This window comes from Sander vitreus, chromosome 1 (assembly GCF_031162955.1).
Source record: "Sander vitreus isolate 19-12246 chromosome 1, sanVit1, whole genome shotgun sequence".
In the NCBI taxonomy this organism is placed as follows: Eukaryota; Metazoa; Chordata; class Actinopteri; order Perciformes; family Percidae; genus Sander; species Sander vitreus.
Genome location: NC_135855.1, coordinates 24,830,055 through 24,891,002, shown reverse-complemented (window position 1 = coordinate 24,891,002; position 60,948 = coordinate 24,830,055). Strand labels below are relative to the sequence as shown.

General features: G+C 40.1%; 2 protein-coding genes across 2 annotated transcripts; both read left to right on the top strand.

The window, feature by feature from the left end:
* The first annotated feature begins 887 nt into the window (after window positions 1-887).
* LOC144517691 (fibulin-7-like) lies at window positions 888-8,461 on the top strand. Its single transcript, XM_078249821.1, has 8 exons — window positions 888-1,056; window positions 3,195-3,354; window positions 3,649-3,819; window positions 4,428-4,553; window positions 5,926-6,111; window positions 6,202-6,339; window positions 7,081-7,216; window positions 7,409-8,461. The coding sequence occupies exons 1-8, from the start codon at window positions 994-996 to the stop codon at window positions 7,770-7,772; spliced, it is 1,344 nt and encodes a 447-aa protein (XP_078105947.1). The 5' UTR covers window positions 888-993; the 3' UTR covers window positions 7,773-8,461.
* Window positions 8,462-15,209: 6,748 nt separating this feature from the next.
* On the top strand, window positions 15,210-29,925 carry kif7 (kinesin family member 7). Its single transcript, XM_078249810.1, has 20 exons — window positions 15,210-15,295; window positions 17,593-17,985; window positions 18,171-18,368; window positions 18,507-18,906; window positions 19,012-19,359; window positions 20,292-20,484; window positions 20,602-20,754; window positions 21,623-21,781; window positions 22,123-22,250; window positions 22,375-22,493; window positions 23,216-23,371; window positions 23,455-23,660; window positions 23,771-23,968; window positions 24,495-24,620; window positions 25,643-25,819; window positions 25,902-26,117; window positions 26,409-26,615; window positions 27,261-27,459; window positions 28,059-28,220; window positions 29,177-29,925. The coding sequence occupies exons 2-20, from the start codon at window positions 17,655-17,657 to the stop codon at window positions 29,569-29,571; spliced, it is 4,071 nt and encodes a 1,356-aa protein (XP_078105936.1). The 5' UTR covers window positions 15,210-15,295; window positions 17,593-17,654; the 3' UTR covers window positions 29,572-29,925.
* Window positions 29,926-60,948: the final 31,023 nt, after the last annotated feature.

The following is a 60,948-nucleotide window of genomic DNA, read 5'->3' as shown; positions in this document are numbered from 1 at the left end:
GTGCTGAGTGTCAAAAAGCAAATGAGAGCTGTGTGTAAATGTTTTAATATGGTTTGAAAAAATAAACAAATGCTTTATTTTTCAGCTGTAACTCCCCATTGTACCATCGGCCTTCAGTAATAATATATTCTGCAGAGGGAAACTAAATATTTACTACCTGTCATCTTCATTAATGTTTTTATATTTCCTGACTCCACTGTCATAGCTATATCGCCACCCAGAGCCCGTTGTCATGATATACAGCCATTAGGTCAAGTATGGCCCTTTGTCTGATTTTGTTCAGTTTAAATAATATACACTACAGGAATACATGTATGAATATATTCCTGTAGAGGGCACAGCTTCTCTGTAGCGTCTCTCCATCACTGGGATTGACCATAGTGTCCATCACAGGTCACAAATGCAGCATTCTGGTTTCAAGTTCTGGTTTCATATTGTCAAATCAGTAAGATTATGTATAGTTATAAATAAATAAAAAGTTTAGAATATATATATTTTAACCTTTTTCTACAATATACGTATGTAGTTTTCATTTAACATTACTGATAATATTCTCTCGGTTTAATCTAAAAATATTGCTGTAAACAAGCCTTTAACAATATCAGATAAGATTAAAAAAAAAAAAAAATAGTGATAGCAGGTTATGATCCTCATGACTATCATCTCACGCATGATCCAGAACATCTTTACCAGTAGAGCTCAGTTTTCTTCCACTTCTGTATAAACAAGATATAAACTAAGCTGCTTTGACTGGAGAGGAAGTGCACACCAAGTTAAGTAAAGGGATAATAATGTGGTCACATTTTTCTTAAAGTCTCTTTTCCCTGATTGGCTCCTGAAGAGTAAACCCAACATTCCTCAACGGTTCTCTAGAGCAGCTTTTCCACTGTGGTCATTCTCTCACCTGGAGTCCATGCACGCACTCAAAGTTCACACTGCCTGCGACTTCTAACACATTTGAGGACTGCGCTTCGGATTGGGATCAGTGGAAACATGATTGCTGCGATTGTCATCACCTTGTTGTGTTTCTGCTCGCTCCATCCTACTTTTGGACAGGTGAGTGAATTCAATGTCACAGGCTAATGCAGTTGGGTGTTTTTAGAGTATATGACATCATTTCAATTAAGTTGAAAGGCTTAACACATGCTCACAAAGACACTATTTAATTGAGTAATTGATTACAACATGCCTCTTAAAAACTTAATCATGCATGGCTTAAAAGGCAAAAACTGCACACAAAAATCTGAGTAACCTTTATCATAACAGCTCCTACTGTGAATGCCCTTGCTTGGCATAACATAGAAGGTTTTTGACAGAGCAAACCTTGAGTCACCTTTACTTTGCATGCAAGCTTCAGAAACAAGACCCCAGAGGCTCCAGTGAATGAACAGTATATATATATATATATATATATATATATATATATATATATATATATATATATATATATATATATATATATATATATATATATACATACTGTGCTTCAATGCAATCCTGCTAAATGTTTCCAAAAAGCTGCATCTGTCTGTGAATGACTCTCTTTAGGCCTTTGCTCACTGTGCATGTGTGTTACTGAAACATGGCCAGCATATTTTATTGTGTTTCTAATATAAGGAAGAATGAGAGTGGGATGATTTAGGTGTGTATGTATGTGTGAGGGCAAGTTTAAAGTTGCATTTCAGTGTCTCAAAGTTGTAACTCTAGTTAGATTTAATAGTACAGTACTGACATGTTGAGCTCCAGTACTGCATGCCTCCTCTTAACATGAAGCCATGTGAAATGTTGTTAAGCACAGGCAGAAAGAGGCCTTTGACAACTGCACTATAAACACCAGCCACCCCCACCGGCTGACTGAAGCCTCTCCAAACCCCAGTTCTGTCCAAATCAGAAAGGTGTTTTCAACAAATATTGACTCTTCTTACATAACCCTGGCTGGACGAAACACTAATTGGTTGTCTGAAAACATGCATGAGAGGACAGGGCAGAAGGCGTAGAATGACGCTGTTGAAGAGGACATGGCTGGAAAACAAGTCTGTGCCACTCCCTCGCCCCTGCAGCCAATAGAAAGGGAGGTTGTAGCACAGGTAATGTTTCTGCTGAGGGCGTTAATACCCTGTACTGACCCCGACCCCTAAATCTAGCACATCATAAAAAGCGAGTTAGCTGTTGCTGATTTCATCCCCTCTTCTAAAATGACTATAACTTTCTGTAATCCACACGGGGTCACACCTAAACATCACAAGAATATTAAACCTTCAGAGGGTGTTCCTGTGTTTATGACTGAATTATAGTATCTAGCTTTGAGAGGAGGAGGTTGCTGCTTGCAAATACTTAGAGTGGCCAAACATACTCTGATCCTTCTGCATTTACTCGTTCATATACAGTAACAGCCCAGCCTCTGTACTGCACAGGTCTTCATGGGCCTACTCTTTCAGCAGGCTTTCATTTGTTTACATATAGTGGAGCAGACTTTGTTTTTCAAGTTTTGATTAGAGCCTTGATTTGATTTCATATTGTACTTTTAATAATCATAGACAGCACTGTGCAAAGAAAGACAGAAAGAAAGAGCAACACAATTGAACGTGATGAAATGGAGAATTGGTAGTGACTACAGAAAGCTTTTTGTAGGTTACTAAATATTTTGGCTCAGACACTACCAAAAATATCTTTAGATCTTTTGGTTGTAAAACAAAAAAATCATCAACCAAACATAATTGTGAGTCTTGTGAATGAATGAAAAGTTAGTTCTCTGGCTAATACATCAATGACATCACTGGCTTGTGGTCCTGCGGTCTCTTTTTTATGTCGACAAATATTTATTTTTAACTTACCTGAGCCAGAGGAGTAGCTTTTCACGACTCATTAATTCATAAATTCAGCAAAACAGCATTCCCTTTTAAGAAAACTCATGAGAAGTTTAGAAGAAATAGTGTTTCTGCAGCTTTGAAGATCCAAATAGTAACACTATGTATAGTACAGTGCAATACATTCATAAATGCTGTACAAAAACAAAAATCATTAACTTCTCATATCAACATCATTGAATTAAGTGTTTACAATGATGTGGATTGTAAAAAAAAAAAAGAATGGCACGCATAGATTGATCTTGTTAGTGAATTACAACTTTGAAGAAGTTGTGAAATATTCATCAACACTTCATGACATTAGTCATCCCCTCTGTTTTATTCCAGGACTGCCCTAGTAGACAGGAAATACAGGGCTCTCTAAAGCAAGTCCAGAAGCTTCTCTCAGCCCATGAAGCCTCTTACTTGCAGAGTCTTCGCAACCTAAAGAAGAAAATAAACCTGTTGCAGAGCAGCACGGGGAAGCAGACCACCAGAGCAATCAACAGTAAGCAAAACCCTCAGAAAGACTGATTCATTCAAATGTCAGATGTTTGCATATCTATTTGTTTCGTAATATTATGATATTGTGAAGTAGGGGCAGCTTATAAGCTGTATGCTTCCGCCTGCTCCTTCTCGAACTTATCCTGTATTATTTTTTTTGGTCTTTGGTAAATTCTGATTGTTTGTGTTTTAATTTTGTGGTTTAATTTGTTTCGTTTTCTTTTGCAACTTTGTTGATTGTTCGAGATAAATAATAAATCAAATATCTGCCATTCTGCTTTTTTTCAATCACATTGAGGTACCTGCCCAAAACTGGACGCGCCTATCAATGGGAGGAAACTCGGCAAGTCACACGGCGTGGGCCATGAGGTTCACGTTCTGTGTGACCCTGGTTATGAGCTTGTTGGATCAGAGAGCAGGGTTTGTCAAGAGAGCCTGACCTGGAGCGGCCAGCAGCCCACTTGCCGAGGTGAGAGTCCAGGGCTGATCTTCTGCTACCTGGCCCTCTGTGATGGTCACTTTCTCCTCTGGCTCCTCCTCATTCCTCTTCCCATCAGTGTCTTTCCTCTTCTTTGCCCTGACCATCACTCATCCTGTTATCTAACCCACTGATCACTTTTACAACCCTGTCATCGTCCTTTTGTAACCTTCCCCTCTCCTGCTCTCTATTGCCTTTCCTCTTTTTGTGCATTATGCATTTTCTTCTATGTAGAGATACATTTCTCATGTGACTCATGATCATATTTCCTCTTTATGTACTGTGGTTAGTTGTCGAGAGAGCTTGTTGAATGGCGTGACATGCGATATTCCAATCTGTATGTCCTCTGACAGCTCGCTGACTTTAAGATAACAGCTCAAAGGCTGTTTGATCAAGACAGGGTTTGCCCTACACTAACCTTAACTCATCTGCTCCATTTCTTTCTCATTCACTCTTTAGCATGCATATGCAATGATGTCACATTCTCTTATCTTCAAACATCAAAGATATTCGGTTGCATATGTTCTTGTATCTCTAGGAGGTTCAAGTGTAGCAATGGAGTCGCTTTGTATAACCTTCCTTTCTTTCTTTTCCCCCAGACATCAATGAGTGTGCATCCTCTCCGTGCCAGAATGGTGGGACATGTGTGGATGAAGTGAACCACTTCTCTTGTGTCTGTGCCAAAGGCTGGGCTGGAGCTACCTGCCAGAGCCCCATGCCAACATGTAGGTAAAATCGGACCACACACACATGTTAAAGTTGTAGTGCATTTAACACTTGAGGTTTGGGTCTTGGGTTGCACCAAATGTTTGGATACCTTAATATTTGGAGATACATACAACAAATAAATATTCCACACTTTACTGCAGGGCATATTTCTTATAGGCTAGTATCCAAATCCTCCCAGTCTGCTGCTAAAGGAGATTATATTGGCCAGGAGTTTGGCTTGTCAATACAAGCCAGTGCTACATACCACAAAGTGGGTTTTATTAAATTCCAGCTTGTTTTGTTTTTCACTATTTAATTGATATTTCCATGCTAACATATAGTTTGGTTTCTGTAGGTCTGCTGGTCATTAGACAATGGCCCACTCTGTGGGCTCTAATTATCCTAGCTACAATTCATCATGTCACAATCATGGCTAGACTCATTCACTCACTCACTCACTCACTCACTCATTCACTCACTCACTCACTCACTCACTCACTCACTCACTCACTCACTCACTCACTCACTCACTCACTCACTCACTCACTCACTCACTTACTCACTCACTCACTCACTCACTCACTCAGGAGTTTTGCACCCATGGACGCATGGTGACAAATCCTGTCAGACGTAGTGACTATATACCAACTATGCAGGCGACTATGATACAGGATTTCTGAGGCCGATATCAATAATTGAGAGTTTTAAAATTATGATCTGATTATCTGACATATATGATTATGTTTTTTTTGTTTGCATAAACACAATATATTTAAACATTTTGCTGGAATGACTCCTTAGATTACACAAAGGCAACTGGACTTGGTAGACATTCTTGAAGATGTTTCGCCTCTCATCCAAAAGGCTTCTTCAGGGACTCCTTAAATAAGTTTTTTAATGAATTTAGACAGATATGAATATGAATATGTACAGAGCAGGACATTGTACTGTTGAAAAATAAACTTGTCAGTGCTTTCTCGTAGACAAACTATAATGTCGACACGGCTTATATTACTGCAGATTTTTTATTGGCCTAGTTCTAACAGAGACAAACTGTCTTTATTAAAATAACATGACATCACGTTATCTGTGTAAATAGGTTAAGGCTGAGTGATGCCAACATTTTCACATGGTGATTTTGACTTGCAGACAAATTCCAGTATAATTGTCCCAAACCCTGAAAAAAGATTTAAAAACAGCAGTCCAACTGAATTACAAGCTAGGGTTGTTTTCATGAAATAATGTTGAATTTGCACAATAAGATTATCTGCACATTGGATTAAAGCGCACAATACTTAATTGGACTGAAAAAAAGGCAACTTTGAAATATCTAATTACAGCAGGGAATGAACACACATACTTTTCCTCTTTCCTGTCTTCCTCATTCAGTCTTTGTCACCATGACAAACACCTCTGCCGCCACCTCCCCAGCCACCGCTGCTGCTGCTACCTTGCCAGCTGCCACCACTGGGCCCTTTGTCCGTCCATCACGTTGCACTATCGTGCAGGGGACCACCCACTGCACCTGTGAGCCAGGATACACCATCTCTGGCAGGGACAGCAACACCTGCACTGGTACGACTAATACCTGCCCTGTGACTAAATCTAATACATATTTAGTTTTCCATGTGGGATGTCAACTGCATGTGCGTTGTTCACTTCTAGATATAGATGAATGTGAGCTGTTCCATAATGGCCAGGCTGGGAGACTGTGTTTACATACTTGTGTTAACACTCCTGGAGGCTACCGCTGTTCCTGTCCCGTTGGATACAATGTGACCCGTGATGGACGCAGCTGTAAAGGTGCATTTTTCTTTTACTGTGTTTTGTTTCACTTTTTATTTTCTTAATTTCAAAAATATGCACTCAACATTACATAAAGTATTCCACAACATGTTGTTTCACAAATTTCTGTAATACCAAATGTTGCTGATAAAGCTAAAAGCTAAAAAAAACAACTATAATCACCTCTGGTCTGGTGTCCTATTTTTATATATAACATTGCTATATATGTGTTGCTTAGACTACATGTAATACGAAGCCTAATATGTTAAAGCTGTAGTGCGTAGTTTCTGCCCCCATGAGGAATTCTAAGTAATGACAACAACACTGTCGGCGCGTCCACATGATACAAGCCTTCTGTGATCGCGCCCCCACCCCTCCTCTACCAGTTGCTAGTAGCCAAGGAGGAGTTGACTTGAGTTTCTGCGCGGGAAAGTCACCGGATGCCACCATCTTCTGAACATAGCGATACTGAGAAATACAGAGAGAGTTGTGTGGAGCTTATTAGCTTTGTAGCAACTCATTTGGCAATGGCTTGAATGTAACAGACATTCATTAATACCAAAAGTTACGCACTCAAGCTTTAAGTACCAAAACCACCAACATCAAATTATTATTAATTACTGTGTACAGCAAGTTTCATGAAGAATCACTAAAAAAATTAAAGATCAAATACTAATTACTATACTTATTCATACAATGATATCCCAGCTAACTTTTTTGTTTGAATAAATGTCTTACTGTGTGGATGTTTTCTCACAGATATTGATGAGTGTGCCACCAGACAGAACAACTGCACAAAGGACCAGATGTGCATTAATACGTATGGCGGTTTCCAGTGTATCCGCGTGGACTGTCCCAAAATCCCTAATGCAACATATGTCAAGACGTCGCCTATGTAAGCATTAAATAATTTTTTTTGCATTCCAAATTCACCCCCCATTTTAATAAGTGGGATTTTTTCATTTGAGATGTACAGTTACAAGTAGATATGGGGATGATGTCTTAGACCAAATAAAAACGTTGACAGTATGACTACTTTGATTCCATAGAAAACCAACTCTCACTCTTGGATGAACTCTTTTTCCAGGCGTTGTGAACGTAACCCCTGTCCTGTGGACAACAAGGCATGTTCTCAGACCCCAAATTCCTTCTCCTACCATTACCTGGCTGCAGTGTCCAACCTTTCAGCTCCTCGCGTCATGTTCAGGGTCTCAGCATTACGTCCAATGGGTGACACGCTTCGCTTCTCCCTGCTGGGGGGAAGGCAAGCTCGGCGCCACTTCACAGTCCAGCGTTCAGACCGTGTGACAGGTCAGCTGATGCTGGCGAGCCCCGTGCAGGGCCCTGCCACGCTGGAGGCAGAAGTGGAGATGAGCGAGCTGGAGAGACGAGTCCAGCTGGGGAGGTACATTACCAAAGTCACCATGTTTGTTTCCCAGTATGAGTTCTAGAAAGAGAGGGATGAAAGAGGAAACACACATAGAGCACAAAGGCCAAAGAAAAGGGTTGTTTAGGATTTAGCTAAGAACTCTATATTTGGTCATGAATGTGTGATAATCTGATGTATTGTGGTGACCATCTGTGCTAAAGAAGTTGCTGCAGACAGGTCTTAAAACTGTAGTAAAGTCATCATGAACCAGCACATGAACTCTCACGGATGGTTAATACCTGTCTTGCACTGCTGCGTGCAATAAATGTTTTAGAATATGGGTTCTACAGGGGCATTGGTGATAAGCTACAGAAATGCAAATTCAGGAATGTATCTTTGGATTCATTATATAAGAACAAGAGTTTTGTATTGATGAACTGAAACATATTTATTGCACAAAAATGAGATATGAAAGGTGAATGACATGATGTAGCAAACAGTAAAACAGTCCACCCTGAAAGAAAGTGCTATTTTTGTAAATGACCGTCCTGCTATGTTGACATTATATGTTATGTATACTGGAAATGTAATCATGACTTGTGAAGATTTTGTAATTCTCTTTACTATCATGTTTTATTTATATTCTGGTTTCAGTAAAACTATTATACAATCATTAAAACACCATATAAAGCCTAAAAGTTTTTTTTTATTTTCAAAAGCAAATGTTACCTTCTGCAATGTGCTGTAGGAGCAGTCTTATATTTTTATATATGTATGTGTATATATATATATATATATATGTATATATATATATATATATATATATATATATATATATATATATAAATATGTAAACACACATGTAGTGATATATGTGGGCAGTGGTTGTTTAGGAAACACTTCAGTTCTTGCAGTACAGAGCAGTGCTGTTCAGCAGACAGACTGCCAAAGACAGGCTGCTCAAAGAGCCACTGTGTACAGTGCATGAATAACTTTAACTTTTAAATTTGCTACAAGTACACACAGAAAAATGCACATGCACCCTGCAAGTAATGTTTGTGTGATCATTTTCCCTTCATGAGGAGGTGTATATTTGGAAAAACTGTGGCATTTTATGATGTGTGATGAAATGTGTCACCTCTGTGCTGCCCCAACCATCTATCTACTTCTTGGCGTTACACGCCACACAAAAGTGCATCTGTATGATAGTGTGGCAAAGTGTAGGTTCACTGGAGACAATCAGCATGTCTTTAGGTGCAGAGAGGGCTCCATACTGTGGCAAAGACTCACCGCTGAGGGGGCTGGGGAGCTTTAGCCACTGGATCCTAAAACCATATTGCACGCTGAGTGAACAAAAAAGATGCTTGGAGATAGGGAGGCAGACAGAGAGTGATGGCTGAATAGAAGATGATTCACTCCAGCCAGCCAGTTACTGGTGGAGGGGTGCAGGCTGAATTAAAAACTGCTGTCTTTATTACCACAGCAAGATAGACCTCACTGTTCTTCACTCTGTTGCTGCCTCTTGTGTCTTAATGGGAAAATAAGTAGAGGGAGAGGGGAATTGCGAGGCAGTGCTTAACCCTTGTGTTGTCTTCCCGTCGATCATGAACTTGTTGTCCTTCTGTCAAAGTTGAATTTTTGGTGCTCTTTCTGACGTTTATGGCGCTTTTTTCAATGCTTTAGACGCTGTTTTTAAACGTTTTTGTCACTTATTTCAATGCTTTATACCTAATCTTATAGTTTAAAAAAAAGCAGAAATTATGTGTTATTTTGACTAATAGTTAAGATCAGAGGATGGGTTCAATACAACGTACATCCATGCATCCATGTTATTTTTTAGGCAATTTGATGAAACCCTGATATAAAAAACTTTGAAAACGGGTCAAATTCAACTCGAGGACAACACAAGGGCTAATTCTGTCCCTCAGGGATCTAAAAAAGGTGATGATTCAGTATTTGAAGTTTAACTAGACTTCTTTTCCACTCCTGTCCCCCCATAAAACCCAAATAAAACCCGTCTCTACTCATCTACAGCTTATACGTTCTGTGTTTTTTACTCTGCATTGCTTGTGTGAGGTCCAGCCTGTTGCACAACAGCCACTTACACACATATATACAAACAAGGCTCTGAGAAAGTCTTCCTATGAGAGCACCTGGTCGGAAATCTGGTGTTTTGTCTGCACTGTTTCAGTTTTCACCCCTCACTGTCCTCTCTTTTCCTCCCCACCTCTACCTTATCATATTACATCCACCTTCTCCCTTTCTCTACAGCTCTCTCCAATGTGTTGAGTAACACCGTAAAGATAAAACAAATCCCTCCTAATGAGTGCTGGCAGTGTGTACGGGGACTGAAATCAATATCCTGATCTCAGTCTGGTTGTGAGGTACACTCATAAGAAACCAGCCCACTCTCTTTGACAGCAGGCTGGGTTATCACTGGTACTTACTTTTGAAAGGGAATACCTCGGTCTCCTCTGAAGTTTGATGGAACAAAGGAGAGTGTGACTGGGTCTGCTGAGGCTCCAGAGAGTGCAGACAGGACTCCACAGTCAGTTTGGCTCCGGTCCATTTAACGTGGGCATGCAGGTGAGGGAAAGAAGAAAGGAGAGGGAATAACAGGCATGCCAGTAGTGCTGCCACAGTTGCTGTGGTCAAGGAAGCTACAGTTCGGTGCAGTACCAAGCAGACAGGATATGAGGGTGTAGGGTACCTCATTTTCAAATCCAATCAGAAACCTGATCCGCTCTTGCACCATTAAAACACTGATGTTTACTTGTATTCTCTGTAACCCCTCTCTCTTTCCGTGCATACTTAATTACTGTCCAGTCAAATACCAATAAGTATATTTATTGTTGTGTTTAAATCTGAAAGTCATTGCAAAAGAAAAACCTGTTCCTGTGCATTTTCAAATCATGGTGTTACACTGCCCCCTGCTGCTCCCAGAGGAGATGTGCCGCAAGCTCAAAATGCTGCCTCTACTTTAAGCTGATTTGTTGGTTTTATCAACCATAAACTGCCTAGAGCTGTCCAACCGGACGAGCGCATCCTGGTTCCCGACTCTGGTTCAGCTGCTGGCGGGCCCTACCTGGCAACTACGTGGCGCGAGGACGCTCTGTCACAGCTGAACGGTGCGATATTTCATCCCCCGGTCATGGCTGCTGAGCGGAAACGCTTGCAGAGACTAGGCTTGCCCCCTGCCGTGGTGCTCACTATCCAGAACGCAAGAGCTCCCTCTACTACAGCGTGTTACGCAGGGCGTTGGTCTGCTTTCCAGCGCTGGCGCACGGAGAAGAGTGCGGACCCCATATCGTGTCCCCTGCCTCTCGTGTTGACTTATCTCCAAACATTGGTGGATAATGATTTGGTTCCGTCTAGTCAAAGCCTACGCAGCAGCCATCTTGTCCTGCCACGAAGGCTATGGAGAGAGGACGGTTTTTGCGCACCCCCTGGTGAAGCGCTTTCTGAAGGGGGTCAGATGACAGAAACCCGCCGTGCGCTCTCTCACACCCCAATGGGATTCGGTCGAGAGTGTTTTCCCTCGAAGGGTTTTTCCCCCCGCCTCATAACAACGATGCAGAGGAAGCTTTTCACCGTTTGTGTCCGGTGTGTGCGCTATCACACTACGTTTTACGCACGGCGGACATAAGGCAGACACAGCAGCTGTTTGTACATTATAGGGAACACTCCCGAGGAGCGGCCCTTTCAAAATCACCCAGGGCATCCGAGCACACTCTACGAGGGCATTATCGGCGTCCGCTGCCTTATTCAGAGGAATGACAGTAGCCGACATCTGCGCAGCGGCCTCCTGGGCATCCCCATGCCCATTCATCCGTTTCTATCTGCGTGATATGTCTGAGCCCTCCATGACCCACTCGGTCCTATCCACACTCAACGAAGAATGAGTCCTCTTGCACTGGGTGCTGGGAGGAGAGCGGGTGTCACATATATATGTATATTGTCACTCATGATACGTTTTTCTCACTGATCATGCACGCCTACAATCAGCGCACACAGAGGAGCTGCCTCCAGCCCCTCCCTCCCCTCATGAAGTTGCGTGCAACATTGCATCAACATTGCACTCACACTCAGAGACAGAGAGGCTATCGTTACGTTAGTAGTAGCATGCTGCTGCTGGTCTTGCCGTGGGATTAACTGTACTAATAAAACCGTTGAAACAACGCAGCCACGCTGCTGTGAAAGGTCCCCGAACGTCATTTATCAGAGCAGTTAGGCCAAGTCATTACCATGGCAGGCTCTCTTATCAGAATAACGTTTTATCTGATACAAATCTCCTGTCAGTGCATTAGAGAAAAAAGTTAGTCTATGTTCTGCTCGTGGGCTCTGTGTCGCAGGTGACATTGACTACATCAGCTTCGCCCTAACCCAATAGCGTAGCTTTAGAGGGCGAAGCCTATACGAAATAGAACGATAGTTACGTATTGTAACTCCAGATTCTATGAGTATAGGCGCAGCCCTCTAAGATTTGGGCCACCTGCTCCTGTAACATCAGCTGAAGAAAAAGCTGATGTTGGGAGATGAACAACAGGTCCTGCTGTTTACAGTTTCTGCGGACGTAGTTGAAAGCCCGTGCTGGACGCAAGGGCAGGAAAGAAATCTTCATGACTGCGCATGCGCGAAGGGATAAACCCAATAGCGTAGCCTTAGAGGGCTGCGCCTATACTCATAGAATCTGGAGTTACAATACGTAACTATCGTTTGTGTTCATGAAGGATCACATCACAGCCCCAATACAATCACTTACTGTATCACGTGAGAGGAAGGTGCATCGATTTAGTCTGACTGAACATGGCACTGATAATGAAATGAAGTCACACTACAAGTTCAATTACATACCCAATGGCTGAACCCTGCTGGGACTTCCATTAAAGGGATATTTCACCGTTGGAAAGATGAATATATCTTTAAATTGGGTCACTTATGTAGTAGAAATGTGAAAAAAAATTAGAAATTGGTGGCTTCTAGGCCGAGATAAGCCAGAAAATGTGTTTTTTGCTCATGTGGATGAAAGACACCAAATCCCAGAATGCACTTGTTTCGCTGCTTTAGCGTCTACTCCCAAGCCACGCCTACCGTTACAGACAGACAGTGAGACAGTCAACTCAACTTTAGTGTGTTTTATTGTCATTTCAACCATATACACGAAACAACGTTTCACCGTGGCTCAATTGGTTACACAATTAAAATATATGAAAACGACATACGAAATAGGCTACATTTAGTGCATACACATGATATGCTCCTTAAAGTTCAGCTAACACATAGCTAGCTACTAGCATTAGTGCTTGGTGGGCTGTATCACAAAGTATACAAATTTGCGTGTAATGTAGAATGGTCGGCATTTAACAGTCACAAACTTCACCAGCAGTTAGCAGTTAGTTGGATACAAGCACCCCCATTTCTGCACCAGGCAGTCTGTGTTAACACAGCTCACCTCCACTAGCTAGTCTTACCCGGCGACAGAGCAGCCTGCCTGGTAGCTAGCTGGATAGTCCGATACAGCAATTGTTTCCACAACAACAAAAACACAGCAGTCTCTGAACTCGCGTTGGGAGTTTTGTTGAAGTTGGATGTAGTCCAGTTTGTTGTCTAATGAGCGGACACTTGCAAGCAGGATTGATGGAACAGGTGGCCGGCTAGCGTTAGTTTTCCACCGGCACACTCGTTCAACGTTCCCCGCTGATGATGTCCCTTTATCGGGCAGAGGCTTCGAACAACACCGCTGGTCTCCATAGCAGGCGGGCGAAGCTGCATCGAGTATTTGGTCTGTAATAAAGTTTCCAGCATATTCTCCGATCTGTACCAATGTATCCCGGTGGTACACGTGTGCGGTAGTTTGAATGCACATAATTGTTGTTCTAAAATTTCCTTCGGGATGAATAAATCTGTTTCTGCTGAGAAGCTAAGCGATGATTCAAGATGGCTGACACTTGTTTTTACCTCGGCAATCTCCGGAAAAAGCCGAGGTCCAACCCCCTATGGGCTATGCGGAAGTACTGGCTGTAGTCCTTTGCCTCTGGAAAAATGTATACCGATGACGTAAAATGACAATTTTTGCGTCATCGGTTTCTACAAACCGGGTTTCTACTGATACAAAGCTTAATGCTAAATTGGTGAAGCATCCCTTTAACAGTAGTGTATGTGGTCAGAGGCCTGGCTTTAATTTCTACCCTTCCAGCATCATGGTGCACACAGTATGTCACTCAATCACAGATCAAGTTTGAGCACTACATGTCTTTGTGTTTGAACCTGCCTACCCACAGGACAAAGGTTAGGTGATGATTGGATATGAAGTGTGATGACAGAGAACATTGATTGGCAAGGACACCTAACTTTCACACAGCAGCAGTCAAGCCGACACCCATTAATATAGGTTATTATTTTATTTTTAGATATGTGGAGTGTTATATCATAAGTGCACAAAGGTAATGTGACTGAAAGTGCCAGGGTTACAGCATTTAGGGCTCTAGGCTTGTGACGTCAAGATGCTGTCGGGCCCCTTGTCACTGAGCTGCTCTATAAAGGACACAACACCAGACCGCTCAGCTTGTAGTGGACTGACTGACAGATAGCTGACTACATGAAGGAACAGCACAGGCAGGTGAGATTAAATGATTTTCAGAAATCCATACGGATGCACAGACACTGAAGACTGGTAGGTGAACTATTATGTATTAGAGGTGAGTGCGTGTGAATGTGTGAGTGTGTGTGTGTGTGTGTGTGTGTGTGTAAAACGCTCACTGACAAAGAACAGGAAAGAGCTCACAAGCAAATCATAATGTTCATAAATATTTTGCTAACAATCTTTCCTTTTTTCTCCCTTTTTCAAAGGATGAAATTGTGTTTTTTAAACAGAACTAATGTCAGCAGTAAATTTTGAATGCTTTGGAAGGCTAGTGATTTTGTTGTGTATAGTCCTCAGACAACAACTCACAGTCTTCCTTAATATTCAAAATGTAGGCTACTACTCAGTGAAGATCACATTGGACTCTTTGTGTGGATGCTTACATGTACACAAGGGACTGCGATTTGAAAACATTTGTATTTGTTTAATTCCAGTTACTGTACTAACCACGCACATGTAGATTTGATATATTTATCTGCCTGCCACAGACTAATTGTGTAATTGTCAGAACTGTTTTTGTGCCTGAGTAGTTGAATATGAAGAGTGAGGATGAGAGTGGATGCTGTCGTACGACGCTGCTAAGACCCATATCAGATCGCAGAAAAGTCTGACAGTAGGCCCACCAATTTGTACAACTTTTTGAGTAGCCCAAGCACCTCATTTCTGCGCTCAAAGACATAGAATAATAATAATCATAAGGAGAAAGAAGAAAAACATTTGAATTTCAAATCTGTATTGTGTTAAATTCTGTAGCTTTGCAGGTATAAGTCATTAGTTTTTACCTCTCTGCATTGAACCCTCAGCCATGATGCTTTCTTTGCTTTCAAGACCACACCCAAAATCCAGCCCAAACTTTTGGGCTCCTCCCCTCTGCCTGCCCCTCAACTTCCACACTAAAAAAAAAAAAAAAAAACTCCAGTGTTATCCTGAATCCATCCTAGTGTAACTTCTGCCACATTAAAGTAAGTTGTGTTAACTGGTAGCGGTTACGAGAACTTACCCAATCAATGCATGATGTTTAACGTTAGCCATTTCTTACGGGATAATGTAACTTAGCACTTCTAGATAACGATATCCAGCCTCATTATCATGCTTTGATGTTGTTGTTCGGACGGCTGGCTAACTTGCTAACTTTAGCTTAGCTAGCGTGTAAGATTTGGGGAAGCTTCTTGTTAAGGAACATTTAGAAAAAGCCTAGCTACATGCGTGTGTTTCTTATGGATAACGGTACCTAACGTATTTACTTCGTTAAACAGTGGTAACGGGGCCTCGGTTAGCTAACTGCATCTTGCTAACATGGCCACAATAAGTTAACTTTAACTTACTTTATAGCAGTGATTCCCAAAGTGGGGACCGGGGACCCCCAGGGGTCCTTGTGGGGGTTCAAGAGGGTCCGCATCAAAAATTTGAATACTTTTTCACAATAGGGCAAGGTAGCCTTTCAGCTGCAAGGCACTTTCGAAGTGCTTTACATAAAACATTAAACAGCAGTTCAAAACATTAATTAAAGATCATACAAAACAGCTAAAATAGAATAAGAAGGGTATAAAATACAATAATAAAAGTTACAGTGCAGTGTAAGAAATTAAATATTACTTGAGTTAAAAAAGGCAGCATCAAAACGTACAGTCCTCAGGTAACATCCATAGGTAACACAATGACACAATGTATTGTATTATTATTTTGATCATGGGTTTCATTAGAACTGGGCAATATATCAATATTATATCAATATCGTGATATGAGACTAAATTTCGTCTTAGATTTTGGATATTGTAATATGGTAAAATTGTTGTCTTTTCCTGGTTTTAAAGACTGCATTACAGTAAAGTGATGTCATTTTCTGAACTTACCAGACTGTTGTAACTGTTCTATTATTTGCCTTTACCCACTTAGTCATTATATCCACATTACCAATAATGATTTATCAAAATTCTCATTGTGTAAATATTTTGTGAAAGCACCAATAGTCAACACTACAATATCGTTGCGGTATCGATATCGAGGTATTCGATTTTATCCATATCGCCCAGCCCTAGGTTTCATACACTTTCTGTAGCAAAAATCCTATCAGATGGGACACAATCTATGGAGGTCTACTGTACTTTGTGTCAGTTTAGGGGTCCTTAACTTTGATGTATCATATATCAAGCCTACCAAAATGAGTTAGTAGAGTGCTGTGTTTAAAATAACGTTAAGCACAAGAAGGGTTGCCTAGTTCAGGACTGGCCCATCCAGGTCCTAGCTAAATACATGAAGGGCCACCTCTGTAAATAGTCTTAAAAGTAAAATGTATGTCTCATATCTGTTATGTAATGTGTTATTTTCACTTAAAGGTTTTTGATAAAGCAGCTCTAGGATGTGTTGAGTTTTAAAGGGAGAGTTTGCCATACCATATATACAGAGGTAGCTGTCTTTGTTATCTCTGAAACCAATGAGCCAGGCCACGCTCTATGGCAACTTTTTATTTTTTTAACATTAATGCAATAAAGTACCTTGATTTGTCAGGTATTAAATTTGCTTGATTAGCCAAAATCAGACATTAATTTCTGGTGATTTTATATACTAAAACAGTTTCTACTTTGCAGAATAGTTAATATATCACAAATATGTTGTATACAGTGGTGGAAGAAGTATTCAGATCCTTTACTTCAGTAGTAGTAGTAGTACTAATACCACACTGTAAAACTACTCTGCTACAAGTAAAAGTTCTGCATTGAAAATGTTACTTTAGTAAAAGTATGTAAGTGTCATGAGGTAAATGTACTTATTAGTATTAAAAATAAAAGTACTCAATGCAGAAAAATCCTCACACTTTAGAAACAGTTTTGTCAATCAACTAAGTCTTTAATCATTTCAGTTGTACTTGTAGGCCTGTATATTGTTGGGTAGTTTAATTTAATACAATATTTTATTATAAATTAAAGTACAGGTACCTCAAATGTTTACTTAAGTACAATACTTGAGTAAATGTACTTGGTAACATTCCACCACTGGTTGTATATTATTGATATTGTGTATATTTCCATATCACCCTCTCCTACTCTCCTGTGTTAAAGTTTGTTTGTTTGTTGTTTATGGCAAAAATAGTTGCCAACCTGTACAAAAATCATGTTTGAGCTACTAGGTGGGTTCATTGCCTTATGATGTAGTCAATCACATTCTGACTTGTAGCCATATTACATCCTTCAGCCAGATGACATGAGATAAAAAAAAAAAATAAAAAAAACTGGTGACAGGTGATTTCTATTCCCTCTAGTGGCCCAAAGATGATCCATACGTAGCAGAGGAACACAGAAGAGCTCCAGCGGTGCAGCAGAAATGTCTCCCAAAGTGCCCAGTGGCCAAGGCAGAGGCGATTATTCTGCAGTGCAAGTAGCCGTTCGAGTGCGTCCCCTCCTGCCTAAAGAGCTTTTACATTGCCACGAGAGCTGCATTACCGTGGACTCGGAGCTGTGTCGTGTTACTCTGGGCCACGACCGGCACTTCCTTTGCGACTACCTATTTGAAGAAACTCGCTGTCAAGAGGAGGTTTATTCTTTGTCTGTTCAGCCACTCATAGATGCCTTCTTTCAAGGTTTCAATGCTACAGTCTTTGCCTATGGGCAGACGGGCTCAGGCAAGACTTACACCATTGGAGAAGCTAATATTTGTAAGTTATTTATTTGATCTTTTCTTCCATTGTCCACTTCAGTTGTTGTTGTTAGCTCAGTTTATCCTGTATTAAAAACTAAGTTTAAGGTTAGGTCCTTTTGCATAAGACTGTGCTCTAATCAAGTTTTACCGTTTTAACAAGCCAGTTGCATTCATTTATTTGTGTTTTAATTGTGTTTGTAGGTTCCTTTAGAGATGAGGAGCAGGGTATAATCCCCAGGGCTGTTGCAGATGTCTTCAAGCTTCTAGATGAAAATGACCTCGCAGACTTCTCTGTCCGAGTCTCCTATCTGGAGGTCTACAAAGAGGAGTTCAAAGACTTACTGGAGGTGGAGACCGCCAGCAAGGACATCCACATCCGGGAGGATAAAGGCAACATTGGTATGGAATAGGCCGCCTAGTTTGTCTTTAAGCATGTCTTTTGAGGTTAAGATATTGTTATTATTATGCAGCATTTTACTTAAGTGGTTTGTGTATGTATGAATGTGCATTTTATGTTTTTGTCTCTGTGACTCATAGTTTTGTGTGGCGTAAAGGAGTGCGAGGTGGAGGGTCTTGATGAGGTGTTGAGTTTACTAGAGTCAGGAAACACAGCCAGGCACACTGGTGCAACCCAGATGAATCCAAACTCCAGCCGGTCACACACCATTTTTACTGTGTATATGGACCAGCGTCGGGGAAGCTCTCGCCTTTATGGGACCACTACAAATTCTGGACCACAAATGTTGTCTTCCAAGTTCCACTTTGTTGACCTTGCGGGGTCAGAGCGCATCTTAAAGACGGGGAACACTGGAGAGAGACTGAAAGAGAGTATCCAGATTAACAGTGGTCTTCTGGCTCTGGGAAATGTTATCGGGGCACTGGGGGACCCTAAGAGGAAAGGCTCTCACATACCATACAGAGATTCTAAAATCACAAGGTACATTTTTTAATAAGCTCATGAGATACTGCAGCATACCACTTGAACAGAAATTTGAGTAAAATGTCTCTTTGGTTTAATTCATATAATCCTTGTTTCACCTAGGATCCTAAAAGACTCTTTGGGAGGAAATTCAAAAACACTGATGATTGCCTGCATCAGCCCATCTTCCTCAGACTTTGACGAGAGCCTGAATACACTAAACTACGCCACAAGGGCCAGAAACATTCAGAACCGGGCGACGGTCAACTGCAAGCGTGAGCCAGATCGGGTGGAGGGGCTGGAGCAACAAATCAAGGCCCTTCGCCGAGCCCTGGAAAATCGCCAGCGTTCAGAGACCCGCATCATTTCTCACGCTGATGCAAACAGAAGACCTCGACTTGGAGAGGGAGAGATCAGCAGACTGCAAGCCCAGAGCGCCCACTATAGGACGTGTACAGACACTGCTTACAGGTTAAAGCACATTGATGATTAATCAAGTTAAATGTAGTCTTCATCATTTTTAATTGTGCATGTCCTGGACCATTGAGTGGTAAGTTCATTTGTGAATGAATGTGTATATGGAATTAACAAGCCATTGTTTCCCTTATGCATACACAAGTTCACGATATAATAAGAAATTAGGGATATTAAATAATTATTGTTATCACTGTGGTCACCATTGTTCTATTTTAATTCAACAGTCCAGCCACCTTCTTTCTTCTGACTCTATCGCTAATACTTAATGTTCAAGCAAACCACCACCATAATATGAACTTTTCCTAATTCCACGTGAGCCAAATCAAATCCAATTGCTAGCATGAATTTGAGGAATTTGACTTGGTTGAAAGAAGAATACTGGTGTTACTTTATTTAAATTTTTTTCAAGTTACAGATCCTTAAAGAGGCCAAAACCCACAATGAATTTACAATTATTACAGTATCTGTTTAGCCAAAACCTAATATACAGTAGCTCATATCTCTGTGTAATACAACTTCATTAAAAAAAAATTCCAAATACATAAAAGCCATTGCATTGACATATTTCTTCATTGCGATCAGCATTCTCTGTGTATTTTAGAGATGGTCAGAGACATTCTGTGACAGTATTTTCTATTTTAGTTTGAGCTCACTGCTGACAAGAAGTAAATTGCCGGGGACATGTTTCTGTGTTTACACTGGTTTGTTAGCTTGAGGAGCTGAGAGGAATACATGACACTCTCTCTGGTGAACACTGGAGTTTGTTGGCATAAAGCTATAGGAGGTATCATCTATGTCAGGCTTCATTCAGTGGCGTGTCTCTCATCCTGACTGTGAGATGTGTATTTTGCTTAATTTTAATTAGTTCAGGTTTAAGAAGCATTGGTGCTTCCTTCCTTCATATTTTTTATAATTATATATCACAGGTTGCTGTGGGAGCTGCAGAGTGAAGGAGCTCTGACTGCAGAACAGAGTCTGAGAGTGAAGGAGTGGCTGTGCTCCGTGGAGGAGGAGCGGAGTGGACTGACCACTGCCTCAGGACCAGACAGCGGCATCGAGAACAGCTCCACTGAAGACAGTGTTGCGTTAAGGAGAGGAAGACCCTCTGAGAGGAACCAGGTTTGTCTCTTTCACATTCCCAAGGAAATATTTAAAGAGGTTTTAGTCAGAACCTCAGGTACCCAGCACTGATATGTTTATAAAAGTGTGATATGTGTTGTGAAAAATATTACCCAGGATCCAGAGGCTGTGGAGGAGAGGTGGGGCCATGAGCATGGAGAGAAAGAGGATAGTATTGTGCTGCTTCAAGCACAGATTCAGCGGCTGGAGGGCGAGAACTCTGACTTTTTAGCAGCTCTGGAGGATGCTATGGAGCAATACAAGCAGCAGGTCAGATGCAGTGGAATTCTATTATTGTCTTTTCCATAAGTGCAGTCTTTCACAGTTTAATTATGGCAGGCCACATTCATCTCTATTTAATATGCGTTGTCACTAGTGCTGTCAAACGATTAAAATATTTAATCGCGATTAATTGCATTAATGTCATAGTTAACTCACAATTAATCGCAATTAATCGCAAATTTTTATCTATTCTAAATGTCCCTAGATTTTATTTTTATCCAATTATTTTTTCTCTCATTTTAATGCTCTTATCAACATGGAAGAGTGGATCGGCTTGCTTTGTGCTTTTGTCGCCTGGCTTTGACGAGGGGGCGGAGAATTGGCATCAGCTGTGTGCTTGGCCATCAAGTGGTATTTCAGACTGGACGTGCTGCGATGATAGCTCAGTTCACAACGACAAAACACACACATCACTTTGGTCTTGTCAATGGAACCATTTGGCAACTTTTTAAAAGTAAACTTTCCATTCAGAATCTTATTGGCATCCATTTCGGCATCTTGCGCTCGCCATCCACTCAAAACGTAACGTTAGCCTACTGCTCTTTGGCCGGCTCGCAAGCCCAAACAAGTGTGTGCGGCGTGCCTGTTGTTTTGTTTCCGGTCTAGCTAGATCCGGTGTGGTGTTGTAGTTTTTCTAACATTACTAGTTGTTGCAACAGCATGTGAAAAAATGACAAAGTTTGCTATGCCAAAGAGAACGTTAATCTCGCGATTAAAAAATTTACCCCGTTAAAATGGGTTTGCGTTAACGCCGTTAATAACGCGTTTAACTGACAGCACTAGTTGCTACACGTTATGTTCGTTGCCTTAGCTAATACTGTATGTTACGCATTTAATTGCTTTCCTTCTGTTTCAGAGTGATAAGCTGCAGGAGCAACAGGACTTGATAGTGGAGCTGCAGTGTCTGCTGTCTACTCCAGGGCTGATGGGCCTGGGCCTTAACTTGAGGCCGCGGCCACACACAGCCCCCATGGGCTCCATGCAACACTGTCAGAATGGAGGCACATACAGTCAGGTGACCATCCAGCTATTTTTTGAGCCTGTGGGGTTGAGTGGATTTAAAAGTTAAAAAGATGGTAAGAAATGGAGGTGCAGGCTCGTCAATAGGATGAGCACATACTAACCAGAAACACCACTTTATTAAAAAATGCCCAAATACAGACCAAAAAGTAAAATAAATCTGTTTAAGATGCACAATTTACAGTATTTTAACTTGTTTTTACTCTCATCTGTATACAGATCCAATGTAATTTTTACACACATAAGCAGAATGTATTGTAGCGTACTTTTTGCTTTACGTGTGTGTGTGTGTGTGTGTGTGTGTGTGTGTGTGTGTGTGTGCGCGCGCGCTTACAGGTTAGTAATGGGCTTTGTGGTGATCAGGAAGGTGGCCTTTATGAGGACCAGGATATCACAGGAGGAGCAGAAATGCAGGATACAGAAGAAGAGGGCAGTCATTCAAACCTCAGCCAAGAGAGACGCAAGTATGTTGTGTTTATAGAACTCATAGCATAGTGTATAGCTTGCAGCTTACACTATTTAAGTTGACATACATGAGCAGTTGTCATGTGTGAAATGTATGTAATGTAATGCTAATGGTTCTGTCAGACAGGTGAACCTGACCTGGACCAAGAGGGACATGCTGTCAGGAGGACTAGCAGTTGGTGGTAGAGGGCTCATATCTCTGCATGAGCCAGACCAGCACCCCTGTTTAGCCAGAAAAGCATGTAAGTCTAACAACCTAATGTGCCTCTATATGTTAGAATTAGATGTAGGACTATTGATTGGGAGGGCATTGTTGTTGTTCGTTAGGACTCAGGTAATTACAAAATTGTTAGTGTACCTGCTATTGAAATAATTTATGCACAAATCCAATTATATTGTGTTAACACATTGAGAAACATTAACACAGTTTTTGCAGTTAAACCCCCCGAACATGTCGCATGTTTACAATTTTAGTAGTCTTTTTGATCCTACATGTGCATTCTCCTGTGGTGCAACATGTGTTTGTGGAGAAGTTGCTACAATGTTGCTCTGCGGATGTTTAGGCACAGTCTGTGGTGAACTGAGTAAACTCTGATTTTCCAGGTTTGCATAGTAATTTTCAGAGACACCAGCCACATATGGGATAAAACATTAATATAGCTTTTTATTGTGTTTTGGTTCCTTTTGCATTCAGATGTTACATGTTGTCCTGATAGAGTCAGGGTAACCTTAGGCTTTTAAAATCGGTTCAATATGCATTTGTTGGCTGGTTTTAGTCTACTCTATGGTCCAAGGTTCACGTCATTGGAGAGTGAGAGTCAAACAGGGAGTACTGATCTGTGTTGGTACTTAAGGAGGATCAAACATGAGGGCTTGAATCTTGGCTGTTGTCTTGAAGCTCCGTACCTTTCATCATTGTACCACCCTGCTGACCTCCTGTGTATTGTCTCAAATCTCTGTGTAGCCAACTTCAGTACTGGGGAGACATCTGTGCGTGAAAGTCTGAAAGGTTTTGAAGGCGCTTCAGAGTTGGGACTTTTTCAGGCACAGCAGAAGATCAGGGAGCTCTCTGTCACCATCCGTATGAAGGAAGAACTCATCAAGGAGCTGGTCAAAACAGGTAGCAATTTTGATATTGTTACCCTTCCTTAGCTGCATCTTTTCCAAATAAAGGTTCTCTTTTAAACATCAGCTTGTTTTTAGGTAAGGATGCTCAGGCCCTGAACAGGCAGTATAGCCATAAGATCACGGCTCTGGAGAGTGAAGCTGTGCAGGCTCGACAAGAGCTGCAGGAGGCTCAACGGCAGCTGCAGGATCTAGAGAGGCAAGAAAGAGAGATCAGCACGACGGACAAGACCAGAGCACAGGAATGTCGCAGGAAGATAGCTGCTGCTCAGAGCAAAGTTCAGGTTTGACTGCCACACCTCTGTATTAATGCCTAATAGCACATAGGCAACAGACAATTAGAGAATTAGTGATGCTGATTTGTGTGACATCTGAAAGAATATTTTTTTGTTAGGTTCTCAGTCAGCGTCAGAGGGATACCGCTCGTCTCGCTAACCTGCCTGCCCAGAGCGAACGTCGTGTGTTAGAGCTGGAGCTAAGTGTTCAGAGTATGAGGCAGCAGCAGGAGCAGCTACAAAAACGGCTGCGCCATGAAAGTCAGCAGAAACGACGTCTGGAGAGCGAGATGCAAAGAAGAACTCACAGAGTAAAGGTACCTCAGGCCAATTCAGCAGAGTGGCAGCCATATCTTTAAAAGCAGAATTAGAAATCCTGTATGTATGCAGTTACATGGACAATATTACATAATACTTTCTTTTAGCGGAAAACATAAGCTCATTTAAGTCATTCTGCCAATTAGCCAGTCCCAAATATTTTCGCAAAACTTGACTGTGCAGTTGCAGGGAACACCTAGCAGGTTCTATGACTCTGACTGTAAATTCAAAGCCAAGATTTACCAAGCCATAGATTTATGGTTATAGCCATTGCTTCTGAAGCTGATTGAGTGAATTTCGAACCAAACTCAGTTTATTGCAAATGGCGTTTTGTTTTTTCATGTGTGGAAAAAAAATCTCTTCCACAAGTCCAAATGTCTGGCAATGGTTTAAAGGGAAACATATCAGTATACAGTATAAGGGCCAAATGCATTTATACATTTTAGTCAGATATAGATTTCTTCCATACTAGTCCTGTAATTGACCTTTATCTTCCTTTGATCCACCCATCCATCCCTTCTGTAGGAACTCGAGATAAAGAATGAGCAGCAGCAAAAGATCCTAAGAATAAAGACGGAGGAGGTCGCTGCCTTCCAGAGGCAGAGACGCAGCGGCAGTAACGGCTCGGTCATCTCTTTGGAAGAACAACAGGTGGGACAAGAATCTCAAGGAGGATATATCGCTTCCAACTTTGAATTCATAGAAAACAAACTGCCTTTGAACCCCAAACGAAAATTAGTCACACAATGGTTTGATGAAGAATTTGTCATAACCTACTTCCTCCCAACATACAAACCTACCTGTAACACAGTGATGAAAAGCAGATGCATATCTGTCTGTGGTGTGAAGTTATGGAGCGCATTACCAGATGAATTAAAACATATTAGGAATGTCTTCAAATTTAAAAAAGGGTTCAAAGATGTGACACTAGATAAGTATAGACATTGAGTAGTATTATTCTGTGAGAATGTTGATAATGGTGATGATGAACATCATTATTATCATTATGGTTATCATTATTTAGTAGGGGTGTGCAAAAAAATCTTTTTTTTATTGTATGACTACTGCAATCACATGGGAAAAGTAACTACATTTACATACTGTGAATGTTTTTTTTTAATCGAGAATCGTTTTTTAATCAAATCGATTTTGAATCGAATCTTGAGCCTAAAAATCGACATTTTCTGAATCGTGCACCCCTATTATTTAGGATATTATTCACCTTATGGTGGCAATGTACTGTATATAAGTACTGACCCTTATGGGTATATGTAGGCATGTATGTATGTATGTATGTATGTGTATATATATATGTAGGTAAGTGTATGCATGCATATGCAACACACTGTATGTATGCATGTATGTAGAAAGTTATCTGGGTAAGTGTATATGTTTAGTTTTTTTCTATAATTTATTTTATCTTTCCTGTCTTGTCAATTGTTCCTTGGCAGTTTGTTTTCTTACTCTTAAAAATGTGAGAAGGGGGGCCTGATATAAGCTTAAGCTTCTGACCCTACCCTTTGGTTATGACCAATAAATTCATTCATTTTGCTAAAGATGCGTAGAATTTTGCTTGTGGGGCTGTTGCTCCCCTTGCAGCCTCAGTTTCTGCTGTGTGTGTCTCTATTTCTGCCTGACATGTGGGCTTTTGTGTCTTGATACCCTGTGAGCAGAAGATTGAGGAACAAAAACGCTGGCTGGATGAGGAAATGGAGCGGGTACTGGACCAGAGGAAAGAACTGGAAGATCTGGAAGGAGAGCTCACTAAACGAGAGCAAATCCTGGCCAAGAAAGAAGCCCTGCTACAGGAGCGCAGTGGACTGGAGACCAAGAGGCTCCGCTCCAGTCAGGTATTAACAACCACAAACAACTCAATTCAGTGTCACAGGAAACGGGCAAATGCTGAATATTTTGTATTCATCTTCCCTCCAGGCCCTCAGTAAAGACCTGGTGACACTTACGGGGCGCATCGAGTCACTTGAGCGAGAGTTGAGTGAGAGGAATGGTCTTCTTCGCAGCAGCAGTGCTCAAGATTCCGAACAGATTCGCCAGGAGATCTCCAACCTCCGTCAAGAGAAAGATTCACTGCTTAAACAGAGAGTGGAGCTGGACGATAAGCTGCGGCAGGGTAGCCTGCTGTCACCTGAGGTCAGATATCACTCTGGGGTTTAAACAGCAACAGTGTTTTGTGTTTTCATAGCACTGACAGCAGAGCATATTTTTAATTGTTGCCGAACAAGATCTAATTTCAAAGTAAGAGAGATGTTGCTGTGCAGCAAACATGAATACACGTACGTCACATGGCAATAATAGGAACTTACTAGAAAACTAGTCAAGCCGTAACAAATCCTCACTGGAAGCTGTGATATCACCTGTGTGGGACTGCATGTTCATGGTCAAATTCTCATTAAGTCCATCTGTTCCCTCTGACATTTGTAGGAGGAGCGAACGCTTTTCCAGCTGGACGAAGCGATCGAGGCTCTGGATGCAGCTATTGAGTATAAAAATGAGGCCATCACTCAGAGACAGAGACAGCTGAGGGCTTCTGCCAGTATGCTCTCCCAGTGGGAGATGAACCTTATGGCCAAACTCAGTTACCTGTCTGCCTCTGAGACCAGAGCTCTGCTGTGCAAGTACTTCGACAAGGTCTGTGCGCTCAACATGAGATTCTGCTTCTTTTTTTTTTCTTTTTTTTTAACTGTGTTCCCACCTTCCATATGTACTACTTTTAGTAGACAAGCTGGCTAGTTGTTAACTAGGGCTGGGTATCGTTCAAACATTTTCCATACCAATACTGTGACTTCGATACCGGTTCCTAAACGACTTTTTTTTAATACCAATTTTATAAAACAAAAAAATTATATTTTATTTATTTTTCAGCTACTTAAACGTATTTCCTGCCTGCCTCTATGACGTGTAACGCTAAACAGCCAATCAAAAGCATTATTAGATCTTTGTAGAAGCATACTTCATGCTTATTGGCTCACTGACGCTGATGAGATTAACTCCTAAAGTATTGAAATTGGGTATTGTATGACGAGGCATTTTTCAATACTTAATATTTCAGAGGCAACTCGGTCGGTGCCTAAAAAGTATTGAATTCGGTACCCAGCCCTATTGGTAACACTACACTGATGTAATTTAAACATCAATAACATTAATCAACTATTAGTAATAGCAACACTTGTTCACTCTTGATACGAAAGCTAAGCAGTGTCAGACCTTGCGGGGTAAGACTTCATGTCTGAACTCACCAATATGTATGCTGAAGAGTGTTTGTGTTTCCTGTAGGTGGTGTCTCTGCGTGAGGAGGAGCGTAAGCTACAACTCGCCCTGGCTGAGCTGGAAATGCAACTGGATGAGCAGCAGCGGCTGGTGCAGTGGCTGGAGAATGCCCTCGATCGCACACAACTCGACACAGATCGCCGGCTCACACAACAGCAGAAGGAGCATGAGAGGAGTGTACAGCTCTTACTGCAGCAGTGTCGAGGTGCGGATCACAAGGACAAAAGAATTATTATCCTAGTAAAAAGGGTTGCCTGCATGTGTTTATGTGCCTGCACCACTTAAAATTAGGGTTGGGTATTGTTTGGATTTTTACGATTCCGATGCGGAACCGGTACTTTTAAAACGATTCCAATTCCTAAAATGATTCTTGAAAAACTGAAAAATGACGTCAAAGAAAGGCTCTTTTTATAGTTTTTTTTTTTTTTTTTGAAAATTATTTAAATTTAACAATATATTAATGTTTTAAAGTACTTTCCCAGAGGGGAAAATATGGCATTTTAAAAGTAGCCTACATTTACGGTGGCTAGCTAACGGTAGACTACAGAGAAAGTGTGATATTTTTACGTCCGTTTCGGAGCGACCGAGGGAAGATATTTCAGTCGACACGTGAAGTGAAATTCTTTGGTATATTTTAGGTTTACAGGTAGAAAATAAATTGGATTAAAGTGATTGACCATTTTGTGTTAGCAAATCTTCATTTCATATTTTTCTAAATAATTAAAATACAATTAAAATATGAATCATCTTATGAAACGAATAGTATTTGCACACCCTTATTTATGTGTCCTCCTGCCCCTACAGAGCAAATAGACGAGGGGCTGGCAGGAAGGCAGCGGCAGTATGAAGGATGGATCCATAACCTCAGCAAGGAGCTGAACCACTACAAGGCAGCAAATCTGGAACTAAGTAACAAACTGAGGGAAATCTGTGGTTCAGTCAACCAGCCAAAGGAGCATGCTAAAGGTAGAAGTATTATTACATCAAAGTGTTTGTTGCTTTTAATATTTATGATTATCACAATCATTGTGTTTACAGCTTGCAGCACGATGGCTTCAATTAGCCATACTTTGCTTCTTGCCAAAAATAAAATGACTTAAGTGCAAATAACCTTCCACATATCCTCAGGCAAATCCACATTTTAAATCGATTCTCAGCAACTACTGTATTTCCATTCTCCTCTCCATTTTTGTGGCACACTGTCACTAGCTCAGTTACAGCCTGCTGCTGAGAGAGCAGAACAAATCATTCTTATGGCTAGATAACCACAGCACATTCGGGCTAAAACTAATCATTCTTTTCATTATACGTTATTCTGTTATTTTCCTCGATTAGTCGTTTGGTTTATAAAATGGCAGAAAAAGTAATTGTAATGCAACCGTTTCATACACTATATTATCCAGTTATTAGATTATTATTACCATAACATTAATATTAATGTTGTAGCCGGTCGAGGTGGAGAGAGAGTCTAATTCTAATTTTCTAACTCTAAAACGTATTACGACATCACAGCCAAGAAAAGAGAAGGCATGGAGTTCAATTCAATTCAGTTTTATTTATAGTATCAAATCATAACATGAGTTATAATTTACAAAGACCCAACAATTCCATTAATTCCCACAAGAGCAAGCATTTACTGCGACAGTGGTGAGTAAAACTTCCTTTTAGGGAGAAACCTCGGACAGACCCAGGCTCTTGGTTGGCGGTTGTCTGCCGGTGCCGGTTGGGGGTGTGATGAACAGTGGCAATTATAGTCACAATTGCAGGAGTGCTTGGAGTGAAAGGTAGATACTAGCTAATAAACACATTATTTTATTTGCTCCGCTTCTGAGACCCTCCCGGTGTGGTACAGCGGAACACGGCGCAGACGCGCCTGGTTGAACACAGGGGTAACTGTCCTTGTGACGTGTGTTGTCTTTCAGGTGGGGCATCTGATGGTAAACCAGCAGGCGTCGGCAGCATGGAGAAGCTGAGCCGCAGCCCTGAGGACAGCCCAGGAGGCAGGGGGATGTGCCAGTCTGACAAACCTTCCAGGTCCAGGGAGGAAATGCGCGAGCTGGTGAACACCCCTCTCCCGTCCACGTGGAGACGCTCCTCTCTCCCCACAGAGGAACCTGCTATCATGGAGGAGTTATGGCTTCGAGGAGCTGGGGATGTTCCTGTTAACCGTGTAGTTCAAACTGGTATGGGGTCCTTGGGCGGGGCGGCATCCCTGCCCGTGGTAAAGTCTCGCAGAGAGTCCCGGCACTCCAGCCTCAACATTGGACAACTGACTTCAAACAATTCATTAATTGATGTGCGGAAGAATCCTATCTAAAAAAGATATATATATATATATTGTGTTACTTAAGACCATTCGCATAGATTTTTGTTCTGTGGTTTTTGAAATATTTTGTTGCATAACATTACTTTAGTCTTTGTATTTCAATTTCTTTACTTGTATATAGTTTTTTAATGATCAATGACACCCACTGATTTTTATATGAAGCACTTTCACGAAGGTAAAGTTTGTTTCCATGTCATACAGTAATTGGCAGGTATACGGTCTTGCCAACCATGAAAGTCAACAAGAGGTGAATCATTTGCATCATTGCAAAATGAAGCTCTCTAATAATGCAGTCTTTTTGCCTTCAACAGTATTTTATATTAAAATGTTTTTGCTTGTAACACTCATGTGGCTTGTGTTTTTTTTCATGCAGCTCTTAATTTATTTTCTTCCACAACAAAAATAGGGAAACGATTTTTGCCGCTTGGTCTTTGGTTTTTAAATCGATAGTCAGGTTGGATGTTATCAAAGTTGATTTAGAAGACGCATGAAAGCTGTTGTGAAATGTCAGATTAGTGTCAGCATGGTGTGGGTTTAAGTGCAGGGCAGTGGTGCGGCTGGGAGGTTTCTGTCTGTAATGTTATCTTTCAAAAAGATGTATATCTGAAAAGTGTTATTTTTGTCACAGATGTCCCCCCCCCCCCTCTGTGTTTATAACATGACAGTGACTATAACACATTTAAAGTAGCTCTAGTGTCTGGTATAATGCATTTAGCTTGAACATACATTACATTTCATGAAGTGAGTCACAACAATAACTATCAAATATACTTAGGACCGGGTAATATCAGTATAATGATGATGGAGATATGACACCATACTGGTGTTTTGTTCATCACAATGTTACATAGCTTTAAGCCTGCAATAACTTTTTGGCCACTTAGAGGTAGCAGATTCAACTGATAATTCTCTGTAGGTTCATCTCTACCAGAGACACCTTTCACATGGACACGTGTTCACATCATTTCATAGGTTGTTATTATAAAAAATATTGATTGTAGCCATTTTAATGTTATTTCTTTAATGCATCAGTAACAATACAATAAATATAATAGTATAACGCTGAAAGGAGACATCCAAGTACTTTTGACACGAGTATATTTTACTGTCTGACAATACTTATAAAATACGATTTTGAAAGCAGGACTTTTACTTACATTGTGGTAGAGCTTATTATGTGTAGGGATCTGAGTACTTATTTCCCCACTGCAAACCACTGACATAAAAAAGGATGGTTGGTTATCCCCCCAAATAGACCTTTCTGATCTGCATTTACATGGAGCTTCATTTGTTGCCATATAATTTATTCCCCTATTGTCCTTATCAAAAATCATCCTGGTTCTTTAGTTCATGAATGAGAGCTCAATATATCTGTCATGTTTCATACAATTGGATGACAAATAGCCAGGACAAGACAGGGCAATTATTTTACTGTGTTAAAATGTAGACACTATCTGAGCAGCAGAGGGTGGTATATCCTCAGTGTTTCACATGAGTCAGTAATATTTCTGCCTGTACTCATCTCCATGAGGGTCAAGCAATAGTTTTTTTTATTTTCCCTGGACTGAAATTCGGATTCTTTGTAAAATCTTTGCCCCTTTAAAACCAGATTAAGAGGAAATTCAAAAGTTAGTGCTGGTTTGGGGCAGTTTTAAATGAGCAGATTTAAAGGAGCGAGCAATCAATTGATTGCATTATAAGATAAACCTTTATGGATCCCCAGAGGGGAAATCCAGGCATTGCAGCAGCACAAAGACAGTATTAAGTTAAAAAAAATAGAGAAGTAAAACAAAATGTTTGCTCAATGGGTACCATAGATGGGAAACATAATTACACAAATGAAAAGAAGAAGAAAAAACCTAATCCGATTTTTACGATAGATAAATATAATATCAGTTCTTCACATCATTGTAGCTCCCATAGGCCTGGTGGTGGGGAGGCAGTGGGTAGAGCGGCTTGGAGGATGAATGAAGTCCAAATCAATTAAAAAAGAGAGCAGCATTAAATTCTGGGACAGAGATGATCCAGCTCATCTGAGGGGCGGGGGCAGGTTTAGCTCTATGAACACAGAGGTAAAAGAGGAGGTTGGGCGTAGTGTATCTTGGGAGATTCTTGTCCTAACTGCTTTGTGTTCATCCTTGTAGAAAAAAAAAATTGCTATTCAACTCACTAAAATAAATCTGAATTGTTCTGAGCTTTCCTGTATTGTGGAGATTAATTTAATCCCACCAGAATTGCATAACTATAGACACTTGTAGTACAGTGAGAATACATGAGTTTGATGTTTAAATTTAAATATCAGCCATCAGGGAACAAGATTCCCTAATGCAGTAGGAAAAGGTTCATGAGTGTGACAGTGTATATATATATGGAAAATGTAACCAAGGAAACCATTGTTTTTTTTCTATATATATATAAGTTATATAAGTTGGTTTCTGTACTGTTTTGTATCTTGTTCCCTACCAGGGCAGAACAAGATACACACTTGCACACCACAAGCAAGAGGTGACCTGATAGGCCTACACATTTCTGGCAGAGGGCTATAATACATGTCGAGCTATAGTTGGTGTCTATAATGAGCGGTAAAATGTAGCCTATATGAGCCAATGAAAGAGGAGAAGAGTCAAAATGTTTGGCCTAAGAGATACACGCAACACTGAATCTCATGTGCATTGTTGTCTGCCACAGTGTCTTTGTTTTCACTACCACTGGAGTACGACCATATACTGTAAAAATAAGGGTAGCCTACGACATAGTCAGACCTTTTGTGTTTTAGTGGCTTTAAGTATAAAGTTTGAGTAGGCTATATTTTCTTTCCTTTTTTACAGGTGAGACAAGTGTTTTTACAGTAGGCCTACAGTTCATATTCCTCACAGAGGTAAAGCTATTCAAGCATCTGAACATCGCACATACACACACGGGGGAAACCACGTGCGATTGGTTATCAGCAACTTGCTGTCGGTGTGACGTCAGCGCATTTAGGAAAAAAAAGGGCCGATAGGAGGTGAGAGGAGATGACTGGACGCTCAGTCAGGGGACAGAGCGCAGTCTCAGCACCTCGGACAGAAGGAAAACACTCGCTTACACACTGCGGATGAAAGGCCATCCCACGCTCTCTGCTCTTGCACGGACTTGCAAGCCTTCTAATCACGGATACAAACACACCATTCAACAAGGATATCTCACCCACAGCCCGCCGCGGACAAGCCAGCCTCGGCAGATGGTGTGGGATTTATCGATCTAGTCCACGCGCTCACCTGTTTGTCAAAGCGAGGCTGCACAAACTCACGTGTCCTGCACATCTGGAGCCTGGACGATGCTACCGACCGGATGTTTAAGTCTCCATGGATGCAGGAGGCACGATGTGAAAGTAAGTCTTTTGGATTCAATGGGCTTGATTCATTCACACAAATCAGACCTGTTCATATTATCATGCATGTTTTTAATTAATGCATCTCAGTTTCAGTTTGAGCCTGCAGATGCACTGGCCTAACATTAGGCAATTTTAGGACCAGGATTTTACAGGCAGTCTGCACTCTTTTGACCATGTTATATTGAAGTCTAATGTTTTAAAAAGGGTTAATAATCAAAGCCACCACCAGTAGATACAGTCGTGGAGGGCTATGTTGTATTTCTCGCAAAATAATCTCACATGGAGTAAATGTTTAAGATACTGTTTAACCTATTTGACGAAGAAAGCATTAGGCTATTTATTATAACAATAAAGCTACAGGCCTGTTTAAGTAGAATGAGTCAAAAAAGGCAACTTCACACCCTAGTGTGAGCTTTATTAATGTGTCCTGCTTGTCTAAAATGGGACTATAGACACAGTGTCAAGTATGTTGTCTTTTGAATATGTTAATTTATAAAAGGCTATGATAATGGAAATAATATGTGCGAGAGTTTTCTCCTAGATATACAAAGAAAGTGACGCATCAATTGTCAGTGCATTTACTCCCCAATTAGAACGACTGACGTCAGACGTACTGACAAAGAAAAGCGTGAGTTCATCATGAGGTTATTTTGAGTTAAACATATTATAATAAAGGCCTAAATGTAAAGAATTCTAAGAATTATTGGCTATTTCAACTGAAACACAATTTTGTAAGAAAACATTAAGTATAGAAAAGTGACCCTTAAGCTTCAGAATTCACTATTTCGGTGATAGTTTCATAATAACATTGGTATAATAACAGTAGCCTCTTGCAGCAATGTACGATTGTAAAAACAGAAAAGACTGATAAAATAAAATTGGCATATTCAATAAATTCCTACAAGGCACAAGCACATATAGGCCTATATAACCCCTGACAGTGTCCACATCCCAAAGATTTGTAAAGTTTGTAAAGTAATTGTTAAGCAAAAGCTTAACTTTAAAGGTTGGGCTTTGATGAAAAATTATCATGTGGCGTTAATTAAAATGTTAAAGCCCTGTTCCATTGTGGGAGGCAGAGACCTAAAACAGGCACATAGACATGTTTTATCTGATAATGAATAAGTTGTACTTTAAAGTAGGAATGTAAAGTGCAATAAGAGCTGGAAAATGCTTGTCAACAGCCACACTGTACAGTTTGTCACTCTACCTCTCTTTTTTCATGGGTAGTTAGCCGACTGCTTAAAATTTGAATTAATTTCAATAACATCATAAAGACTTGAGGTTTATCTGTGACTGCCAGAGAGATAATACATTTTGATTGTGTATTTAGATGACAGTAAATAGTTCTATTTGATTGAAAGGCTTAAAGAAAAGCTGAAAGAAATGTTAAAGTTTCAATTTTTAAAATCAAAATTGCTAGTTGAAGCCCTTGCAGTGTTACATTAAGCCTGTAATTAGGCAACCATTAACTCCCTAATACTTTCCTTTGTTCCCAGGAAGCTTCAGACTTTCCTTTTGCTGTTACAGAAAACAACGGAGCCTGTTCCTGTCTTTGGTTATCTAGCTGTATGAGTGTTAATCATCCATCATAAAGCTAGATAACCGAAAGTAGGAATGACCTCCAAACCTTCAGCTTGCTGCGTTAATGAGAATAAACAAAAAGAAAAACACAAGAGGACATCACGTTATTTCAGGTGGGTTATGAAACACTAGTCTCGTTATCTGAACATGCAAATGACACATTTAGCGCTGAGGCAATTAGTGAAAAACAGTCAGCAGCTATATTTTAAGTTATTTTTCAACTTTTTCAACTTCCAGTTCTCAGTTGTGAGGATGTGTTGCTTCTCTTAATCTTATGTGATAGTACATGAAATATATTTGGATTTTGGACTGTTGGTCGGACAAAATAAGCATTTTGATGACATCGTTTTATGCTTTAGGAAATTGTTTTCTGACATTTTATAAACCAATTAAATTAATTGACAATAAAAATAATTCTTCGTTGCAGGCAAACATACACATCTAAAATATATCTGTCTTTTTATTTCATTTTTGCTTTGAAAATGTAAATTGCTGATTTAGTAAATATCTCATTCTACTTGATTTAATGTGTTGATCTCTTGTTGAGCCTTTCAAATACCAATAATTATCACACATTCTCTGTTCAATTACCCCACTTGGAAGGCCAGACACAAATAATAGTTTCTCTCTGTAAGCTCTAATAAAATTCTATTTGTAGAGTTTACCTGTCAAAAGACAGAATTAACTTTTCTGAAGGATGTTTTCTGTCATCTGAGTCCATGGGAGAAATTATTTACACAAATCAGACACTTTTTCTTTTATAGAGGTAATATATGTGAGAGTTACAAATCTAAAAGGGGCCCTTTGCTGTAATAGGCTATTGAAACATACATGCTGTCCCACGCTTACTTTACACAGACTTTTGATACCTGATACTATTTCTTTGCATCAAAGTTCTTGCTGTCGACTCATCCCCTCACTAAAGCCAGTTGAACAAACTTAAAACAATTAAAGTACACCAAACCAAGTTAACTCCAGCTCAGTGTTCCTATTGCTTTATTAACTCAAACGCTTTAGATAGTATAACTTGAATCTACTTCATTTAAAATATAAATTATTCTTTTCATCATACAAGTTAATTCTTTAAAGGAATTTTTCTTTAGATCCTAAATGTCTTTGAATAATTGTACTAACAGGTGACCTTTTGCTGCCTTTAACCCCAGTGCTGTAAATGATGCAAAGTGAGTGGAAGAATACGATGTTGCTTCATATGTGCATAACTTTGTATGTTTTATATTGTCACTTATTTACTATATATTTAACATGAACTAACTCATTGTCAGCCAGACTGTCCATTTTAAACATCCACTAATTTCACTGTGAAAAGAAATAACAGGCAGCCTTACATTGCTTCCCTAAACCCTGTCCTGCATATTAGCAATCAAATAAAATATCTAAGTATATATCACAAACTGTAGAGCCAAAGGCAACAAAAGAAAAGTGTGAGCTTGTGTCTCATAAGAAAAGGCTCAGATGAACCAAAAAATCCCTTTTTCCTGGTATTAAGAGGCATTTTTTCTTAAATCTTAAATCAGTTTGAATGACACAGAATTTTTTTAATGTAATTTCAGGTATTATTTCATGTACAGACACAGACTGTGCAGCAGTTATATACTGCCAACAATTTTACACCAGGTATTGGAATTGCAAAGAAAAACTAAAACATTTTCCTAAACCTAAATGGCCTGTGACACCTTTACTCTAAAAGAAAGGCCTGTGTCGGATGGTGCAGGTTAGAACTCAGCCTTCTTCCCTGCCAGAACATCATGTTGTGTAAATGGAAGCCATCTTGATGGAGTCTCCCTGCTGCCTCTAAAATGGTTGTGTTGGCACATAGCAGGGCCGCATGAATTAGTTCATCGTTAGCTGTCTATATCAGACAGCAATCAGCGTTGTCTTTTAACCTTCCTGTCTGAACTCTTACAATACGTCTTCTCTGGGTGTGATCTCACCAACAAAGATGTAGCTAATTACTAAGGTCATGTTACTGAGCCCTTTTAAAGGCCAATCAAAATCCACCAGTGTACATATAACTGCTACTGTGATTAAACAGTGAATGGATGAATCAGTGATTCGGTGGTAGAAAATCTCATGACATTTGATTTCATTAAAGCTGCTGTTCCTGTACACATCCTGACATCTTCCACTAATGTCAAGAGTGCACGGGGAAATTATAATAAGTCTAATTAGTTAAGTCAAGTTTAGAGAAACAACACATAGCACACTTTTGAAAAGCAAATATTAGCTAGCTTATCATAACTTACTTCTAAAATTAAAACCCTGACTTGGGTTTTACAAGTTAAAGTAATTGTTGCTTGTTTGTAGTTAGCATGACAGATAAAAAATAATTCAAATGAAACTGACCAAACTCTGGACATTTTAAGGTCATTCAAAACTGATAAGAACTACCTGCAATCACCTGTCAGATGTAATGTGCCCACATCCTCCTTATGCTCGACTCGGACCACATAAAAAGTTAAAAATAAAATAACACTTGTTTTCAGATGCTTTTGTATATTCTCTGTTTGTTTGATCATTTATAAAGAGATAATATATTTTTAATTAAATAGTGCTAATATTATCTTACATTTATAGAAATGATCTGAATAATTATTATTTAAAACTACAGTGGATAAATAAGCCTTATTAGGCCTTGAATAAGGCCCTTACTGTATATGAAAGTTATTCCTGAGATTTTTTTCTTTTTTGGCAGAACATGACAATATAATAAGCCTTTAGTCTGTAAATCTGCTTTGGTAAAATCTTCCAAACCTTCAGCCTGTTAATTAATGTATTAATTATTATTTATAATTGTAGGTGTAACGGGTACAGATACAGCCACACGAGTGTGTCCCATGAACAATGAACATCGAAATCATTTATCATTAAAAATCATTTATTTTCAACAACAATCCGGGATCAGTAACACAGTGGTGGAAATAGTGATACGCGTTTCCATTCATAAATCAATCAACATGAATCATAGTAAAGAAGTCAGCCTGGAGAAGGAGGCCTATTTCAAATTAGCATTTGGCCCTTTTTCCGAAAAAGCCATAGCCTACCTTAAGGGCTGATTAAAAAAATATATATAATAGAGAAAAATACGAATGTAACCTTGTAACCCTCCTCTACTTACTTACAGAGCGGTATGTTTTATGCGCAGTGTTGAAACAAAGAGGAGGAGTGGAGCTCACACAGAACAAAAAACATTAAAAGCTTCTTGCAGAAAGTCTTTATCCGTCATGAGCGCTCTCTGTCGGTCTCTCCGCCAGACCATTGCTGTGAGATAAAGCAGACCTGCCAAAAAACCCAAGAGTGGCCTACAATGATGGAAAATAAAGGAAACAATCACGCAACTACAGCCGATAATGAATAGGAGCCAGACTAGCTCTGGATATTAACATAATTGCATAGAAACGACGGGAGCAGAGAGAGTATTTAAAGGCGCAGCAGCACCCAGCGTGCCCCTTCATCCGCTGTTATCTGCCCGTCTGGAGAATACGACCAATATGAACATTTGAATTATGGACGAAAAATGAACAGTCAATTATATTGGCATTAAAAAATATATATATATATAAAGGTGCAGTACAGAAGTCATCTATTATGATTCGACCATTAAACCTAACCTTAACATATAATAGGTCTATGTTTTAAAATGCTCTGCCTAGAGGCCTAATATGAAAAGATTTTTTTTTTTGTTGCCTATAAGTAAAAACACATAACTAGTAAGCCTACAACCAAGGCTGTAAAATACTGAAGTCACTCATCCCTGAACATTTTCACCAGACACCAAAAGATGTACCTACTATAATAATTTGTCAACTGTACATTTTCTGATACATGAAAAAGGAAAATAGTTTTAAAAACTGCCTCCAAATTGCCAGGATTTAAATTCTGGTGGGGAAATCCTGAATACATTTGTTGTTACAATTAGACATATTTAATTTCTACTGTATATGTAAAATACTGAAAACAGCCTACACCCACCATGTGTAAATTTTAAATAGTAGTAGTAGATCCTGCTTTGAACTGTTGTGTTTTAAAGAATTTGCCCTCATAATTAAAAAAAATCAAATGTTGCACAAAGTGACTGTTGATACTGTGCCATTATTAAAACTATAGAGTTAAAAACAGTCCCTGCTCTCAAAATAAACTCTTTTACACTCTGATGTATAATGCTGTTGGCCTGTTGTCTTCCACGCGCCACCTGAGTGTAATGTAACAATCTGTGTTTAAAGGTTTGTTGCTTTCTTATCATGACAAAGGCAAGGAACCTATTGGTTTTAGTCAGCACCACGGCTTGAAAAATAAAAGGGGGACTGTTTCTTTATTAGACACCAGACTGTAATTAGACAAGCAGCTGGGGGAGGGGCAGGTGTGAAGCTGGGTGATAATATGAGCTCATAGAGCAAAACACTGAGTGACTACCGACACAGAGCACATGTGCATCCGCCTTATTAGCTTGTTTAAAAATAGGTTTTATTCTGAGATTCAAACATTTGTGTGTGTGGCTGACTCTGTTTGATTTAGATTTGAATTAACACCATCCGTGTGTAATTAAAAAACACCAGAAGACATTTAAATAGGCCTAATTGGAATTATGTGGCTGGATGTCTGATAGCTAAAACGATAATAGCAGAAATAACATTTCCTCATTCTCTTTTGGCAATCAGCCACTTCGTGCACAATAACCATTGTCTATAATGAGGCTGTTGTAAACATAATCTAGCCTTACTGTCTTACATAATTGAAGAAATTCCTGAAAATTGTGTTTGAGAAAAAGATGATCTTAGTCATATTTACAAGCCATCAATAAATACGTTAATTAATAAGGGTCCTACACCTATTACTGTACACATGTACAGTATAAGTGTTGTTTGATTCCCCCTGATGCACAAACACAGTGCAGCCCTGCAAACGCTGCATGTTGGTGCTGTGAACTGCAGCTGCAGGAGACCTGTTGGTAAACAGTAGCCAGCGTCCACATTATCATTCTGATCCTGGCTTCGCTCCACAATGGCTGCTTTGTGAAAGGAGCACTTGACAAAGGTCCGCCACTTCTTTTTCCCAACATTGTATATGTGAGAGGGCGCTGCAGTAAACTGGGCAGTGAGGTGGGAACGTCGCGTCAGACCAGACAGTGGCAGATGCCTGCATTAGCACTGCAGCCATGAGAGTGTCTCCTGGAGAAGTTGTCCCTTTGTCTTCCTGCCTCTTTATGTCTGTGATTGACTCTCTCACAGTCAGTGTATGGGTGTGTATGGATGTGTGGTCTCACGCCAGAACTAATGTTAATGGAAAAGAATGAGGCCAGTGTGTCAAATGTGTATCCTACTTGATTTATATTACTAGAGGCAACTCAATAGAGCACAGTTCTCTGCCGAATATGAACAATTCTCCTGTTTGCAAAGATGTAGCCTCACGTAGCTAACGTTTATGTCTGTCATAAACACCTAGGGCAACGAAAAGAATACGAAGACAAAAACAAAAACAAAATACTCTAATTCTATTCAGCATGGGACCTGGACATAAGGAGACAATTAAATACAATTATATAGAATAAAACTAACTAATAGCATCTATTAACAACGACCTCTGAAATCCAAGTGATTCTTTCCATTTTGTTACAGAGGGTAAAACACAATGAATGGATACTTGTATTAAATTACGCTGATAAGAGTAATCTGAGTAAAGGCTATCATCCGGTATTGATTTCCTTTATTACTTCTATACTAATCACACAGATGTTTAAGAGAGGCAGATTTAAAATGATTTTTAAAACTTTGTAAAGGAGTAATAAAGCTGGCAGCATCAGCAAAAAACACTGAGACCCATGAGTATGCAGGTCTTCATTGTAACGTGTAAGTGAGTTAAAGTGTGTTTTGGGGTGTTACATGATCTGTCTGTGTTGCCATGTGTCAGAGGCTGCATTTCAACAGAGAAGGAGACGATACAATACACACATCAAACTCAGAGTATGACTCCAGAACTAAGCCAGTTATGAGAGTGATGTAAGAGCGATGCTTTCATTGCCAGGTCTCATCCTTTGTAAAAGCTGTTTTGTTTTCTGTTGTGAGACCTCGCTTTCCCCAGAACAAAGCCATGGTTGCACCGTATGACCTAGGCATCCTGGTCCAAACAGGACAAACAGACCATTTATCTCCGTACCAGAACCTGTGTACAACTTGAACAATGTGAGCTCTCCTGAAGGCAGGACATTGTATGGTTTACGTCCCTGCAGCCCCCTTTCCCCCCAACAAGGATACCGCAGCTGCGATCCTGTCTTAATCTGGGGATAAACGCGATTATCCTGCTATGGCTTGTTCTTGGCTTTGTAACAGCGACGGGGGCCTTTCACAGCTCCCTTTTTTCCCATGGTCGAGTGGGTCTGAGCAGCTAAGACCCCCGATGTAGACCAGTCGCCATTCATCGGCTTTAGGCTGGAGCAAACAAGCACGTCACAGCGACCCTGAGGCAGATAGAGATAAACAGTGGATGTTAAAAATATTATTGAGCTGCAGCGCCTCACAGTCCTCATCTCAATTGTTTCAAAATATATTTCATAAGATAATGTTTTTTGGCACAAATACTAGTAATACTAAATAATACGTAAGTAGTACACAACATTCTGCAATCTGTGTACTATATAAAGTATATGCCACTATACTACATAGTATGAGATATGTGATACTCTAAGAAGATAACAAAATAAGTTATTCTCAATCTTACTATTAATATTATAATTATTACATTATCATAATTATTACATTATAATTATTAATATACATTAGTATGTATTATATTACATCATTTATATTTGTATTTGTTATTTCATTACAATTTATAATAATGCAATTGCAATGGAACTTTTTATATTTAGATATTTGACCAAAATACATTAACTTAACTCAAGCTTTCTGCTGCATTATTATTACCTGATTTTAATTTAAATGATCCTAAACAAGCTACAAGTCAAGATAAATTCACAAATAAAACATTTGTTCATTCATGATTAACACAGAAGATGTTTGATATTCACAACAAATAAAAGCTTCTAAATCACAGAAGAAAATCTCTAAGGAATGGATTTCCATTCTCCCCCGCCAGTCGTTCAGACTGTCAGTCAAGTTCAAGTTCACAGGGGTGGAAATGTCTCGACTCTTCATTCACTTCTGTTGTTCCTCCCCCCTAACTCCGCCTCCCTCCATCCCTCCCTCTCCCCCCTTGCTCTGCACTGACTCCATGGGGTTACTATGACAGAGGGCCTGTGGCGTTGTTATGGCAGCGGGCTGAACAGCCTGGCTATGCGCGGTGAAAAGGACAGCCTGTCAGAAAGAGAGAGAGACTCAGGTTCCCCCCCCAACAGCTGGGCACAGGCACCCCCACCTCAGGCCTTTCAAACACCACCCAGACCCTGGGAACACCAAGGATTCACATTCATCATCCTCTCACTCGCTCCCTCTCACACACACATACACACACACACACACACACACACACACACACACACACACACACACACACACACACACACACTCTCTGCCTCTTCAACCAACTCCTAACTCTTGTGTCCATCCATCCACCACTTAACATCACTCTATACCTACACTTCCAGCCACCTCAAACACACACACACACACACACACACACACACACACACACACACACACACACACACACACACACACACACACACACACACTTCTTTGTCTTTGTCCTCGCCTGCTACACCTCACTTCATTATGCCCACCTGTAGTGTGTAATCAAGTAAAGGATTTCAAATTCAAAAACAAGAACTGACAAGAAAAATCATGGAGAAAACAAGTACATTTTCAATCTGTGTGTGTGTGTGTGTGTGTGTGTGTGTGTGTGTGTGTGTGTAAGGGAGAGAGAGAGAGAAAGAGAAAAAGAGGGGAGATAGATTTTGTTGAGGTCTCATTCAACTTTTGAGCATGAAAGGCTGATGATTTGCATAAACTGCATGCTGTCTGAGGGACTTGGGGGTGGCAGCCTTACTGAGAAAAGATATGAGTGAACATGAAGAAAAAAAAGCTTGACCCTGCATTGTGAAGCTGCAGGAAGAAAGAGGAGGTTTGAATAAGAGAGAGGGTGAAAATTGGCAAAGAAAGGGTCTTACCATGTCTCCTAGTGAGATTAAATTGTCCAGGAACCTCTTTATGTATAATTTGGTGAATCTGGCAGCAGCATGGCTGCAGGGCTGATCTCACATCAAGCTCCCGCCTGAACTCACAAAAAAAGAAAACATTTTACATCACATGTGCTGAGATGATGCAACCAGTTTGAGAAAAGTGTAAATGTTCAGAGTGGACATCATTTTATCCGACATACAGTACATGTAAATGTTGAATTACAGAGCTGATTCAGATTTCTTATGTTTTTGTCTTTTATAGGACCATAATGATGATGATGCCGTCATGCTGTGGTCCTCTTCAGAGCCATTCCCGACCTGTCGCGCAACAGTGTGACGTCATGGGAGCGCCGGAACTTTTTATACTCGTGTGTGGTGGTCCCGACACTAGTTGCAGTCTTTCCTGAACAAAGGCAACTGAGGAAAGGCTACCAACTTTGCTATTTCTACGGACTAGAAGAAGAAGAAAAAGGTAAACAAATGAGGGTGATAGACGAAGAGATGCACTTTGAATACTTCATAATGTCTGCACAACGATTCGATGACCTACTTTGTCGGATCAAGCCTTTCATTCACCATAAAAGAACTCATCTTAACCCTGTAAGTTTACAAGAGAGACTTGCAGTCACTCTGAGAGTCCTGGCATCCGGTACCAGTCAGAATGCAGTTGCTATTGGCGCACTTGCTCGGAAAGCTTGCCCTCAAACTCATCCATGCTTCCTGTTTCCGCTTTGTCGTGCATCGTTGGTCATGCACTTTACATCCTGGCGCGCCAGCGAGCTCTACGTCATTTTGACGTCACATTGTCACATGACAGGTCAGGAATGGCGACTGTAAAGAGGCCTTTACACAGGCCAATACGTGTTTTTTTTGTCTCTGTGCAATAAAGCTGCTTAGCCACAATTCATACATAATAATAGTTTGAATGAGTTTTGAGAAACTTATCATGATATAACATATGAGTGTTATTTATTTGCTCTTTGAGAATCATTTCTGAAAAATTAGTAAAACATGTAAATGGGTTTCGACTGAAATGTGATCTTTGATTTATGACCTAGCTTTCTCTTGTCAAAGTTATATTGACTTTTTGTCTTTGAAGTTGATTATTTGTCATTTTATTAGTTTTTGGATGGAAGCATTAAGCAATTCTAAATGTTGAAAGGCTGCTGTTTTCATTAATTTACACCTGGTTTATTCATATGACATTTGAGCTTATCAAAGCGAGCTGAATGATATTCGTTCGCACCTTACTCATCTGTATATCTGTGTTTATATACTGTCTGTTTATATAAGGTTGTTTATTGTGTAAATACGGTTGTTTTATTGCTATTATTATTATATCTAATTCTATTCTATTTTTCCATTTCCTATAGTTTATGTATATTTTTCTCCTATGTCTAATTAATGTGTATTTGTGTTATTCTGATGTGTGTCCATTTTTCTTTTGAGCTGCTGTAGCACAGGAATTTCCCCAGTGTGGGATTAAAAAAGTCAATCTTTTCTTATCTTATCTTATTTTATGACTTGTTTGGCTATTTACTCAATAAAATAAATGTTGGAGAAAAATGATGACTGTGTTATTATTTACCGTGTTGAAACTGTTCATAAAGGCTGGTGTGTGTCAGCACCTTGGACAGAGGCAACCAACTAAAAACAAGCACAGCACATTTTGAGCCATTTGCAGACACATCTAGTCAGTGATACAGTTGCTTATTATTTGCATTGTAGGGCTGTTTAAAACTCCAATAAAAAAGGCCCTCGCTACTTTTTCATAAACCCCAGATTATGTATGAGAGAAGTAAGGAAACCATTTTCTTACATTCATTCATCTCTCCCTATAATATCAAAATAAATGAAACCAGTGAAGAGGAGGAAAAATGCCTCAGCTTACATAAAAACAAAGCGCACTAAATATTAATGATTAAATGAAATTTCTTGAGTCACGCCTTGGGGAATATAATGTGGTCTTCCAAACGGGTTGACAAGACAATGACGTAACAGCATCTCACCTTACAGGGTTTTTAAAATGTGTTTTTTAAGCTTAATTGTGGGCAAAAAGCCAAGTTCTAGTGTGTTGCACTAACTTGCTCAGATCAGCCAAATTTAGTCCCCACGTCTCAACAAATCATCTGAGAATTTGAGTAAATGTGTGATTGTCATAATTTTCTGTGTGTGTGTGTGTGTGTGTGTGTGTGTGTGTGTGTGTGTGTGTGTGTGTGTGTGTGTGTGTGTGTGTGTGTGAGAGAGAGAATGTATAGAATAATAATTAAGTAGGTAAACTAAAAAAATATAAGCCTAATTTAAGAATGAATCCAGTCATTTTTACTTCTCTTCTCATAGTATCTATATGAAAGAGATTATGTAATCTCACACAATGGTATTATAAACCAACTGAGGTGTAGTAAAGCTCACTATTGATGCAGCCTGTCTGCGGTGTTTAGCTGCAGATTAGTAAACTGCCTTCCACAATGTGATGACCTCTTGTCCGAATAGTGCCAGTCAGCTGCTGGACAGAGGGAGTCGTGACCTTTCACTCTCCTGGGACACAACTTGACCCGACACAAGCCGACAGACACGTGTGTGTTCCTCTGATGACCCCGTCACACAGATTCAGGTGTTACATCTGACTCAGTGTTGTTAAATAAATAGCATGTAGGCCTATATTTATACTCTCTAATAGGAGAATATATTATTGCAGTATCTCATAGAATGAGAGTAAGAAAGAATCGTGTTGTGAGAAAAGTGATGTATAAGTGTGTCCCCAGGGCCTCTTAGAGGAGGCAAAGGTCATGCTCAGTTTTGCTCTCTCTTTTTGACTCACAAACGGACATATACACAAATGCATGTATTCAATATCAGAATTTTTCAAAATGCTGTAAACATAAAGAAACATTTCTTGGTGATGGGGGGGGTGTCATTTGAAGCATGTAGAGTAGTTACAGTAGGCACAATTTAAATACAAAGTGAATTTTGTTTTTAAACGATGTAAAATCCTCAACCCATGGCAGGCCTTATCACCCAGCATCAGTGTTGGACCTCACTGCAAATCCCTTCAGCTAGGATCCAAAATATTGAGAGTGGAGAGTGAAGGCTGATATAGGACCATATTAAAGTCCATGGCTTTGCAATGAGATGTTCAACATTCACATCCGGGTGTGAGGATACTTTTGGCTGTTTAAGGCCTCTTCCTTTTTATCACATTTGAGCATCAAAGCCTGATTTGTTTTTCACCGTATAGGAACTCATGAGCTGCTGGCTGCAGGTGTTCTATCTTACGGCACTCAGTAGTGTGTATTCATTCATGAATTCTGCTCAGATTTTCCACTTGTCAACGGCTAGAGATAGATGTTCTCTATTGTGGTATGAGTCACCAGAGGTCCCATAACTCACTAAAGCTGGGAAATTAATTTTCAGGCTGCACTGCAAAGAGACAAAGCGCTTTTATGTGGTGTTATTATATGTAAATAAACTAATCCTTATTGTGACATCCCATTCTTTACACTGCTTAAAACTACAATATGGATTAAAGGCAACATTTTCCATGAGTCGGGACTGGATTTAATACTTCTTGCTTATCAGAGCTTTCATGTGAGATTGCCAAAATGTGGCTCTCAGTAACATCATCATGTCCATTTCATTATCAGAGTAGAAAGTGACGTCGTCGCTCTACCTCATGAATGACGGGTAGGTAGCTCTGGACCAGGTTGGTGTCTATGGAGGGCTGCAGATGATTATCCAGTCATTTATAACTTCCAACTCAGTGAGCTTTAGGTCTTGTACTCTGCGTTTGCATAAGAATAGAATCAGGTCCTGTGAACTTCCCCAACCTATTGACCCAGCTCCCCAGACATGAATAGCTCTGCTATGAGGCTCCCCAGCCTCTCAAACAGGCTTTAACCATGCCTTAAGTCCCAATCATGGTAATTTAATATATCTTAAGCCCCTGGCTGTTTTGCTGGAGCCCCTCTACAGTTTGTTTTAGGCATTCTCTGCTTCTCACCTCATCAGCACTACTCTTTATTTGACAAATTTAAGGGGCTGCTGTGGCACTACAAGTTCCTTTTCAGCAGCCAAATAAGCCCAGATTCCATATAATTAGAAAAGGGTTTTTCTTATTATTATTCAGTCTTTTGATTTAGAAGAAAGAGGAAAATCTCACCAAGGATATACAGCTGAAGAACAACATGGTTAAAGACTGAGACTGAAGCTGCCTCAAATGCATCCCTGGCTCACATGTGGCAGCTCTATGTCCACTAATCTGACAGAGTCTGTCATCAGTGAATCTATATTAACAGAACTATATTTACATATCATGTAGAGACAATATGAGGAACCAGTTGAAAGTGCCGATGTGGGTCTGTAAACTGACTAACTTAGACTATCAATGAAAAAAGGACAAAAACAAGTTGGGATGAAATCACTTTACATGTAAATAAATTGTAATTTAGTTTTATTTCTGTTGCATTTGATTTAATTTAATTTTAAGTGTCTACTCCTCAACTGTCATGGGGACACATATAGAAGCACCTGCCGTGCAGGTATCTCATACTTCCCAAATGCACAGGAGCTGCAGCGACCTATTCAGGAGAGTAGAAACACTAAAACAAGACTTTAACTGTGACTGTTGACAGGTATGCAGGTGTTATAATGTTATATACGTGGCAAAATCAATCCAGATCTAAATTTGGCAAGCACAGAAAAGCAAACTTTTACTAGAAAGGTAACCAATGCAGAAATATCAGTCTAGTATAAGGTTTAAGGCCCTAATGCAACACTGGGTACAATGTAGATATTTAAAGAACTTGTGAGAGTATGTTTTACATCCTCAAAAACAATATCTTCATGCGGTTATAGAAGATGCGTAGGTAGTGCTTGTATTGTGTCCAATCAAGAATTTTTAAATACTGGAATTTGTAGATTTTCCTTTTGTTCAGTGGCTGAATGACACGAGTTTCTGGCAGTGATAACTTGATGCAATGACCATATGCATGTCTGGGCTTGCAACATAACAACGCAGGAGCCACATGCACGCTAATTGGTTTGCAAATTAAAATGCCATTAAACTAACTCATCATTTACTGAAATAGACAATTAATGTGGTTGTCCAGAACATGTAAGTGGGCTTCTGATACATATTAAAGGTTCGTGAAATTAAGCAACAAAAGTAATTAAACATAAAAGCCATGACAGTACAAACAGTGACAAAGTTCCGCTTTGTTTCCACTTATTGTTTCATAGGGAACAGTTTAAAAATGTATGATGTTTGTGACTTTACTGCATAGACTATAAAGCTTTACTGTTGAAGACATTCACTGTGCCTCATATGCATTTAAGTAAAAAGGTTCAAATGAAATGTTTACACTTGGGTTAGGGTTAGCAAATACAGTGTTTTCCATATACCAGATGGTTGGATGGATGGCTCTGAAGTCATGAAGTTACACTTTGCTTCTTTTAATATCTGTTAATAGCCTAAAACATGAGCATTTTTTTTATATATATATTTTAAATTAAACATCATTATGCTATTTCCATAATGATTAGATTTTCTTTCAGCTCAAGAAGCATGCAATTACCCCATAGGTTAATATGATGTTCATACATTTTTTATCCATAAAACGTGTTCTTGAATTATTTGCAACTGTTCTAATTTAAAATGAGCGTCCGTTTAAGACATACGAGAGCTATTGCTGTGAATTTCTTCAGTGTGTGTTTGTCCTAAGTAAAGTATATATACCATTATATTAGTACAATGCGAACATTTTAATCTATGTACTGAGTAATATTTATATGAAAATACTAGACAGCATAGTTCATTACAATTTGGCCAGATTTTACTTTCTAGTACATTTTGAAGAGGCCAATATTTTTCCTATTGCAGGTTGTTGAACTCACAGTTCAAGAAAAAGTACTTTATATTCTGGTACTGAAAAAATCCAAGACAACAAAAATAACAGTGAGCCCAATTTGTAGTCAGAGTCATGGTGTGGAGTCCACAGTGGAGTCCATTCAGCAGCATGAATGAGATGAAGCTTGAGTTGTTTAGTGAGAAAGAGGAAGTGAGAGCTCTAACTCCCACTGATACTCCCTGCGAATATAATATGTACTATAAACCACCAATGTGACCAGTTGCCTCTGAGCAATACATCTCCTGTTTCTCTTTAATATTGTCACAGACAAGAAAACGTGGAGCTGTTCAGTGATGAACTGTGGCTGTAACCACAGCAGAGTGGTGTGAATGGATGGGAGTACAAAGAGCACCATGACAGAAAAACAGAGAAGACCTTATCTGGATATATAAAAGAAGAAAAGGGAAGACACACTCATTGTTACTTCCAACATATAGCCTGAATAAATTGAGTGAAATAAAATAAAATATATTGTGTGTAAAGGCATGTGTATGACCAGCCTGTGTCATTGTGGCACCACCTGCTGGAAGCTTCAAGTTCTTTCACAGCCATCTCACCTGCATTCACCTCCTCACACATTCAGACCACACACACACACACACACACACACACACACACACACACACACACACACACACACACACACACACACACACACACACACACACACACACACACACATTAACACTAAATCCACATGTTAAAGTTATGTTTGTGTCTGCTTCAATTGAAGCCACAGAACAGAAATATGTTTGTGAAGGATCTTTTGATGTTTCTCTATTAACACACAACTTTATTTCTTAACTTAAAAGTGATAGTAATGAAATATATTTTTGCTTGATTGGTAACACACAAGAGGAATATGGATGCATTATGTATTATGAATAAACATATAAGATAATGAAAAGAGACAAATAAAAAAAATAAAAAACATTTTGGTTCACATAAGGAGATGTGTATCCCTTCTAACCCTTAGCCTTTTAATCTTTTCTATCACACAGAGGATGGAATATGTTTTCATCCAGATTGACAGAAGAGTGTTTGAGGATTATGGAAATACATTTGAAAAAAAGTGTTGATAAACATTTTTCTATATTTTCTAAAGAACACCAGGGATTTATCTTTCAGAAGAATGGGTGCTTAGCTATTTGACTCAAATAGAAAAACAATATATGAAAGGGGCAAACTTGTTTCTTGTCACATTACATTATTTTGTAAATGTTAAAGTCTTGTCAGAACCTTTTAGAAAACAAGATATTGCATCTTAAGGAGCTTGCCATGCAAACAGCAAATTATACATATAAGTAACGCACTTTCAACCCTCCACCTCATGTCTTCAATACAGTGCATTGTTTCAGTTCACTGGGATGGCTGATGAACTTGGAGGATAGGGCACACATGGATATTTTCCCAAAGACTGAGATGGGACTGGTCACAGGACCTCATCAAAGTTTGGGACACAAAAACCTACCAGCTCTGCAGATACATAAACCCCTGAGAGAAGCAATGTGTACAAGACAACAAAGCACACATTTGTTTCTCTTCTCTTCACATCCCAATCAAAGCTTCTAATTAACACATTTTCTTTTCAGATAGTGGAGTTTAAATAGTAGCAATTATCTGTGCAAACTTTGATGAGGTGGAATCCCATGCGTTCATGGCTGCACGTTCGACAATAATCTCGGCCCACGGCCTGGTTCACTGCACAACCAGAGCTCAGTGAGGCCCGCTCTGCAAAGAACTAATGATCTCTAATGAAGGTCCATACAATGATCTATGTCGTGCCAAAAAAATGGAGGACACAGAGCTGACACACACACACACAAACACACACACACACACACACACACACACACACACACACACACACACACACACACACACACACACACACACACACACACACACACACACAAACACACTTTGGATTCAGTTATCACTTTGATTTTTAATATTCACTAGGTTAGAGAAAATAAAAGATGTATATAGCAACCTACACTCTGTAGCAGGATGTCTGGAGAGTTGTGTTTTTTCACTTGAAATGTAGAATTGTACCGTTCTCTGCTCACCCGTCTTAACAACCAAGCCACGTCTCTGCTGTATTTCAGCCAAACCAGAAAAAAGCCGCTCAGGATGGTCATCTCTGTGCTTTAGACGGAATTATTCATGTTTTGAACACACACAGTTAAAATAGTTTTTAGCCATGCTAACGTCATGGTTCTAGGAATGGAAAAGTCGTTGGTCGGTCCAACCCGTTGGATCGGACTGAAATCTCTCAACAACTATTTTATGGCTTGCCATGACATTTTGAACGGACATTCATGGTTCCCAGAGGATGAATCCTACTGCCTTAGGTGATCCCCTGACTTTTCCTCTAGTGCCACCATGAGGTTCACATTTTTAGTTTTGTGTAGACAAACTCTGGATGAATTTCTATGAAATTTGTTAGACAAACTCACTTACCCCTTCAGGATGAATTGCAATTACTTCTACCCTTATATCTTATAGCTGCAATAACCAAATACCTTAAAAATTACCAATTTTAAGATTGTTAATTGTTGGTAATTGTTGATGTTTGTTGTACAAAAAAAAAGCTTACACACATGCAAGATCCACACATACACATGTGGACACACATACACAAACACACAGAGTGTTAATAAAACCAGGATCCCTGTGCCTGTGAGGCTGCGAGGGAAAATACTGAATTACATAGAATCACAGGGCCACAGTGCATCTCTGTAGCCAGGCAGGGCAATGTGTGCACATCAGGTTTTGTGAGGCCCTGACGAGATGTGACAGCCCAGCTCTCACTCAAAGATCCCCGAATTTGGTCCATTTTTCTGCCTTTTCCATTTACAATGCTTCAGTGGAGATTTCTTTATTTCAGAATGGACAATGGTCTCTTTCTTTCTCATTCCCTACATCTCCCTCTCTCTCTCACACACACACACACACACACACACACACACACACACACACACACACACACACACACAGACACAGACACAAACACAAAGCTTCGCTGGCAGACACACACACACTTGCTTGCTGTCATGCTCATTTTGATGGTAATTAATGACATCACCACTGCGTGCGGGTGCATGGTGGTGTGTGGTGTGGCGTGGTGTGTTATGTGTGTGTGGTGTGTGTGTGTGTGTGTGTGGGGGGAGGAGGATGGGGGCGCGTTTGTTTGTTGAGCAAACCGTGGGAACAGGGAGCTCTCCAGGGTGGCGAGTCAGGGCCTCCAACAATACATATGCTGTTGCTTTTCACCCAAACACCCTCCCTTCCCAAGAGAATCATTCTTCTCCCCTCCTTTCCTGTCTCCATCTTTCCCTCCTTTTTTTCTATGACTTTCCCTGCTTCATTTGCACTTGATTACTGCCCCCTCTCTGTCAGTGGGTCTCATCAGCTTTAACTTGGAGCTGATGGTCTCTATTGAAGATACAGTATTTTACCTGCAAGTCTTATGTGGTGCACTTGAAGTGTGTAAATATATTGGCACCTGGTACACAGTCGGCGTGCTTGTTGAATTTGGTGCAGAGAGGATTTTGTGCAGCTCGTACAGTCTCTGTATCACATGGAGCAGGAGTGTAAAACAACTATTTACATCCACTGCATTGCTATAAAGAGATGTGAGAGATTGTGTACTTCCACTTTCAAAATCAGTAATTCTGCTTTCACAATGGTAGATTTTTTTCTGTTTTAAACATCTCCTTTTTTAAGGCTATCTTTGACTAAGCTCTTCTTTACAAAAACGATAACTACTGCAGTCCTACCACATTGCATGCCATCACTCAGGAAAGGAGAACGATTTGTTGGTGGGATGTATTTATTTTCAGTAGTTACTGTCAGGATGCCACATTGGCCCTTTTTACCCTGAGTCACTTAGAAAAAGAAGAGTGAAGAGGCCAAGTGCTTAGTCAGCTTCACATACAGTAAGGGGAACTTAAAAAAAAAAAAAAAAACTGGCCACAGAAAAAAGGCTCTTTTAAGCAGAGCAATTATTAAAAGCCTCGAGAAAATAGGTTAAAAAAACCTGACCGGTTTCAGGGAAAAAAGATTGATTATGACTGGCATACAGCTAGCAGCGCAATACACTGGAAATAAACATTATTGCATCATATAATGGAATTATTTAACTTCTCTTTTGTTTTTTCTAATCAATATTTTCTTGTTGAAACATAATGGTATACTTGGATACTCTATTGCTCCCTGCACACTCTTAGTCCAGAGGCACTCTACATGATACAGCAAGTTATGTGAAACTGTTATAAGATCATACATAGGCTAAACATTGCTTACAAAAAACATCTTAAATCAAAATTTGTGTATAACCTGACCAATTTAGTTGAGTGTATTAACAGTATGTCTGTGTGTGCATGTGTCTGATCATGCATCTCTGTATGCGTTTGCAAAAGAGCACTAAAGCACATACTGTAAAAGCCCTTTCAATCACAAACTCCAAGAGGATGGTGATACTGATAGACTTACTGCATGCACTTTTCAGCACACTGTCTTGCCTAGCGACCAACCTGCAGTGAGACACCAGCAGCAACATAGTAATGAGAATGCCTTAAAACTTTGTCAAAGCAGTCCGGTATAGGCCTTTCTGTGTCCAGATGACAACATACTTGTGTGTCAAATGCATCTGATATTCCTGAGAAAATAAATAAATAAACCCTAAGTCTCTGTCTCTGTTCTAATTATAGCAGTTTTAGTGGTTCTATTGAAAGGACAGACACAAAAAGTGTATTCATTTGTTGTACCTGCTCACACCAGATGGTAGAGGAATTCTATGAGCAGTTTTCCATAAGAGTCCTACTTCTTATTGTCTCTCTTAATTAAATTCAGGCAATTTTAAAGGGGCTTCATTGGCATGAAAGTTTCAACAACAAAGTTGCCAAAGCATCAAAATACAATTTGTCCAAATATTCAGAAAGAACACAATAAACAGTATTATGAGCATTAACATAACAAAACATAAAATCATCCAAAATCACCATTTGGACTCTCTCTCTCTCTCTCTCTCTCTCTCTCTCTCTCTCTCTCTCTCTCTCTCTCTCTCTCGCTCTCTCTCTCTCTCGCTCTCTCTCTCTCTCTCTTTTATTGTGGCCTATCTTTATTTTTACTTTATGTTATTCCATTACTATTCAACCCATCTCTTTTTTTTAGTAGCCTCTGTCAATGCCATAACATTTTTTAAGGTTCACCAGGGCACTAGTACAAAGGATATAAAATGTCCCTCTTTTGGGACAATTGTCATTAATTACCGTCTAAGAACTTGGCATTCAAGTTTAAAGCAGTTGTAGAGTAAACTTAATGGGCCAGAAACAGAGATTCCAATTCCAAACCGGGTTTAATATTTCCCCTTCCCAGAATCATTTGTCTCTCTACACTGAGCTAAAACACAGCAGACTGTCAATTTGCTGCTATTCTGCATGTGAACCATTACATGTAAGCAAAGAAAATGCGAAACGTTACAGTCATGTTTAATTGTATGAAAATATTGGCAATAAGCAATTAACAAGCAGTTTTTATTTCTTTAATTATAATCAGATACTATCTCTTAAGCACTAATTAGGGCTTGAGGGCAGGTGGAGCTGCTAATTAGCTAAACCATTCAGTTTGAAATCCTCGCACATGTTTTAAAGCAGCTCTGATTTCTACTTCTTTCAATCTAGGCGGGGAACTAGTGGCCTTTGTGCCCGAATCAATGCACTCCCCTGCTATGAATAGTGATTTTTCTGCTTCTCCTGCTCACCAGTGCTGGCAGAGAAGTCTTCCCCCCTGAGACTTTCCCCTTTGACCTAGACAAATGGACTCTTGTCAACTGAATAAAAAATTGGCCTTTAGTGATGCCTGTTGTTCGGGCAATGGATGTTTGATGAGTAATTACAATGACAGAAAGGATCCTACAGAGAGATTGGTGGAGTTCTGCACTCAGTGGAATATCTTGTGATAGGACATCGCCAGTAAGGGGGGTTAATGCTAATTGTTAGAATTTAGGGTTTTATTGCCTCAACAAACTTCATCTCCAGCCTTGTGTGTTTCAAACGAGATAACACGATTAAATAGTCTGAGAGAGAGCATGGAGATGTGACTAATGATTGTCAAGATCATGTGGCAGTTAGGTATTATGTAGTCTCGCTTTGCCAGACCATCCTCCAAGGCGCTTGTAGAAGGGTTTGGCTAGTCCACACAGCATTCCGGGATGGGAGAAAAATGTGCTTTGGTTTATTGGAATTTCTTTAAACCAATCACAATCGTCGTGGGCGGTGCTAAACTCCGCACAGAGCTGCTGCAAAATAGCCTTGGGAAGGAACTTGTTTTGGTGGAACGTGTACGTTCAAAAAATTGTCGTGTGAGAGAAAACTCAGATTGGATAGATAGTCTAGCTAGCTGTCTCAATTTACCATGCTGAGATCTGAGGCGCAGTTAACCATAGTCCTCATAAATCCACCAGAGTTTAAAATTCCAACACAAAGAAAGTGGAAGGAAACAGACATTGGCGATTAAACATGCATCCGGCAGAATTTCCTGCGGGACCGGAGCAATCCCGGAAGTAGTACGTTGTGGATATAGACTAGAAGGGCTGGAGTGTGCTGATGAGCTTCATTTAGACCACAATCCTGCTGAGTGACCCGGTGAGACCGCTTGGCGAGGACAGTGAGAAAATGTAGGTTGTTACGTCCATCTAAAAGCCCAGATGGACTCTGCAGCCTGCTCCAATCAGCTCACAAAGGTGATATAATTGCAAGGGCAGGATGGGACAAGGCCACCGCCTTTGGAGTTCTTCAGTCTCCTCCTTTTCCCATTGCACCTATTCTCCCCCACTCTATACTCACTGATTATACTCCCCTCCCTCATTGTCCCATTATCCCCCTCCAACAACAGGCCAATTTGTCCCTCCAGCTTGGCTCCTGCCTCCCCTCCTGCTGCGTTATTTAGCCACTCTTCTGCACTTCAATGGCAGGTACTGATTAGAGAACTTCCACGACCTCTTCACTATTCCTCAAAAATCCCTCCTCCCTTTCCCAGCAACCTTTAATCTGATTACAGGCTTTCTGCAGCTTTTCAAAGGAGGCCAGTCCCAGGAGGACAATAGCAGACCAAGTGGTTTCACAAACACTCTCCCCAGGGTCATATGATTCACAAGACGAGCTGCGTCCGCTCTCCTCTGGCATCAGGTCACTGCAAGGCCTGTTTGCACAGTGATTTAAGAGAAACATCTCTGTTACAGTGGTTCTATCTCTATCTCTATTTAAAAGAAAACTTCTGCATTTCCTGTTTATTTTATAGAGGGTAATAGATTTGATTACACAGATTGATTTGTAGCCTTTGTAGCCTTGACAGCGCAAGCAAACAAACATCTTGAAACCACAGAGTCACATTCTGATCATTTTGGTTTTTGATTGAAAGGACTCTGATGAAGGTACAGCTGTGCCAAACGTAGTTCTTGTAATAATGTAAAATGTAAAAGTACCAGAGATATTGTCTTTTTTATTTTGCTCGTTCTACTTCCTTGTCAAACTCTTGCACCTGCATTACCAACAATACAACTTAACCACCCAGGAGATTCGGGTGTGTTATGGTAGTCGTGGCTAATGTCGCCTCGAGCCGCTGTCCTCAAGGAGACTACAGAGGTCTGGTAAAGTAATTTCTTTTTAACTGTAAACCCCCAGATGTTTCATTTTCAAACTTGAAATCTTCAGCCCCTTTTTTAACTTCTCTGTAAAGCTCCTTGAACCTACCTCTATGTATTAAACGTGCTTTATAAATAAAACTGCCTTGCTTCTGTGTGTCAGTATTTGTTTCCTGAATCTATTAGTGATTATGTAATACAAGTTCAAGAAGACTGAACAGACAGAAGACAACCACACAAGCTGGTACACCGCTGTTGCTACCAATCAGAAGTTCGGTGGTTCGATCCCTGACCCTGCAGTCAGTCAAAGTGTCCTTGGGCAAAACACTCAACCTCCAATTGCTCCTGATTGCCATCGGTGTGTGAATGAGTGTAAATTGTATTGGAAGTCGCTTTGAATAAAAGGGTCAGCTAAATGTAATTATAATGTAATTATAAAGATGTGAATAATTAAAACAGATCTGTAGATGGTCAAAAGCAGTGCATCTATAGTAAGGTACATGTCTGACAAAATGTAAATGTTGTGTTTCATTGTACTAACAACACAGACTCTGAGGTATTGGACCCCAGCAGTGTTTTAACAGTTAACTTGTTTAACCCCATCAGGCCTTTTTAGAGACCTTCACTCAATAAAGCTTCTGCCACCAGCCAAACTGACAAGACTAGCACAAAGCATATGTCCACCCAGTGTATTTAGAGTTCATTAATGGCACAGTGAATGGTCAGGAAATGACCCTATTGACCGGCCTGTCCAAGCCTCATTACCATCAGAATAAAGGGACCAGAGGGACCAGAAACCCTGGAGGCAACAAACAAGCCCACAATGACCTGAAGGAGCCAGACGTCCACTTCCTCTGGCTCCTGGTTTAGACTCTCCACACTTATGCCTTCAGTCAAAATGAAGCTGTAGACAGCTGTCATAGAGATGAGGATTTTTCTCCACTCATTCAAGCAGCATCAGTTCACAGGCATTTAAAGCTGATGCTACTTGAGTCCTTGAGTTGTCAGAGTCACATGAATTATAAGTTGTTACTATTGAAACTGTGCTGGAAACAGTGTCAGAATTCACGAAAGGTTAGGTAAAGCCTTTTTCCAATTTAAGTTTATCTAAATAATAATAAAAAAAAGATTTACAATTATCAGCTGGGTATTTGCCAAAATAAGCACTGTGATAATGAAAGGTTAATTAAGGCAAATTTTAGAGAATTATAGTTTCCTGTTTTAGTATATCTTTTACTGTCATGCCAGGTGGTAATTTGATTTGTGTTGTTGTAAAAAAAATCATACAAACAATTAGTACAAACAGTAAATTGTTTATTATGAAATGTTGGAATTGTCTTTTGCTAATACTGCAACATAAATGTAAGTGTAGATGAGTCCAGTAGGTGTCCTCATGAGAACAAAAAATAGAAACCTGCTGGCACCCAGCTGGAGAGAAATATTCATGTGTACTCCTGAAACAAAACATATGCATCACAGTTTTTGTTGACTGCATGCAACTTCTTATCTTGTTTGTTCAATCAAAACCTGTGATTGACAAACTATAACACTGACTACTGCTCACCCTAAAATGTATTTAGGAGATATCACACAAGTCATAGTATACATAGGCGTACATATAATTGTCTTTATGCTATATGTCTAAGGACAGAAGTTTTGATTTAAAAAAATGCAGCGGTAACACTTCTGTTGCATGAACCTTGACTTAAGTAAAATCAGAGAATTATCTATTGATACAACATTCCCTCATTATTTTTTACCTCATACCTCCACCATGTGCAGTAGGCTAAAAGAGGAATTGTAGTTAATAAGAAAATATTTCAAACAGGGCTATGTGATATGTGTGACATCTGATGGATGAATAATAAGTCTTCTTGTGATATTACCAGCCTGCTTTAATGGAGCGAACTATAGCTTATTATTATCAATTATGTGACTATGGTCGACCACCAAAGTAGGCTAGAACAAAAGAAAAGAGAAAGATTAATTAAAGCGCTTCAAAAGCATTATCAAGTGGCCCTAAAACAAACGCTAGAGAGTTTTTTGCAGCAAAAGTTACAAAACCATCAGCATTGCTGCTAATTTCAGTAAGATGAGTGTCATCTCTGAGCTCAAAAGGTTTTAAACCGAGAAGTTTGAGCGCAAAACAAAGAACGTTAGGCCTACTGTAGGCCTAGGCTATAGCCTATGCCCGATGTTACATGTGTTAGCTTCACTTATAGAAATATAGTTAGCCTAAAACTGACATTTAGATATTTGACTTGGTAACAAAATGCTTGCTGCAAACGTAACGTCGGGCATATCGTGAGGTTGGTGTCAGGATCCGCAGTCTTCCCATTCCACCTGCTGATTCCTCACGTCTGTATCAGTGACTGTAAGATAAAAACTCAGTTTTCTGTTCGGTGGCCGTGCCTTTCTGAGTATGACAGGTTGCGCTCTGTCTCTATCATCTGCAGCCCCGCCCCCTTTAGAATTCTCTGGCACATCATAAAGCCAGAACACTCAGAACTAAGCTATGTTTAGACGGAAACGATCTGAAGAGAAAACGCAAAAGTGGCGTTGCGTTCCTACTTTTTATTCCGCGTTTAGACAAGAGTTTTGGGGGGGAAATCTGCTTGCATATGGTGACGCAAAAGTGTGTGAAATCTGATGTAGTATGCATGCCAGGTGGCTAGGTGGCACTGCCACACAATACCACCAATGCCGCGCGCCTACGTAGAACCAAAGAATTTCTAATAAGGTAGTAGACGGGCTTTGGTAGAACCAAAGAATTTCCCGTAGACGGGCTTTGGTAGAACCTTCCTTCTACTTCTCTCTTTAGTAGCGCGAAACCAAAACATGTTGAAGCGAACAACAAAAGCTTGTCTGGAAAGACGAGGAGGTGGAGTTGCATGTTTGTCTGATGATGACCGGCACAGTCGACCGTGATAAGCCACAGCACAGCACCCACGGGAGCACTACCAATATCCTGAGCCTCGCAGCCCTTCAGCCGCTGCTTGAGAGCGAGAGGTAGCGGGCAGAGGAGGCTGAAGCAAACCCTCCTCTGGCCGCTGCCACTCGCTCTCTCTCTTTCTCTTCATATCTACATATTATGGTCATCGAACTATAACAACCTTATCCACATTGTCGAAAGCATTTAAATATTGAGCCATTACATTGAAAATCTTTTAGATAACCGGAGCCTTCTGTAGCCTACTCCGTAACAACAGACTACCTGGACGCCTTTATCTCGTCTCTCTCCACACCGCTGTCGTAAGACTTTTGCGTTTTTACCCTTTAGACAGTAACGCAACGGTGGAGCGTTTTTAAGATTTCCACTCTGGAGGGTGGTTTCACTTTTTTGCGTTTTTAAGCCCCCAAAACGCTGTCGCCGTATAAACGAAAGGCACATCCGATAAAATATTTTTTCGTTTTCACCCACGAGCGTCATCGTGTAAACAGGGCCTAAGTACAGTAACCAAGTAGAAGTTTATAAAGAGGGTTACCAGAACGATTTGTAAAAGTAGATTTTCAACCTTTGTTGAGAGGATCGTAAAAAAATTAAAAAGCAGAGGAATTTTTTATTCTTCACCTCTTGGAGCAGACAGGTGTCCCCTTCAAGTAGCCTAAAAGTAACTGTTAGCAGCCATTGAGCAACCTGACCAGTTGCAGAGGTCAACAGGAAGACAAGACCCTAAGATCTTACACAGGAGCTCCCTTAAGACGAGATATGCTGCTGCTTTGAACATGAGACGGGCTCTACTGTTCACAGTTTACACGCTAACCAGAGCCAGCATTGCTATCGCTTTTTTATTGACAAAAGCAGAATTTGTCATCAAACAACATATAGTGCCATCAGTTACTCACCATTTATTGTCACCATCATACTGGCCTACTTTTGTGGCCAAATACTGGTTGATATGCTCACTGAGTCACTCTCCAGAATTGCTCCTGTGGCAGCAAGAATAGGTGCTGTTTCTGCCATGGTAAAAACTGATATTTGTACTGTTTTGTCATCCTGCTTCCATGTGACAGAAGAAATTATTTGGATGTTTTTTTGCCATTGTGAAAGCAGGCATCTTCACTGTTCTTTCCATAGGACAAGCAGTAGTTTTGTTGTCATGGCACCAGCTGCCACATACTTGCAATCTCTGGTCAGGTTTTTGGGCTGCTTACTTTTGGATGTGCTTTATTGGGCACTTGTTTTCTCCCTGAGCTACTTTCTTGCTGCCAAGCTGCTGCAATGCATCAGTGAAAACAGCCATTTTATTTATTTGACAAACAGCCATGAAAAGCAACCCTGGTAGGCAGGGCAGGAATGTTGATGGTGACCAGGTGCCTCCTCAGTTTAGCCTTATTCTGCCCCTCAAAAAAACCCTGTTTAGTCATCTGCCTCTTTCCTGTCAATACAGTTTTTAGACTATTGTTGTTTGTCGAGATTCTGATTTCTTATTGGGCAACACTGTGGAGTGAAACCCTGAGCACATAAGTTGAATTCATTATTTTCGCCCTGAAGAAAATGACAACACCAAAGGCCATGTGGCCTTGCCCCTAAAATGATTAAAATCCAGGCCTGTTGGACAGCTCTGGATACAGACTGCTCTCATCCTGTCCTACTATGAAGCTTAGCGAAAGTTCAATCAGGAAGACTCCCTCTACTCTCTCATTCATTCTCATCTCTCTCTTGCTTCTACTCTGTGGATGTTCACTCTAAGTAGTCCAACCA

Bases quoted from the DNA above. Each gene is read 5' to 3' on its own strand.
- LOC144517691 (XM_078249821.1), top strand. From the start codon at position 994: ATGATTGCTGCGATTGTCATCACCTTGTTGTGTTTCTGCTCGCTCCAT. The intron at 1,057-3,194 runs GTGAGTGAATTC...GTTTTATTCCAG, and splicing joins TCCATCCTACTTTTGGACAG to GACTGCCCTAGTAGACAGGA. The intron at 6,340-7,080 runs GTGCATTTTTCT...GTTTTCTCACAG, and splicing joins TGATGGACGCAGCTGTAAAG to ATATTGATGAGTGTGCCACC.
- kif7 (XM_078249810.1), top strand. From the start codon at position 17,655: ATGTCTCCCAAAGTGCCCAGTGGCCAAGGCAGAGGCGATTATTCTGCA. The intron at 26,616-27,260 runs GTCTGTGCGCTC...TGTTTCCTGTAG, and splicing joins TGTGCAAGTACTTCGACAAG to GTGGTGTCTCTGCGTGAGGA. The intron at 27,460-28,058 runs GTGCGGATCACA...CTGCCCCTACAG, and splicing joins CTTACTGCAGCAGTGTCGAG to AGCAAATAGACGAGGGGCTG.